The following is a 72,089-nucleotide window of genomic DNA, read 5'->3' as shown; positions in this document are numbered from 1 at the left end:
TCAGCGACCTCATTCCAAATAGGAGGTATTCTAGGCAGTGTACAATTGCAAGTATGCCGAGGGCAGTGACTCACAACAGCATACTAGTAAAAAAAAAATGTTAGAAAAGAATTAGAGCGGGCTGCTGGTAAGATAAAAGTCCTATATTATCTGTAAAGCCGAGCATGAAGAAAGACAGCGGCATAGTAATGAAAACCGATAGTCCGATCATAAAATGAAAGGAGCGGGCCATGAGTATGATGTATCACGGAAGACACATTGTAACCCTGTCAAGCCGAGCACGAAGGCTGGCATCGGTAAACTAAAGAAAAACTAAAGTCCGATCACAGAATAAATGGAGCGGGCCGCAGGTATGGTGATTCATATAGGATACATTGTATCCCTGTAGAGCCAAGAACAATGACTGTGGCTACTTCAAAAGAAAGGCTGACGGATCCATTTGACATAGGACCTCGATCTTTGAATGCACAGCAAATGTGATGAGATAAGAGCAAGATTTACAAGCCGGCTTACAGAAACGGAGCTCGAAGTAAGTGAAAACAGGAACGCTTGTGTGAAGTGCTTTTCAACAAAGAGAAAAATAGTTCCCAAAAAAGTTGCTAAAATTGGAGCAGCGGATGGATAGCAGTAATTGATTCATGCTCTTGGAGAGGACTAAACACAGGAAGAGGCATTACAAATGCATGCTATGGACAAATAGGGAGAATGAATTCAAGAGCGATAATGAAGCCAGCAAATGGGAAGTCTATGGGTCGGCTGAAGCCCACATAGTGATTACAACATGTTTTTTTGAGACAGGGCATGCACTGTCTAAGCCAGCTGAAACGTCAGACAGAGCGGTTGCGGTCACTGTGGATTCAGTTCTCAGGGGTTTAATATAGACCATTTAAGGCAGATGGGTGCAATAATTATCTCGGCTTACAAACGTGCTACATGAGCATGGATAATTTTCTCAAATCCTATGTTACACGAATAGGCCCTTTTAGACTGTGAGTGGAAAAGCACATTCAAACAAAAACACAACACTTTCTTTTATCTCTCACAAAATTTGAAACCTCACATCAACAACCAATGGAAAGATAGTAATATGGCACTTTAGTACCTAATGTAGTGAAATACAGAGACATATTTTTACAAAAAAATAAAAATGTTTTTGCAAATTGTCATAGTTTTAAAACTTTTTTTATTGTTTTAGTTATTTTTCAAACAACATGGTAGAATACAAACGTGAGCACAGAAGATTCCTCTTTCCTCTACCAAAATAGGCAGTAGCTCTCTGAAAGAGCATTAACTATTTTTCCACACTCACGCCTGTGTCGAACATTTCATTTGGCCCTCACATATACTGCAGGTGTGTTGCAAGGAAGTGCTGGAAAATGTAGCCTTCCTAGCTTTCATCACAGCCCATCCCAGGTAAACACTCACCCAAAAGAAGGCATATATTCCCCAAACAGGTTTGAATGGCAGGGGAAAGGAAACGGTGAAACGTACCCAAGAAGAGAGGGACCTGTCAGTGCAGCTGGAAGAAAAGGCAGACTTGGAGGAAGGCAGGTAGAGGGGGTGGGGGGGTCACTTGGAGCAATCTGTGCTGTGATGGTGTCATGATCTTGAAGTCGCTGAAGATGAGTCAGCATCAACTTTCCTCTTCTCCTAATTACTATCTCTTAGGTGACAACACCAGTTTGGCTTTGATACTTCAATTGGCAGTTTAGAAAACAGGGACAGACCCCAGATCCACGATCACATCTGGTAGGGTTGTTGCCCTACTGTTCTTAAACCCTTGTAAGATCTCATGTGCCCATTTTGCTTCTACTCAAGGGTCTGATGGTGCAAACACCTCACCAGCTGCATTAACTAAACATCTGTTACTGACTATTTGGTTGACCATACCTCCTCCACTGTTGCCTCTGCCCCTCCCTTCTTGACAAATCCACTTCCCCATCCGTCTCCTCAAAAGCAATGCTGCTTCCTCTCGCAGTTGCACTGGTCTTACCGCTGATATATTGTCCAGCAGCTCAGAATGTGAGGTACCACCGGAATAAAATAAAAAAGAGGCTGCGGGATGTTGAAGTTGTTTTTGAACCTCTGTATTCGCCATTTTTTTAATAGCAGTGTATGCCTCCGAAGCCTATATACAAAATCATTATCTGTGGGTGGATTTGGAGGGAAGTTTACGCTGCACAAATAACCTCATGAAAAATATTTAAACTTTTAAAACTCTGTGGTAGCAATATAGAGGTAGATTTTATGAAACATTGCTGATGGTTTGAGGATTTGTGTTTTATTTTAACACAAACATGTTATGCTTATTCTACCTAATATCATACAGATTCTGTTAAAATGATTTTCAGGCAGTCTGCTCCATCTTCGCACTCTCTTTATTCTTCCTCAACTACCTCTATTCAATTGCCTATAAACCTCTAAACCAAATAACCTCCTAAGAAACAAAATTAAAGTTCCCTAAGAGAACTGACAAAAATGCTAAGGGCCAGATGTATGATGTTTTTTGCATGCGCAAACGGGTTTGCAAACCTGTTTGTGCATGCAAAAACCAATAGGGGTATGGACCATACCAAAATAGCGAGTCGCAATGTATTTGCGACTCACTATTTTGGAATTGCAAGTCACAATTAGGAAGGGTCATTCCCTTCCTAATAGTGAGCTCAACCCCGTGTACAAATGTTTTGCAACTGCAATTGTGATCGTAAAACACTCGCAAATTACCACCCTCTTTAAGAGGGTGGTAAAGGGGTCGCAAAAGGGAAGGGGTCCCCAGGGGACTCCATCCCCTTTGCAAATACAGGGGAAAATATGTTTTAAGGGCTGACAGTGGTCCCACAGACCACTGCCTGCCCTTAAAAAATGAAGCAAGAACTTTTTTTTTTTTAAATGCATCCCGTTTTCTTTTAAGGAAAATGGGCTGCATTTAAAAAAACTGTTTTATTTAAAAGCAGTCTCAGACATGGTGGTCTACTGAGCCCACCAGGCCACCATACCTGGAAAGGCCTGCCATTCCTAATGGGGTTGCAAATTGCGAGAGGCTCATTAATATTCATGAGCCTCTCAATTTGGGACGCCATTGGGAATCGCTAACATTGTGTTACAGACTGTTCTACATCCAAAATAGCGCCTTGTAAATTGCGAGTTGCAAAAAACTTGCAATTTGCGAGGCGCTAATTTGGGCGTCGTACATCTGGCCCTAAGTTCTAAGATAAACTAAGAAAGTACCCTACATAAAAACCCATGATAAAATTAAATAACTATACCTTAATAAAAACACACTCATATCACTTTTATTGTAAAAAAAATTGAATTATACAGATAAAACTAATTAGTAAAACATTATTCCACTCTCACTGTCTTCTTTTGACAAGCACAATTCCCCCTCATCCAAGCATGGACCTCCAACACCTACTGAAAAGAGCTCCAGAAATGCTTCAGTTTTAAATTAACACAAGTACATTTACAGTAAAATAAAATCTTCATCATACAGTGAGTCTATAGCAAAGACCACTGACTCCACAGAACGTGCATCTCTACTTCACGTCAACATTCCAACAGAATGTCACACATAACATTCCTGTCACCGATTTGTGCAATGTAAACATGTCTCAAAGCACAAAAAGGCATACAAGATGCAAAACATCTCTTTCACACTCTTCAAATGATCCTGGATTTGTACCTTTCTTCACCTGAATGGCTCAGCCGTAACCTCTCATCTTCATTTCACTTTGTTTTCAATTTCCTACCACATGCATTGCTTCCTACTTTTACCATCCATGACAGACATACCTCTGAGCAAGACAAGCACCGTCTCAACAAATAGAAAGGAGGCGCCCTATAAATGATTGAGGAATGATCCTGTATCTCCACAACATTTTTCTCATTTCATCCTTCCCACTTAAACTGATTTCTTTAGTTCAACATGAGATACTTTATATGGTGACACAAGCAAAGTTTTATAGTGTTTGGGTCCAAAGTTTCAGAAAAACTGCTTCATCTCACTGGATTCAAACAGCAGTAAATTCGTAGTCCATGACCAACTCCTCTGGACTCCCTTCCCTTGCAAAACCCTCATCCAATACCCCGGATTGCACTGTTAGGTATTATTGAAGATTTGGGGTTGGCCATGGAGATTGTGCCCTGGTTGGGATCAGAACTATGATTGCTAACTGAGCCATTGCTAAGCATTGCAACTCTGCAACTCCCCCTTAATTGGGTGAGTGGCGTGCGGCAGTGGACTGGTTCTGAAGCAAGAGGAACCCATATCTCAAGCATGGGTCTGTCCTCTGAAGCTTAAAAAAGTTTGAGGGAAGTGGTTAGATTATTAAGGTTCAGGACAATGTGCATAAGGAATTATAGTTATTATTAATAATTATTAATAGGAACATTTCATACTGGGTTTGCATGTGTATGCTCTATTCATAAACAATAAATATGATTATAAAAAACTTCATCCAAGAAATCAGTGACATCAATTGTATCATCAATCAATTAATATGCATACTTTCCTCTGAAGCCCAAACAATTGTGGGGCCTATGACATTGAACCTTCATTTCCCAGCAGACATTCCTCAATACCCTTTGTGCAACAATTCTATCAATTTAGCCATGGCCCTGCTTTGCATTACTCCAGATGTACCAAGCAATGAAGAGCCAATCAAAGTGGCCTTGCGTTGCTTGCTGTTGCAACACCATGCACGACGCAAGGTAATGCAATACTATGAGAAATATGGTCACCAATCCGCAGAAAATCCCATCTATAACTACTGCAGTATTGTCTCTGGGGTCATAAGATTGCAGCACTGATACTTCCTTGATGTCACAAAAAGCCGTCTCACATGCTTCTGTTCACACACAATGTTCCTCTTTTTTTCAGGGGCGCATGGCCTAGGTCCTTTTTGAGAAGTTTTATACACTAATTGTAATAATATTACACAAGCTTCAGGAACAGTCTCAACTGTTCCTAATGCATTGGGCTGGGTGTAGTCTCTATTGCCTCTGCTAGTTTCAATTTCCCTTCCGCAACAGATATGGCGTGGCCTTGGTACCTGTCTTCCTCTAGCGCAAACGTACATTCCTTTAGTTAACTGTTTCGGTTCACGGTATAGAACACGACGACGCGGACTCCACTGATTATGAATAATGTACTCGCTTTCAGGATTAAATAGAAGAATAACGAACAGTGTCTCATTCCAAACTTTATCACAGTCGGGTGAAACGCCAATTAATAATGCAGGAAAACTGAATTACTCAAAACGAGGCATCTTTTGACATCAGGCCAGCCGGGTCCGAAGTAGAACCGGCAGAGAGGACAGAGTGATGAGAGGATAGAGAGCCTGAAAGCCCTGAAGAAGTCTTGGGGTCTTCCCCTATCGACGAAACACGTGTTGGCTGGGCGTTTCGAATTAACGACAAAGAAAAGATTATAACAAACTATTCCCTTTACTGTTGTATAAACAAAGGCATGTCAATTGTGTACTAGATATGTGCATGTGCAGAGGATAAGAATCAGTAAATTTCTTTATGCCAACTATTAATTCGGCCGCACTCAACCTGCCTACTATAGTTCCCTGGTATTATTTTATGCTATTTCCTGTTCATTGCACCAATTAGAATGTAATCCTGAAACATCTCTTGTATCTGAGGGATACCATGTAACAGCATATCCATTGCTAATTGGAATACTGCATATGCTGATGCTAACCCAAACGGCAACTTTAAGAACTGGAATATTCCTTCTGGTGTTACAAAGGACGTAAGGTGTCTTGACTCAGGGTGCAGTGTAATCTGATGGTATGCATTCCACACATACCCTTTCTCAGAGTTGCCAGGGTCTCTTGGGATCTTGGTCTACCCATATAGAATCATTAAGATCAAAGGAATCCAAACCCATCCTAATTTTTCAATTCAGTTTGCATGCAATAACTACAGCACTAATCCATCCAGCTTCTTCTATGGACACTAGTATTCCACCTTTAAGCACCTGCAGCCAAATGCTGTGAGCTAACCCTTTTAGGCATTCTAATTCACTTTTTAAAAATCATGTCTGTTTAGGATGATTTAGATTCAACATAATTCCCAAATTCCTCTGCTTCTTCCATCCTAACAAAATGTTCCCTTTTTTCACCAAATATACCTTCTCACATGTCATCCGCAACTGTACTCCAGAATTCCCAGACAGAACCACTTCAGATTTCTTTAATGTCAAACCCCAACACCCCCCCCCCCCCTTCTTTCCCGGGCCCCCATCCCAATGTCTCGAGGGTGTCAATATCAATCAGGGCGTTTGGCTAGCACATGTTTGCTCGTATGTGCACTGCCTGCCTTTTCATCTGCAACAGACATACTGGTGATTATGCTTCTCTCTCCCATCATATATATTTCTGTACACCTCAACATCCTCGGACAATATCAACAACGCTTTATGTTCTTCGTCCTCTTCGTTGCTGCGACTTGAATTTTGCACACCACTTTACTCCAGGTGCATGGCTCGATTTTGCAAACTGGGGCTGCCAATGTTTTATTTTTTACAGCTGGCGAGACTCCGCGGGAGTCGGTTATCCCTGCCATACATTCGGTGCATGATAAAGGCTTCATTTTCCCAACCTTCTTCACCAGTGAAATGATCTTCAGAAACACCGAAGGTTTAAAGGAACACAATTTTATATACAGAATAATTTGGTTTCATCATCATACAGCAAAGTCACGGCAGAGATCACCGACCATTTGGAATACTTGACATCACCATCCCATTAGAGCCCCGCCCCCAAGATTTCAGTCCCAGAGCTGTGTAATATAAACATGTCTAAACACACAAGAAAAGGTATGTAACATGCACCTCCCTCCCCTCCGGCCTAGCACAACTAACACAGACACAGGAACTGCAGAGGAATTTACAGGGTCTTGAGTAACCGCCCACTACACTTTAAGTGGTTGAAACCGGATGGATGGCAGGCCCTAGTGTCAGTCATTGCCTTGCAGATATCGAGGCCGAGTTTACTGATACTAGTAAACCAAGCGACACGAGACGGTTTGAAGTAAAAAAAAAAAATCGTTCGGTGATAATTTGTTAAGAAATTACACGTTTTATTAGTCTTTTTGGGAAGCGGGCAGGGAAGAAGTGGATTGCATAGACCGTGGTATGTCACAAGTTTGCTCTTGGGCGGGTAGAAGCAGGGTGCTGCGTGAAAGGCGTCTCAGCTTGTATGTATGAGCTGCATCTACAAATCACCCGTTAGAACAGGTCTGTTGCCAGATGTCTGTCATTTACTTAACAATCATTTTTATTGGTCTGAGTGGCAGCAGTTACTAAGTTACAACTACGCAGAGTCTCAGAGTGAGATGCGTGTTTACATAACCTCTTCGTTTTTTGTTCTGTGCAGTTTTTTTATAGCTTAAACTCGACCGGGAGGCATTAGAGCGCTTTACAGGAGCACCAGTTGCTTTAAAGAGGGGCACATTCATTTTGTTAGGCACTGGGAGATTACGTGATTTGCCCAGAATCCACAGGATGTTAAGCGTCACTGCTAAGTCTCGAATCCGGTTCCCCAGCTTCGAGGTCTACGCTCCAGCCGTTAGGCCAAATCCTCTCTTTTAAAACTCATACTTTTTAGGTCGAGCCAAGTGGCAGTGAGCATGTGCTGCTAGCTCTGCGAGACTGCTGTAGTAGAGTATGGGAGAAAAAGCCCCACCCACTCGCCTCTCATAGTTTTAATTGGCTTGTGTCATTGTTTTCATGAATGCTGCATTCTTATTCGTTAATAGGCTTGTTAGTCCCTCCTTACTACCACCTTGTCTTCATTTGTAACCTCCCATGCTATTGGCCACTTTACTTCAGTTGTTACACAGGGCCTGTAGTTTAGTCTTTAAGCAGTATTTACTTTATTGAGTTTCTCTTACTGCAGGCCTGACAGGCGCTGTTTGCGCTAAAACTAATTGTAGTTTTTTAAGCAGCAGGGCCGCCCGTAACACAGGCGCTCGCTTTCAATCACTTTAACCTGATATTATCACATGTCTATTTCAAACTGCCCCCACCCCCCAGTAAAATGGATTTAGAAATGATTAGCGAATTAAGTCATGTTAATTCCAGGTAGCACCTAATAGTGTGCTAATTTGCTGAAGCTGAGAACAGCACATCTGAGTTACATCTGCACTAAGCCACCTGGGTTGTTTTCAAAAGCCTGTTTTATTAAAAACAACATCACCACCACCAATACCACACCATTAATACCACCCCCTCCACCACCACCAATACCATCACCAATACCCCAAATACCACCAACAATATCACCACCACCACCAATACAACCATGACCAACACCACCAATACCACCATCACCAATACCCACACTGTAGGAGAGTGGGGTCTGCAATCCTATGGTCACCCCCGATTTTTGCTTTTTGCTTCACTGGTTTACGACTTTCCCTGGCTGTTGGCCTGCTAATCAGACCCACAGCCTTGCTGTCTCTCTCTAAATTGACAACCATGTACCTTAGGTGCATATCTAATTGGATACTGAGTCACCTTATCAGTCCCTGTACAGTGTACCTTAGGTACCCAGGGCATAGGTGCACACAGGGCCTACCAGGGGCTGCAGCATGTATTATGCCACCCCTGGCTGGCCATCCAAATCTGACACAACTGGCTGATCGATCAGCTGGGGCAAGGTGGTGTAATCACCCTTTGCTTTAGATATAGTATCCCTATATCTAACCCTAAAATGGACACATATCCTCCTATCAGTCACTCCTATGGCAGGCCTTATCAATCCTGAAGGCAGAGTGCTTGGAATTATGTGAGATGGTGCTCTAGCATGAGCTGAGCCTGTCTGCAGCTTTCGGAACCAAGTCCTTTAGCTGTTTCCATGATAACGCTATACCATATACTCTTAAGTGCATTATAATCCTTGTGGTTATTGCCAACTTTGGTATAACATTATCAAAACATGTTGAGTAAGGTGTCATACGAATTGGAATACTACCCCTTCGCCAATTCTGGCGATGGGGGTAGCATTCCACCCTTCTAGAGGGACACGACATGTATGTAACTGTGAACCCCGGTTAAAGTTAACTCAAGCCTCAGCATCACAAAATGGATGCTGCCACCACAGACACAAGTCTGACCTCCTGCTGCTGGGAGTCCTTCCAGCGAGGGAGGCTTGGGCAAAGGGTTTCCTGCCTTGGGAGGTGCTAGCACCACCCCAGACAGGATTTTGTGTATTAGGTAGGACAGGGCTGAAAGGAATGAGACATGCCTGGGGCACACAAGGTGTCCCTGTGCATACACCGGTCTAAACCAGTTCCTGGGGCACTCCAGCCCCAGCTCTGGCACAAGACCGGACAAAGGATAGGGGGTGTAACCACCCGCCTTCCTGGTCCCACCCAGAGGAGGGACCTAGTCGTAGTACAGCCCCCTTTAGCCGGATAAAGGTAGGAGCTGGTTCCATTCCAAATTAGATTATCCTGAACAACTTTACAAGAAGAAACTCTGGACTTCGACGTTCTGCTCCACAGAAGACTGAAGAAATCTCCCTTGTGGGCAAGGAGTGTCCACCCTGCACAAGCAGGCACCATCAGCGTCCAGCGGCTTCCCTTTGTCGTCTTCCTTCAAGGATCCAGACTTCAGAGCCCGACGAGACCCGGATTCCCAGACCTCCCCGACCTCTACCTACATCTGCAGCACAGCTGAGATCTGTGGGTGAGACGAGACACGTGGGACCGGCCATCTTGAAAGAAGCAGCACTTTGCTCCAGCACGACTTCTGAGGTAACATCGTCCAAGTGCTTTGGGGATTGAGAAGCCCCGGCCAGAGCAGCTCCTGCACCGAAGACCAGCCCTCCAGCATCCACGAGATCTGCGTGGGGCCCTTCTGCCTGTTTGCTCCTAGACGACGAACCTTGAAATCTTCACTGCTGGTCTGGTTGCTCCAGGCTGGCCTTTGCTCCCTTCCAAAAGAGGAGCACCCCGGACCCTCATGGTCCACTCCAGACGCCGTTTCCACTCACCGCGTGGGTTGCCTTTGCCAAGGCCTGTTGACTCTGAATCCAAAGCCGACACCGCCGACAGCGAGAGCCTGCGTGGGACAGCTCGTGCCTCCATCCTGGTCATCGAAGACACCACCTGGTCCAGGTGGCTGCAAAGACAAGCGTCCACCCTCACCTGATCGCGACAACGACATCTGGTTCCACTCCTGGTTCCACTCCAGTCACTGGCTAGTGACTTTGAACAGTGTCCCCTCTGCTTTCAGGTTCTTCTCTTCACTGGTCCACCCTTGGATCACACCGGACATCTTCCTCCTGATCGCCTGCAGCATCTTTTCTTCCAGGCTCCATAGACTTCAACGCCGGAACCCGACACAACTTGGCACCTATGCACCCGCAGCCTGTGGGTGAGGTAACACGAGCATTTCGTTGCTCAAGGGTAGCTTGACTCTCCTAGTGTCCAGTTCCACAGTCGTTTTAGTCCTACCTAGTCAGGATTTTCCATACTCACCTTTTTCTTGAACTGTACTGTCCATAGACACTGTTACGCATCTCGCGTGTGAGTTCACACTCTGCACACGCGTTCCGTGGGTCTCCTAATACCTATCTAGAGTTAGTATAGCGTGGTCCCAGCGATCCTAAAGCCTCTGGACAGCTCCATTCCTTTTATCGACTTTCACATTCTACTTACTTAGTATATGGTTTGTCGTGCCCCTAGGGCGCCATTGTAATTTGTGCAACTTAAACGTATTTTTCCTAAGAGATTGTAATGTGCTTAGCCCTCTGATCTCATAAAGAGTTCAGAGGTGTATGTTAGTTAATAAATATCTTGTTTATTTTCATAACAACCTGTGTGATGTCCTTTCACTTGGTATTCAAGGGGTTATATGTGGTAAAACAGCTGGCTTCACATGCCAAAAGAGTTTAGACTAAGACTGCTTTGGCCATGCTACCATTAGGACAGCTGGTCTATAAGGTTGACTTACAACCAATCACCATAAGGGTTGTTTGGACTGATACAAGGTGATCACTAGAACTAGTGAGCATCATATATCAGGCCAACTTCTCACATTGGTTTGCAGCGGTTGGGATTTGAGCTTGCTGTTGTTTTTACCAAATATAATCTTGAGATATCATTTGAAAGATCACATAAGGTACCATAGGTACATATAACAAGCTTAGAAATACTCTGAGTTCTACTGAACCAGCTGTTGTAGTAGAAAGGGAGTAGCACACCCTGACTACAACTCTTAGCAAGGGATCAGTAGGTAAACCCATAGTGTAGGTAAGTGCACCACTTACACCTCACTAGAAAAGCATGTCTATCACAGGAGAGAACACAGTGGCTCCCCTTGGTGATTTTGACCCTCCACAGGTCATGTCAAGATATGCAGCCCTTAGCTTCCAGGAGATGAGACAATTGTGTACCTCCAGGAAGCTAAAACAGGGTTCTAACCCTACAATTCCTTTTCTGATAGGTCTCTTAGAGACATTTGATGCCAGAAGGGCTTCTAATCCAGGCCCATCTTACCCTACAGAGGGAAACATACCCCCAGTAGAGGAGGACTCTAATCTCCCTGAAACTGATGAAGTGGAGGAAGATGGAGACTCATCTGATGGAGAGGTAAACTATGGTCAGGGAGGAGTCAGCAGACTTACCAGGGCCAACTTAAGCATGCATGAGAATGGAACTGGGGGAGCCCCAGGCCTATCCTCAAGCAGGCTTAACCTTGGGAATAGACGAGTTAGGCCTCACTCCAGAGGCTCTAACAGATCTATTCACACCCATGTCTCTCAGGCATCTTCTCAGAGAGGGATGACATCCCCTCAGAGAAGAGAGCATGAAGCTAAGATGAGGGAAGTCAATCTGAGGATTGAGAGGGAAGAACTTGCCCTTGCCAAAGAAAGACTTGCCTTTGCCAGAGAGCAGAAATTGAGTGGGGCAGACCCCACTGGTGGCAGCATTATCCCTAGAGATAAAGACAGGAGTTTTGATACTAGACACCTGAGTAAAATAGTGCCCCCCTTTAAGCAAGGGGATGACATCCACAAATGGATGACTGCTCTGGAGAGGGCCTGCACTGTCCAGTGCATCCCCCAGAGTCAGTGGGCAGCTATATTGTGGCTCTCCTTTGGAGGTAAAGGTAGAGATAAGCTCCTCACTACTAGAGCTGAGGATGCTAACAATTACCAAGTCCTGAAGAATACACTGATTGATGGGTTTGGCTTAACCACTGAGCAGTACAGGTTGCTGTTCAGAGACACCCAGAAAACTCAGTCTCAGGATTGGGCTGACTTTGTTGATTGTGCCACTAAGGCTTTTGAAGGCTGGTTACTGGGAAGTAAAGTTACTGATTACACAGGATTGTATAATCTAATTATGAGAGAGCAAATCTTAAATAATTGTCAGAATCAGTTGTTGCATCAGCACCTTATTGACTCAGATCTGACCTCTCCCCAAGAATTGGGAAAGAAGGCAGACAGATGGGTCAGGACAAGGGTCAAGCAGCAGAACCAGAAACAGGGTGGTGGCCAGAAGAAAGCAGACCAGAAGGGTAATGAGAATAAGCAAAATGACCAGAAGTCTTCAACAGGACCCCAACAATCTAAGGAGGGTGGGTCCCAGAATTCCCAAAAGAAGAACAATGATGGTCAGAGGAAACCATGGTGCCAATACTATAAAAGTAAAACTCACTGGTTTAGTGAGTGCACCAAGAAAGGCCCAGCTCCTACCACTACTGCCCCTAAGGCACCTGCACCCCCTAGTACAGTTAGTAGTGGTAGTGCTCCTCCCAAGGCTATACTGGGGTTAACCCTGGGAACTGAGGCGGGCTCTGACTTAGTCAGAGTACCTACTCAGGCTGTTCTTGTTTGTACTGGGGACATGGATATGACCCCTACAATAAGTCCCAGTACTCTGGGCAAGTACAGGCAAACGCCTTTAATCAATGGAAAAATGGCTCAGGCCTACAGGGACACCTGTGCCAGTGTTACTATGGTGACACCATCATTTGTGGACCCTGGACAGGTAATACTAGGTACAGACTACCTAGTGACCAATGCTAGCAATGTCACTACCAACCATAGTATGGCACTTATTAATTTCTCCTGGGGAGGGGTAACTGGCCTCAAAAGGGTTGTAGTTAGTTCAGACCTCCCAGTGGACTGTCTTTTGGGCAATGACTTTGAATCCTCCTTATGGTCAGATGTGGAGTATAGGACTCATGTGGAAATATTAGGTTTGTCAGCACATGTCCTTGCTGTGACTAGGTCACAGGCCACAAAATGCCCAGCTGAACAAGTGCTGTATCCTGGAACAATGGACCAGACAATTCCCAAGAGCAAGAGCAGTAGGGTTAAGGCAGTGCCTTCCCCCCTGCCTCAAGGTGAGGATCAGCCCTCTCAGGAGGCTGACCCAAAGACCCCAGAAGGAACTGTCCTAGAAGAGCTTGAACCTGAACAGTTTGAGTTTCTTGGGACAGGGGGACCTTCCAGGTCAGACTTGAGGCAGGCACAGTTAGACTGTTCCTCTCTTGAACCCCTCAGACAGCAGGCTGCTGCTGAGGCTGCAGGGAATGCCACAGGTACCCACAAGGTGTACTGGGATGATGGACTCCTTTACTCTGAGGCAAGAGACCCCAAGCCTGGTGCTACCAGGAGGCTGGTCATCCCCTTGTCTCTGAGAGGTTTCCTTCTTACCTTGGCCCATGAGATTCCCCTTGCAGGTCACCTAGACCAGAACAAGACTTGGGACAGGCTTGTCCCTCACTTTCACTGGCCTCATATGTCTGAAGACACAAAAGAGTTTTGTCGCTCATGTGTCACCTGCCAAGCCAGTGGCAAATCAGGTGGCACCACAAAGGCCCCCCTTATACCACTACCTGTGGTGGGGGGTACCCTTTGAAAGAGTGGGGATTGACATTGTTGGACCAATGGACCCCCCAACAGCATCTGGGCACAGATTTATACTGGTGGTAGTGGATCATGCCACCAGGTACCCAGAAGCTATTCCCCTTAGGACCACTACAGCTCCTGTTGTGGCCAGGGCACTACTTGGAGTTTTCTCCAGAGTGGAGTTTCCTAAGGAGGTTGTCTCTGACAGAGGTGAAAACTTTATGTCAGGATACTTGACTGCAATGTGGAAGGAGTGTGGTGTCAATTACAAATTCACCACCCCCTATCACCCACAGTGCAATGGGCTTGTGGAGAGATTCAACAAGACCCTCAAGGGATAATAAAAGGGTTACGAGAAAAGCTTAGGCGAAGATGGGACATCCTTTTACCCTGCCTTCTGTTTGCTTACAGAGAGGTCCCACAGAAGGGGGTTGGCTACAGCCCTTTTGAGCTTCTATTTGGGCATCCTGTAAGAGGACCCCTGTGTCTTGTGAAGGAAGGATGGGAGTTACCTCTCAAAAAGAAAAGCCTAAGCAAGACATAGTGGACTATGTACTTGGTCTCCGCTCCAGGATGGCAGAGTACATGGAGAAGGCATCTAAAAACCTTGAGGCCAGCCAAGAACTGCAAAAAGCTTGGCATGACCAAAAGGCTGTCCTTACTGTTTACCAGCCTGGACATAAGGTGTGGGTGTTGGAGCCAGTGGCCCCAGCAGCTCTCCAAGACAAATGGTCTGGACCCCATACTATCATTGAACAAAAGGGAGAGGTCACCTATCTGGTAGACCTTGGAACTCCCATGAGCCCTCACAGAGTACTTCATGTGAACAGGCTCAAGGCATTTGTCAACAGGGAAGACATGAGCTTGCTCATGGCTACAGATGAGAGACAGGAGGAAGAGAGTGACCCTCTCCCAGACCTGCTCACTCAGAACCCTGATTATGGGTCAGTAGATGGTGTAGTCTTTTCTGACAGCCTCTCTGAGCATCTACAAGAGGATTGCAAACAAGTTCTTCAGTCCTTTAGACAAATGTTCTCTCTGACACCCAGTCAGACAAACTGGTGCACCCATGAGGTGGACACTGGTGACAGTCTGCCTATAAAGAGTAAAATCTACAGGCAACCTGACCACGTCAGGGACTGCATAAAACAAGAAGTACAAAAGATGTTGGAATTGGGAGTCATTGAACCCCCAGAGAGCCCTTGGGCTAGTCCTGTAGTTCTAGTTCCTAAACCTCACACCCAGGATGGTAAGAGAGAGATGAGGTTTTGTGTAGACTACAGGGGTCTCAATGCTGTCACTAAGACAGATGCCCATCCAATAGCAAGAGCAGATGAACTCATAGATAAATTGGCTTCTGCCAAATTCTTGAGTACATTTGACCTGACAGCTGGTTATTTGCAAATCAGGTTAGCTAAGGATGCCAAGGCCAAAACAGCATTTTCTACCCCAGGAGGTCATTACCAATTTGTGGTGATGCCCTTTGGTTTGAAAAATGCACCTGCCACTTTTCAAAGGTTGGTGAACCAAGTTCTCACTGGGCTGGATGACTTCTGTGCAGCATATCTAGATGATATTGCTGTCTTTAGCTCCACCTGGGAGGATCACCTGATCCACCTGAGGAAAGTTTTGGAGGCCCTGCAAAAGGCAGGCCTCACTATCAAGGCTACTAAGTGCCAGATAGGGCAGAGTCAAGTTGTATACCTGGGCCACCTTGTAGGTGGAGGCCAGGTTCAACCTTTGGAGAGCAAGATACAGGCCATAAAGGACTGGGCTCCTCCAACCACCCAGACAAAGGTCAGAGCTTTCTTGGGCCTGTCTGGTTACTATAGGAAATTTGTCAGAAATTATGAAACCATTGTGACTCCACTTAATGACCTGACAAGTAAGAAAATGCCAAAGAAAGTTCAGTGGACAGTTAGCTGTCAAAAGGCATTTGATGACCTAAAGCAGGCCATGTGCACAGCACCTATTCTCAAGAGTCCAGACTACTCCAAACCTTTCATTGTCCAAACAGATGCTTCTGAGTTGGGTGTGGGAGCTGTTCAATCTCAACTGAATATTGATGGTCATGACCAGCCCATTGCTTTTATAAGTAGAAGGCTGACCCCTAGAGAAAAACGTTGGTCAGCTATTGAGAGGGAGGCCTTTGCTGTGGTTTTGGCCCTGAAGAAGTTGAGGCCATACTTGTTTGGAACTCACTTCAAGATTCAGACCGACCATAAGCCCCTCTTATGGCTAAATCAAATGAAGGGTGAAAACCCCAAACTTCTTAGGTGGTCCATTTCCCTACAGGGGATGGACTTTACAGTGGAGCACAGACCAGGGACTGACCATGGCAATGCAGATGGTCTCTCCAGGTACTTCCACTTTGAACAAGAAGACTCACCTGGTCAAGGTTAGTTTAATGTCCCTAAGTTTGGAGGGTGCGGGGGGGGGTTATGTAGGAGAGTGGGGTCTGCAATCCTATGGTCACCCCCGATTTTTGCTTTTTTCATCACTAGTTTACGACTTTCCCTGGCTGTGGGCCTACTAATCAGACCCACAGCCTTACTGTCTCTCTCTAAATTGACAACCATGTACCTTAGGTGAATTTCTAATTGGATACTGAGTCACCTTATCAGTCCCTGTACAGTGTACCTTAGGTACCCAGGGCATAGGTGCACACAGGGCCTACCAGGGGCTGCAGCATGTATTATGCCAACCCTGGCTGGCCATCCAAATCTGACACAACTGGCTGATTGGTCAGCTGGGGCAAGGTGGTGTAATCACCCTTTGCTTTAGATATAGTATCCCTATATCTAACCCTAAAATGGACACATATCCTCCTATCAGTCACTCCTATGGCAGGCCTTATCAATCCTGAAGGCAGAGTGCTTGGAATTATGTGAGATGGTGCTCTAGCATGAGCTGAGCCTGTCTAAAGCTTTCGGAACCAAGTCCTTAAGCTGTTTCCATGATAACGCTATACCATATACTCTTAAGTGCACTATAATCCTCGCGGTTATTGCCAACTTTGGTATAACATTATCAAAACATGTCGAGTAAGGTGTCATACGAATTGGAATACTACCCCCTCGCCAATTCTGGCGACGGGGGTAGCATTCCACCCTTCTAGAGGGACACAACATGTATGTAACTGTGAACCCCGGTTAAAGTTAACTCGAGCCTCAGCATCACAAAATGGATGCTGCCACCACAGATACAAGTCTGACCTCCTGCTGCTGGGAGTCCTTCCAGCGAGGGAGGCTTGGACAAAGGGTTTCCTGCCTTGGGAGGTGCTAGCACCACCCCAGACAGGATTTTGTGTATTAGGTAGTACAGGGCTGAAAGGAATGAGACATGCCTGGGGCACACAAGGTGTCCCTGTGCATACACCGGTCTAAACCAGTTCCTGGGGCACTCCAGCCCCAGCTCTGGCGCAAGACCGGACAAAGGATAGGGGGTGTAACCACCCCCCTTCCTGATCCCACCCAGAGGAGGGACCTAGTCGTAGTACAGCCCCCTTTAGCCGGATAAAGGTAGGAGCTGGTCCCCTTCCAAATTAGATTATCCTGAACAACTTTACAAGAAGAAACTCTGGACTTCGACGTTCTGCTCCACAGAAGACTGAAGAAATCTCCCTTGTGGGCAAGGAGTGTCCACCCTACACAAGCAGGCACCATCAGCGTCCAGCGGCTTCCCTTTGTCGTCTTCCTTCAAGGATCCAGACTTCAGAGCCCGACGAGACCCGGATTCCCAGACCTCCCCGACCTCTACCTACATCTGCAGCACAGCTGAGATCCGTGGGTGCGACGAGACACGTGGGACCGGCCATCTTGAAAGAAGCAGCACTTCGCTCCAGCACGACTTCTGAGGTAACCTCGTCCAAGTGCTTTGGGGATTGAGAAGCCCCGACCCGAGCAGCTCCTGCACTGAAGACCAGCCCTCCAGCATCCACGAGATCTGCGTGGGGCCCTTCTGCCTGTTTGCTGCTCGACTCGTTGTCTGGTCACTTGCTGGCTGGCTAGTGACCTCCTAGACGACGAACCTTGAAATCTTCACTGCTGGTCTGGTTGCTCCAGGCTGGCCCTTGCTCCTTTCCAAAAGAGGAGCACCCGGACCCTCCTGGTCCACTCCAGACCCCGTTTCCACTCACTGCATGGGTTGCCTTTGCCAAGGCCTGCTGACTCCGAATCCAAAGCCGACGCCGCCGACAGCGAGAGCCTGCGTGGGACAGCTCATGCCTCCATCCTGGTCGTCGAAGACACCACCTGGTCCACGTGGCTGCAGAGACAAGCGTCCACCCTCACCTGATCGCGATGACAACATCTGGTTCCACTCCTGGTTCCACTCCAGTCACTGGCTAGTGACTTTGAACAGTGTCCCCTCTGCTTTCAGGTTCTTCTCTTCACTGATCCACCCTTGGATCACACCGGACATCTTCCTCCTGATCGCCTGCAGCATCTTTTCTTCCAGGCTCCATAGACTTCAACACCGGAACCCGACACGACTTGGCACCTATGCACCCGCAGCCTGTGGGTGAGGTAACACGAGCATTTCAGTGCTCAAGGGTAGCTTGACTCTCCTAGTGTCCAGTTCCACAGTCGTTTTAGTCCTACCTAGTCAGGATTGTCCGTACTCACCTTTTTCTTGAACTGTACTGTCCATAGACACTGTTACCCATCTCGTGTGTGAGTTCACAATCTGCACACGCGTTCCGTGGGTCTCCTATTACCTACTAAGAGTTAGTATAGCGTGGTCCCAGCGATCCTACAGCCTCTGGACAGCTCCTTTCCTTTTATTGACTTTCACATTCCACTTACTTAGTATATGGTTTGTCGTGCCCCTAGGGCACCATTGTAATTTGTGCAACTTAAACGTATTTTTCCTAAGAGATTGTCATGTGCTTAGCCCTCTGATCTCATAAAGAGTTCAGAGGTGTATGTTAGTTAATAAATATTTTGTTTATTTTCAGAACAACCTGTGTGGTGTCCTTTCACTTGGTATTCAAGGGGTTATATGTGGTAAAACAGCTGGCTTCACATGGCAAAAGAGTTTAGCCTAAGACTGCTTTGTCCATGCTACCATTAGGATAGCTGGTCTATAAGGTTGACTTACAACCAATCACCATAAGGGTTGTTTGGACTGATACAAAGTGATCACTAGAACTAGTGAGCATCATATATCAGGCCAACTTCTCACACACACCACCACCAATACCACCACCACCAATACCACCACCAATATCACCATCACCACCAATACAACCACCAATACCACTACTAATACCACCACCGACAATACCACCACCACCACTACCACCAACAATACCTCCACCAATACCACCACCACCAATACCACCATCCATACCACCACCTCCACCACTACCAATACCATCACTAAGATCACAAATACCACCACCAATACCACATCCACCTGCAAGACATTCACCAATACCACCATCACCAATACCAGCACAAATACCACCACCAATATCACCACCACTACCAATACAACCATGACCAACACCATCAATACCACCATCACCAATACCCACACTACCACCATCAATACCAATACCACCATCACCAATACCACCACCACCAATACCACCACCAATACCACCATCACTACCAATACAACCACCAATACCACCACTAATACCACCACCGACAATACCAACGCCACCACTACCACCAACAATACCTCCACCAATTCCACCACCACCAATACCACCATCAATACCACCACCTCCACCACTAACAATACCACCACCAATATCAGAAATACCACCACCAATACCACATTCACCAATAAGACATTCACCAATACCACCAATACCACCACCACCAATACCAGCACCAATACCACCACCAATACCAACCCCACCAATACCACCACCACTAACACCACTGACACAACCACCACCACCATTAATACTACCACCTCCACCACCACCATCACCACCAACACCACCACCAATACCACCACCACCAATACCACCACCACCACCAATACCACCACTTCCAATACTGTCACCAATACCATAACCACCACCACCACCACTAATACCACCATTACCACCAATGCCACCACCCACAATACCACCTCCAATACCACCACCACCAATACCACTACCAATATCACCACCACCAATACCACCACCAATACCTCGACCTCCACCACCACCAATACCACAAATACCACCTCCAATACCATCACCACCAATACCACCTCCACCATCACCAATGCCACTAATACAGCCACCACCAATTCCACCATCACCACCACGACCACCATCAATACCAACACCTACACCACCAATACCACCACTAATACCACCCATACCATCACCAATACCACCAGCAATACCACCAGCACCAACACCACCAATACCGCCACCACCAATACCACAAGCAATACCACCATCACCAATATCAATACCACCACTGCCAATACCACCACCTCCAATACTACCACCACCAATACCAATACCACCACCACCAATCCAATACCAACACCACCACTACCAACACCACCACCAATAACCACCACTACCACCACCACCACCAATAATACCACCACCACCACAATGCAACTAATACACCCACCATTTATACCACCACCAATACCATCACCACCAATACCACCACTAGTACAACCACTACTACCACCACCAACAACAACAATATCACCACCACTAATACCACCATCATCACCAATACCACCACCTCCACCACCACCGCCAGTTCCACCACCACAAATACTAGCACAGCCAATACAGTACCACCACCACCAATACCACCACCAATACTACGGTCACCACCATACCAACGCCGATACCACTACTAATACCACCACCAATACCATCACCCCCAATACCACCACCACCAATACCACCACCACAACCAATACCACCACTACCACCACCATCAATACCACCATCTCCACCACCACCAATACCATCACCACCAATACCACCACCACCAATACCACCACCACCACCACTACCACTACCACCAATACCACTACCACTACCACCAATCCAATACCACCACCACCAATATGACCACCAATACTACCAATACCAATACCACCATCAATATCACCACTACCACCAATACCATCACCAACACCAATACCACCATCACCAATACCACCACCAATACCACCACTAATACCACCACCACCAATACCACCACCAACACAAATATCGCCCCACCAGTACCACCACCACCACTACCACTACCACCAATGCCACCACCAACACCACCAACACCAATACCACCAACACCAATACCACAACCAATACCACCACTAATACCACCACCACCAATACCACAACCATTACCACCACCACCTCGAATACAACCAGCACCACTACCACCACCACCACCACAAATACCACCACCACTATTTATTTATTTATTGTATTTATTTATTTTAAAGGTTTTATATAGCGCTAGCTCGACCCAAGAGTATCAGAGTGCTTTACAGGATAAGTTACACATCAAGAACAGATCAACATAGGGCAATTTGTTAACATAGAATAAGGCATTAGAGGCTTACGGGTGGATAAGGATAAATAATGATTCAGAGATCATGTAAAGAAAATGAGGACAGTTGAATAAGTAGATAGAGATGGGTTGAGTAGTTTAGATTGAGGATGAAAGAAGGAGAGAGATTATAGGAAAGGTAGTAGGAAGGAGTGAGCAGTGGTAATGCAAAGAGTAAATGGACAGAGAGTTCAATATACTTAAGGACCCCAATATTTGTTGAGAAGAAGCAGCTTGAGTTTTTTTTTTCAAGAGGGGGTAAGAAGGGTTGCAGCGAATTTCTTTGGGAAGAGAATTCCAAATAGAGGGGGCATTACCTGAGAATGAACGAGATTGAGTATTTTTATTTTGAGCTGAGGGGGGATTAGGACAAGGGTGTTAGTGCTCCTCAGAGATCTAGTACACCCAGTTTTTTGGAGTGTGTCTGAAAGGTACGAAGGGATGTTTTGGTGAAGGGCTTTGTAAATGATGCAGGCAATCTTGTAGGTGGATCTGCCTTCGATTGGAAGCCATTTGAGGTTTTTGAGGACAGGGGAGATGTGATCATGTCGCTTACAGTCAGAGATGAGCCTGGCCGCCAGGTTGAGAACAGATTTAATCGGGGCAAGGTGGACTTTGGGGGTGCCAGCAAGGGTGGCGTTGCATTAGTCAATTCTGGAAAGGACAAGTGATTGTACAACAGATTTAAAGACGTCAGCTGGAATAAAGGGTTTAATTTTTTTTTAAGGTGATGTGTAGTGAAGAGAGGACCTTTTGCCTCGTTTTTTATATGAGGGATGAGATTGAGATTCTGATTGATGCTAATGCCGAGGGATTTGACAGAGTTGGATGTGGTGATAGAGCAGTTGAGTGCTTTAATATCTGTAATCCATTGTTGGATAGGCAGTGAGTTGTTTTTGGGAGTGAATAGGATGATTTCAGTTTTGGGGGGATTTAGTTTGAGGTGGTTAAGGTGAAACCAGGCTTGGATTGTAGTCAGGGCATCGTTGAGATGTAAGATGTCGTTGTGGGATTTGATCTTATAATATAGTTGAGTATCATCGGCATAAAGGCGGTAACTGATTTTAGCTTGTTTAAGAATAAGGGTGAGGGGTTCCATGAAGAGGTTGAAAAGAATTGGAGAGAGGATAGAGCCTTGTGGGACGCCCAGTGAGACAGGTTTAGGTTTGGAGAGGCAGACGCTGAGTTTAATTTGTTGGATTCTAGCTTGGAGATAAGCGGTGAACCACTTGAGGACATTGCCATGCAAACCGAAGCGGTCTTTAAGAGTCTTGAGTATGGTGGCATGATTAATAGTATCAAAGGCCGCGGAGAGGTCAAGGAGGATGAGGAGGGAGGATTTGCCTTTATCGAAAGAGTGATGAATGTCATCAGTAATGTTGAGCATTGCAGTTTTCGTGCTGCATCCCTTTCTAAAACCTAATTTGAAAACGTCAAGGAGCTAGAATGTGTCGATGTGATTATCCAGTTGTGTCAGGACGCATTTTTCGAGGGCTTTGGAAAGGAAAGGAAGGTTAGAGATAGGGCGCAAATTGTTTAAGTCGTTAGGGTCCGCAGCAGTGTTTTTCAGGATGGGGGTGATTTGACCTATTTGGAAGGAAGCAGGAACACTACCTGTAGCAAAGGAGGAGTTGATAATATTGGTCCATAGTGGGGCAATGATTTGCTTAAGTTCCTGAACCAAATGAGCGGGAAGAGGATCTTTGGTATGTGAGGATGGTTTGAGTTTGGTGATGATGTTGAGAACAGCGCTTCCTGATATTGGACAAAATTCACTCCAAGAGGCATTGTTTTTTAGCTTGGGGTCAATAGAGTTAGTATCAAACTGGGAGAGAGAGAGAGGAGGGGTTGAGAGGGATCAGGTGGAGGGAGAGAAATGGAAGAAAGTACTGTTGGAATGCTAAGGAGGAGGTGTTGGCTGAGTGGAGGGGGGTGGGGAGTACATTGATCAATCTTGGTGACTTTATCGAAAAAGAAACTAGCAATTTCTTCACACCTCTCAACAATTGTTAGTAATTTTGGAGGGCCTGGGGTGGTTTGTTTTTTGACAATGTTAAAAAGTTCTCTTGGACGATTTCGAGCCTGGTCAAGTTGAGAACAAAGGAAGGAATATTTTTCATTGAAGATGTGCATTTTGTAGTTGGCCCTCGCATTACTGAGGAGTACCAAATTAGAAGAGGAAGGTTGAATCCTCCAAATGCGTTCAGACTGCCCGAGGGCACGTCCCTCGTTATTTAGGTCAGAATTGAACCAGGATTTGGGCAAAATGTTTTTTGTGGTTTTAGTTTAGTTGGGGCAATTTGGTCAAGGGCTTCAAGGACAGAATTATTGTAATGATCAGTTAGGTCGGTGGTGCTATGGGAGAGAGGGGGGAGCAGTAATCGAGTTTTAATTGTAGATTCCAACTCCCCAACTGGGGAATGAGGTGAAGATTTTGGGTTTGTTTCATTTGTTTGCTGGGGGTAGGAGGAGTAGTAGAGCTGTTCATGGTGAAGAGGATGAGGTGATGATCTGACCAGTCAACGGGTATGATTTTGGTAAAAGTTGGAGATTGGCAGAGTTGAGTCAAGTCATTAATGTCCAGAATATCCCTGATGAGGTTAACTGCAGGGTCATCAGTTTTATTCCATTTATAAACCCCTAGGAAGAGATTTCTGGATTTGGAGAGCGATGCTTGAATAATGAGGTCAGACATCTCCTCAGCAAAGGTGAGAGAATTACCGGGGGGTGGTAGATGGTATGCAGGCAGATGGTAGGGGAACCAGGAGTGGTAAGTTCGGCACAGAGGTATTCAAAAGTGGATGGGTCCTGGTGAGGGACCTGCGCAAGTTTAAGGTCATCTTTAAAAATTAGAGTAAGGCCTCCTTCTATTTTATCAATTCTATCTTTCCCTGAGGTAGGAGTGTCCTGGAGGAGTGAGCATATCAAGGATAGAAGCGGAATGGGGGTTGAGCCGTGTTTCAGTTAAGAATGCAATGTCGATGCTTTCGCTGAGAATGGTTCCAGCGATGTCTGTAGCATGGCAGGAGGCAGATCGTCAGTTAATCAGCATGCAGCTGAAGAGTATAGTGTCAATGTATTGAGTGAAGGGACATGGGAGGATAGAAGTTAGTTGTTGGGGGGCCTGGGTAACTATGGGTAAAGGGGGTACCTGCTCGTTCCCATGAGTACTGGGATGGCTGAGTGAAGGGAGGGGGGTTTCACAGAAGAGGTGGAGAGGGGGAGGGTTTTATAGGGATCGGTGAGGTCACGGGGTAGGATTGGCTAGGGATGGGGGAGGGGAGATCACAGAAGAGGTGGAGAGGGGGAGGGTTTATAGAGATCGGTGAGGTCACGGGGGTAGGATGGCTAGTGATGGGGGGAGGGCCGAGTGGGCTGAAACTGTCGGTCATTGGGGAGTGAGAGAAAGGGGGGGCCGTGGTCATAGTAATTCCCAAGGTCACTGGGCTGAAAGCATGGGGAGGAGGGGAGTTCGACGTTAAGGTGCAGGGGGGAAGACTTTGTTACTTCAAGGAGGTCTGGTGGGGGAGGGTTGCTCTGATGGAGGGGTAGGCTGAGCGGAGTATTAGTTTTAGTAAATCTAGTAGGAGAGTTGTTGGAGGGGGGAAAAGGTCCTGGGACGTGAGGCACCTGTGAATTTTGTGAGGGGACTGTGGGTAGGTGTGATCAGTAGAGTAGTTCATGGAGAGGAGAGAGACGTCATTTCTGATGGAGGAGAGTTCTAAAAGAAGGGTCGAGAGGAGTAGTTCAATATTGAGGAGTGGTTGGGTAAGAAATGAGGAATATAAGGGGCCTATTGGATTCAGGAGGTGGTGTGAAGAGTCAATATTGTCTAGGTGAGGGTGACTGGAATGCAGGAGGGGGGAAGCCTGGAGGGGGGAGGGAAGGAGCGTTACAGTGGGGGGGAGGATACAGAGAGGGGGGAGAGAATTTGGGATCCTAGGGTTCTTAGTGAGGGGGAGGGGGTAAGAGGAAGTCAGGATGGTTAAGGCATTGGGTTTGGGAGTGTTGGTTGGGAAATGGGGAGGAGGGATAACAGTAGAAGGTATAATGGGGATTGCGGGAACGTTAGGGGGAGTATGGGAATGTGTTAGCCGGGGAGGCATAGGGAAGAAAGGGTGAGACATTGGGGGAGTATGTGGAGAAGTTACACTGGGAGGAGTGTTTTTTTTGCAACTGGGGGCAAGTTGGTACAGAAACACCACCACCAACACCGCTACCACCAATACCACCACCACCAATACCACTATCACCACCACCAATACCACCACCGCCACCAATACCACCACAACCAGTACCATTACCAATACCACTCCCACCAATACCACCACCAATACCACCACCAGTACCACCAATACTGCCACCACCAATACCACCAACAGCACCAATACCACCACCACCACCAATACCACCACCAATACCCTACCACAATACCACCACCAATAATACCACCACCACTAATACCACCACCAATACCAGTACCACCACCACCAATACCATCACCACCAATACCACCACCACCAATACCCTACCACCAATACCACCACCAATACCACTACTACCACCAAAACCACCACAAATACCACCACATCAATACCACCAGCACCAATTCCACCAATGCCGCCTCACCGTGTCACTGGAGTCAAGCTATCCTGGCTGACAAGTGCTGAAAGCACAAAACAGGTCCTAGGATGCTTGTTTCCAGTCCCGGTAGGACCTAGCCTGGCAGTTCAGGCAGGACTGTTCTCATTGGGCGAAAGGTCAATACTGATTTGCATTTGGCTAGGTCCAAACTGGAATGGCATGGTGAGCACAAAAAACTATGGATTGAGGCCCAGGTCTCTGTACTGGGGTGAATGTATGACAATGTACTGCATTCTGTCCATCAATTGTTCTTTTTGCATAATGGGGAGGTATGCAGAAAAACATGAAGAAATTCCAATTTCTTCATAGAATTCCTTATTTCTAGGTCATTAACTTAGAATTACAAACTAATTGATACTAGTAGTTACCATCCTGCCAAAACCATTTAAACTTCTGACTTGCCAAAAACTTAAGGTTGCTTTTGCTACTAGAATTTCTGAAGGGCATTATACATTTCCTTAGAGAGTATATTATTATGGGACCATCACTCTAGGGTTAAGAACTATAAACCGGCATTTTGCAAAGTCAATCTGTGCCCTGGGCACCTCCAATTCTATGCTATGCTGAAAACACACTTAGAATACATTGAAAACACCTACATACACTAAGATACACTATAGGTGAGGGTATCCCTCTAATTGTTATGTTATGTTATATGGAACTTATAAAGCGCGCGGCTATTCCCCAGAGTGTCCCGGCGTTAAAACAAAGACCACGCAACAACTAACAGGTAGTGAAACTCTGCTTGTGAAAAAATAATCCACAGGAATTACAGCTGAAACAGCCAGGCCTTTAATTTCCACCTAAACGTGAGTAGGTCTTGCTCATGAACACCACTATAAGGCCTTAGTACATAATAGGGCAGGGGTATCAAAACTACCTTTAAATCGCTAGTATATATTAGAGCATGGCAGTTTAGAGGTGACCGGGTTAAGGAAGGAAGAGGCAGATGTAAGCAGGATGGAAAGTATGGAGATGGACGATCCTAAAGGAGGGCTTAGCCAGCTTTTGTCTCTCTGCTGGAAAATCCGCCACGGCGAATTTTGGAGAAATGATGCACTTTGGTATAAAATAATGCTACCCTTTGGATGATGCGGTCATACCCTGGTGTATTGCCCTATACCTCATTGGACAGGGGTGCCTTCCTCCTTGACCCAGAGAACTTGGAATAAGTATATGAGAGGGGCAGAGCCTCTCAGATCAGCTGCTTGAAAGGCAGGAGAAGGGTCCAGGCTGAGAAGTTTCATTTGCACCAACCAGGCCCTGCACTCTGAAGACTACACCTGCTGCACACTCTGGAACTACAGCCCTGTGGACTCCCTTGCTTCAAAAGGATTCAATAGTGGACTCCCTTGAGGCTACAAGTTATCAGAGTTCACATGGAGAATCACCACCAAGAATCCTCAGCCGGGATTAGTAACACTGGATTTGTAAGGGTTTTGTCCAAGTGGATTGTGGGAACTGAAGTTCCAAACTTTCAAGGACCATCTAGTAAGCATGGGCGAATTTTGCGAATCTCGCGTTCGCGAATTTTGCGGATTTGCGAACTCGCAATCCGCAAAATCCGCGAATTCCCGCGAATTTGCGGATTTTTTTTTTGTGTTCGCCCGTGTTTCTGCCAGTTCGCGAGGGTTTTTACAATTTCGCAATTTGCGAACTTACCTGTCGGGTCGCAAGTTTTGCGAACTTGTTGTTTCTACGTGTCCAGCCTGTTTGGGACACTCTTCTTCATCACTGCCACTCTCTGTCACCACTGCCACTCTCTGACTACTCATGCCACCCTCTGGCCCACCCATGCCACCCTCTGTTTCATCACCACACCCTCTGGTTGTCCAGTGTACATTATTTTCGGCAAAGCAAAGCACACCTTCCCTGCCTCAAGTGACCTGAATTAATTTGGGGCTGATTAATGTGTCACAGAATATTTTTTTAGCTGGCACCTGCTTCCTTAGTGCGCCCTGATTAGTGATCTTTTGCACTTGCTAAGTGCTTTCATTGTTGCAAAATTAGTTACAACACCTGCCCTGCCCCAACTGACAATAATGACTTAGGGGCTGATTAATGGATTTTAACTTCCAGCCTGGCTCCTGCTTGTCTCCCTTAGCTGTAATTCAGGACCTTTGTGGCATATGTGTAACTATTCTGAGGTTCAGAGCAGGGTCACATAATAGTTGCAACTGGCAACTGAACTCTGGAGGGGCCCCTCAGGAAGCACTACAGGAAATGGCTACTAATGATGAGCCTGAACTTTTGAACCTGGTAAGTAGTTTCAGTTTTGCTAAGATCGTATTTCTGCAATTTAGCACTTATTCGCGGGGCGCGAAGTTGTACTGGGAAGCCGCGAACTCACGCGAACAGTGCGAGCAGTGCGAGCAAAATCCGCTGCTCGCGGATTTGCGGATTTTGCGGGAGATTCGCGAATCTCGCGGATTGCGAATTTCCCGAAAATCTGCAAAATCCGCGAGCGAAACGGATTTTCCGCCCATGCTTACCATCTAGGAGCTTCCAGGCCATTGGAGTAAGTTTTGGACACTTATGGATACTTTGTGGAACTTTAGGATGAAGTTCCAGAAGTTTGGAGAACTTTGGAGCAACTTTGGAAAAACTCTCCATAAGAGGACAGACTCAACCTGGTCAGCCAAGCCGGTGACACTTAACTGCGAGTCAGCCTGCCATCCAAGTTTGTCCCGCTGAAAAGCTCTGGAGGTCCAACTTCCAGAGTTTGACCAGGAGTAAACTGAAACCCAAGCCGGCTAACCCTCATCGAAGCTGGCCTGGTGAGGGCATCAACTGACCCCTGAAGAAACAGCTCTGTAAAAGCTCTGAACGTAGGAGAGGTGACCGGAACCCACCTTCAAATGCGCGCTTGCTTGGATCTCTGTTTCATGCCGCTGGAAAGCTCTGACTTCCACAATTTTGACTGGGAGCTCATTACAAGGCAAGCTGTAGAACCCTCACTGAATCCAGACTAGCTGAGAGCTTTGAGGGACCACAGGAAGAAAAGCTCCAGAAAGGTTTCTAAGTCAGAAGGTAAATACTTTGACTGAGACCTACCTCGAAGGGTAGCAGTGCAGGGCTCCATTGCAGTCAGCTTGAAACGTTGACTTTGTCCCGTCTAGTGCAACCAGATGTCTCAAAAGGGGCTCTAGGTTTCTCTGTGCTATATTGTGCCAATTATTTTTTTAAATCATATCTCTGGGTCCCTACATTGGATTTATTACGTTTTGGTGCCCTTTTAAAGAAAAAAATAGTTCCTTCTTGTATTAATTGCTGTTGGCTTTTGATAGTTTGTTGTGTCTTACTTATTTACTGAATTGATGTATTTAAATGCTTACAATACCAGTCTGAAGTGAAGCCTGCCTGCTTGCAGCCAACTACCAAGGGCTGAGCATGGGAATAATTTTCTAAGACCTATTCCGAGCCCTAGACTGGGTTAGTTGCTTTATTCACAACACACAAAAAAAATAAGTTAGGGTCAGAGGCCAAAATGTAAAGACTAACTGGAATATGTAGCCCCAAACTAACTTGTACATACAAAATATACTCCAGCGTCTAGAAAATAAGAGAACAAAAAGAGGAAGTTTCTTCTAAGAATCAAAATTGTGAAATGGCAAATAGACATAAAAATGTATGTATATGGATTCCCATCATTCACCAAACCTGGTGATCAGCTTCATTATTTGGGTATCCTTTGATGTGCAAAATGACAGACTAGCTCTATAAACATCAGAGCTTACGAATGTCAGAAAGGTATATTTACCAAGATGAGCAAGATAGAATAAGTGGGACCAAGTTTTTTTGAAAGATTTTTTTAATGCAGTGCAAAATAGTGGGGTGCAAGAATATAAAATTGGTGCGTGAACCGACTAACAATTTTTATTCGCGTCAGTCATGATCAAGGATTAAAAAACGTGAGCGCCAGGACTAGTTTTAACAAATAGCTGTCCTAAACAGAAGTGGTCAACATGTTTCAGCACTTTAAGGCAAGAGATTGAGCCATGTGCTTTCGTCAGAACCTCTAAAAAACAAAAATACCGTTACTGCTATTAACAATACATCAAAAAGGATATGGTGTGAGTACAGCATCTCACAATCCCGATTTCCTCTTGATATCTTCAATTTTCTGAAAAAAATAAAATAAAATAGCACAAAACACATGTGATTCTTAGAAAAGAACAACCAAATCGTCCTCTCATAATATGTGGCCACAAATCGTTATGCCATCATATATGCCCCTGAATGGTGCAAAACTCCATCTTACCTTTGTAATATGGAAGACAATACCTCACCACACCTGGCAACGGCTCTGGATATAGGAGGCACCGCTCTAAAAAGAAAAATACACCAAACTAAAATTCTTGTGGTGTATCAGACTTTTACATTAAAATCAGTAACAATTGTCCACAGCACTCAAGCATAAAACCAGCCAGGCATTAGATACACTCTCATTGTGTTTGCATAGTTTGACACTGATGATGGTGGGTAAAGACAAAATCCAAGGATGCCTAAATGCAATATGCTCAAGAACATACTCTGCAACTATATATGTCCAGAGGGTTCATTCAGATGAGTCTCAACCAATGTTCCCTCTAATTTTTTCCCTCTGTGGGCGGCAGTGTAGGGTCTATGTGCGCTGCAAGGAAGACTATGTGTGCCAGGAACCAGACCGGACGTAGGGGAGCAGCGCCAAATATCACTCTAAACCTTTGCTTAAAAAAGGGAAAAAACTGCATTTCCGCACATACAGCGCCACGTTAAGGGTCTTAAGGCAGGTTTGCAAGTTGGATACACACACCATGACATGAATTGGTTACACAGGCAAGTACACTTCGGGTTTAGAAAAGCACAAGACTCCCAAGAGTGGTACCATCATAAGATTTTACTGCTGTAGGTATAATGTTACTTGTTGTATTATATATCTCGATGCAGAAACAGAAAGAAGCAGCAAAACACCAGTCGGGCGGCACACAAGCTAAGCAAAGATTTCAAACTTACGTGTTACCTAAAAGTAAATCCAGCCAGTCCAAAAGCACGACCTGTAAAGCATGATGGTGTGCAGACCTGTCCAGGCAGCCGCCTCTGTTCAGGGGGCACAGGAGCTAAATTATTGGCCATGCTGGAGAATTATTTCCAGGCAGCCCAAGGCGGCCGACTCCAGTCTACTGGGCATGGGAGAGTGCACTGCTGCATCATGCAGTCAGGAGACAGCCGTGAGCGGGCCGGTCGTTACCAGTAGAGAGTCAAGGTGCTGAGGGGAAAAAAAAGAACTACAGAACGAACACAGTAAGTATAACCACTAGCCACTGTCAGTCACTGTATTAACAGTCACAATCAAATTGAGTTAATTTTGGGAAAGAGTGTGATATTCTTTCTTTGGAAGTTCCCGACCACCTATTGAGGAACATCTTAAGCAAAGCCGTAAGCCATACACAGGGTATAGTAGCATGCCCAACTTATTATCGGCGATGTAAACTTTGGAACACGAGTTGGTGAATTACCTGGTGTGTATTCTAGCACCAAATGTTAACGTTTCGCTGAATACATCTGCCTTTGACAGAATTACTGAATAACGCAATCCACAGTAGGAACTGAGCTACACTTATGCAAGGGGCCCTGTAAGAAGCAAAAACTGCTGGGAGCCAGAGTGAGAAACTCCTGAGGAGAACTGCCTGTGATCAGCGAGACGACTGTCATAACGTAAAGTGAAAAGCTCTCTGGGAATCTGATCCCTCTCTCTGTTCCTGTCCATGGTTTCTCTTCCACTTGGACAATATGTGTGGTTTGAATACGCCAATATTAGCCTGGCTATACTTCCTCCTTGGAAATTGTAGTTTTATACCCAGAGGATGGATCTACCCTCATCACTGCACACTTCTATAGCATAGTCCTTTCACAAAGGCAACAGATGTTCCCATGTCTGAAAGATGGCAAATACATATGTCAAAGTGATAAATCAGCCACAGGGCAGATGCTAGTTGAAAAATGTGGGATGAGCAAGTGTAAGGCCTGACAATGCCAAAGCTCAAGATCAAAAATAGGCAACAAAATCAGCCTGCATTGCACTGTTTAGTGCATAGATGATCTTGGATGATTGTAACTCGGTGATTAAGAAACATGACAGAATAGAAATATTTGTAGCATCCAGAAAATAAATTCAAGAAATTCATAAGCAACACTGGACCCATTACTAGAACATTGGAAAGTTGGGAGCTCCATTGTTCTCCCTGCTTCTACGGGCCGGTAAAGGCCCGGCGAGCAATATTCCAATGTTTTACAAAGGCATCTCGGAGCTCGAGCTCCAAAATGCCTTTGTTTTATTGTTAAAACATTCTGCCCTCTAGTGGCAGAATGTTCTAATAGCCTTATAGCCCTTCGTAGCAGGGCTATACCGGCTATTAAAGTCCTGGTCCCTTGTTAAAGTCCCTCGCCTTCGGCTCAACCTTTAACGCGGGAGCGGGCCTTTAATAGCCGGTATAGCCCGGCAGGCTATAAGGCTATATTAGATATCAAGTCATAAGAGATCCAGAGTACAATAGAGGTGATATCTCAAGTAAAAGAGTATCACATAATACTGAATAGCTGTTAGTGAAGAGAAAAGTGAAGCAAAAAATTGAATGTGCAGGAGGCAAATGGAGAGGAAAATCTCAACTCTACCAATGTAAGGTAGTCAACGCAATAGTACATACATCTGTCCTTTATTAAGAATTGGTATAGACCTCAATCGAGATCAACAATGTAACAAATTAATAGTCATGAAAAAAAACTATATATATATATATATATATATATATATATATATATATATATATATATATATATATATATATATATATATATATATATATATATATATATATATATATATATATATATATATATATATATATATATATACCTACTGGCGGTCGCCAGTAGGTAGTTATAGTTAGGACCTAGTTTCCATAGGAAATCCTCAACATTCTATTTGGAATAACTTTGGCCCTGGTGGATGAGTCTTTGCGAATTTCTCAAAGAAGATGGCTCGGTCCGCTGCGCTCCTTCCCTGAAAGTTTGGGGGGGATTGGTCAAGTGGGGGCTGAGATATAAGGGGGGTCCCAAAACGTGTTTTCTCCATGTTATTTTTCATAGGACCTTTAGACTCGGCTACAGGTCGAACGGCTGAATGGATTTATAAGAAATTTGCCAAAACTGTAGAGTCCTGTTCGCAGATTACGCTTTTTTTGGAATGGTGTAAATCCGTTCAGTAGTTGTTGAGAAAATTAAAGTTAAAGTCAATTATATATCTATAGGCGCGCACACGTGCGCGCACCCAAGCGGCTGCGCGTGAGCGGAATTTTTTTTTGCTGCGTGACGTCTGTCAACGTTCGATTCGAAGGAAATCAGGAAGTTTTGTCCGCCATTTTGTCACTGCGAGTAAATATATTGTTCATTTCAAAGCGTTGAAACATGGAAAGGGGAGAAGGTAGAGATTGTCTTGCTGCGTAGGTTTTCTCGGGGTGTGTAGTAAGGCCCTTAAACGCGAAAAGATATCTTTTTTTTCGGGAAAAAAATAACGGGGTGCGCGCACCCTGGTGCGCTCCTATTCACAAGAGTGTGAAAATGGAGATAAATCAGAAGTTTGAGTGCTTAGATATAAGGTGGCTCTGAAAAGAGCCCTTGTGTTAATTGAGTGTTTTCTGCATTTATAAGTAAGTACCGATGCAGAGCCTGATGTTGCAGAGGAAGATTCTGTTTCCCTCATTCGTGAAATGAACACCGTCTCTCCTATAGACATCTTGCATGTGGTATCGCAAGTTGTTGTGGTAAATAGAACCCATGCTATAATCTCTGAGGAACGCAGAAACAGATTTATTTACATGTCTCCTTGCTTTCTCAAATTGTGCACAATGTTGATTGGACCAATTCCATTTCTGTCTTTGGCATATATTGGAATATACCAAGGCAGATCGAGGAAAAAGTGTCCTCAATTGTCGAAAGGTGTCTTTTAGAAGCATTTCCAGACCTACCCCAGTGATTGTGCCTAGATCGTTCCCACCACAGTGCACAATTATAAGGTCTGGTTCTGGGAGATGCATAAAAGTTTTCACCAATGGAATCAATTGGTGACATTTCAATCCTCTTTTGGCAATCCATGTTATGTGTAGATTTGGTAAGCCGAGGTTGCAAATTCGTCTGCTTACTGCATATTTTTCACTCCAGTGAATATAACTGTGTCCTATTAGCCAGACCTTCATTTTCAAGGGATTTGTAGTCGTCCTCCGATCGGTTCTGGAAGTGGAATGGTAGTTAGAAGTTGAAATTCTAAATAAAGAAAAAGGAAGAGGCTGGGTGTGGTTTAAAAAATAAAAATGATTGGTTGATTGTAACAAGTGGAGATTGAACAGTACGTTCCATGTTAATGTTTATGTTAAACGAAAAGTACTATTGGGTGTGAAAAAACAAGACATGTAAAAGAGCTGTGTATTGGCAGGTGTTTCTGGAGGGAAAATAGTGTTCTTAGTTTGTTGTAGAACGTTAAGACATGAACTTTTGACCTGTGCCTTCAGCAAGGTGCAGAATGAGGTGTAACCATGGAAACAGCCGGAGATGGCAGTTGGTGATGGGTTCACTCTTTGGTGCCTCTGCATCTGAGTCTGTTCTCTGGTGGCAGGCGGAGAACTGTTTGTTATTGTGGAGATGAAAGGGTGATAAGGAGAGAAATACGACATAGCGTCTGGCCTGTAGAAGCGTGGGAGCAGTGATTAACTCTGAGTAAAGCGGAACTGTGTTGGTGCTTAGTAACAGTAAAAAAAAAATGTTAACAGTGGTATAACTGTCTTTACGGTGCGGGACCTACTAAGAAAGAGTTCACGGGCCGTAATTGGCTTGCAGGTTCTAGTATCAGTAAGTGAGGTCGAGAAAAGAAAACATTCAGGACTTTATTTATGAAGGCCTTGCGCCACCGGTGCGTCACTTTTTCCCATTTTAAAAAATGAGGCACTGGCGGCGGAAGGTCTTTATAAATAAGGTCCTCAGTGTCTACAGTTAAGGTTATGTGGAACCCATGAATAGTTTTTCAATATGAAATCATTTCAGTTGAGATTATGGATTAAAAGAGAAACCGTGAATATTTGAAATGTTTATTTAGAAATGTACTGTTTTAAAGGCAAATCATTATGTAATATGAGTACAGAAATTGCAAAAAACACAGTAATTGGTATTGTCAGTAGTACATGGAATACAAACGCTATAGTTGAAGAAAAATGAATATAGTTGGTAAAAAACATTGTACACTCTTATAAGGAAGTATATTATATTTTAATAAATGGAAGAAGGTCTCTGGCCTTTCAGTTTAGGAACGATATATGAAAATGCAAGTGGTTATACATCATTACTTTATGAATCAGCTGTCAAACAACACAAAATCATAATGTCCACTGTTAGTAAAGCCAATAGGTCTGTTCTTCAAAAGAAAATATGGAAAAGAACGTGAAGAATATAGAAAACCAAAAGGAAATGAGGACGTCAATGGCTTGTATGAGAGTTATTGAAGCATTGTTTAGGCAAAATAGGTAGCTTCTGCTTGTAACAGGAAATCAGTTTTATCATTTGAAAGTATGTCAGCTATCCAATGGAAAAGAGTAAAGCAGTACTGATGATCTGTTATAATCGGAGCCTCTTTTACCATCAGAGGGCAGGTCAGTGGGTTTTCGATGTAGCTCGCTGTTAGGAAAGAGTTAACCGTCCATTGTGTAGGCAAAGTATGCAGCAAGTGCCTCTAACATGAAATCATTGTTATCATCTGAAAACATGTCAGCCATCCAATTGAGAAGATGAAAGGAGCATTCATGATCTGTCATTATTGGAGCGTCTTTTACCATCATAGGGCAGCTCGGTGGGTTTTCGATGTAGCTCTCTGTTAGGAAATCTTGCGCCGCTGCGAATATATTCCAATGACCCAGAACTCCTTGTATCGCTGCAAAGGCCATAAACCCTCCGTTGTAACAAAGCTGTTCATGATCAAGTAACGGATTCATGAGGTGATTGTAATTCGGTTCAGGAGGTACCAAATTGCAGAGACATAAATCCAGGGCCCACGTGAAATCACAGCTCAGGCAATGAAATACAGGCTGCACACAGGTGAAATACGAATATCGAAATGATAATCGATATGAAGTATTCAAAGTTGAGAGTGGTAAGGTGCCGTAGTACAGAAGCATTCTCTGTCGAAATAGTTCTAAGTGGCCCGGCTCGTTTGCGAAGGCAGGTGGGACATCCATTTTGAATTTCCCAAGATGGTAAAGGAAACGGCGCAGCACCGCTGGTTGTATAGCAACTCCACAGAATTAGGTCGCCGGCTATGCAGTGGAGAGGAGCAGAATGACTTGATACATTTTCTAGGAGTCTAGTCACTTATATATTGCTTAGTAGTTATCAAAAAGTAGCTTTTTTGAACTGGAGGATGGGTTAAAAAATAAGGGAGTGATTTGAGGGAGTTGTAAAGCAAGGTCAATTTTTTTTTTACAGAAAAGGGGGTGGTGATGAACAGAGTGTATGAATTAAGCAGACCACTCTTACCCAGTCCAAAGATCAGGGCTTGATCCATCACCGTTATTTATCTCACTGCCCCATCCCAGCTCAGAACCTGGCTATATGCAAATCAGTCTGTCCCTGGCCCAGTGCATCATGGGAACAGGGCAGACTAAACTACCAAGCCGATTCTTTACCAGAAAGGAGACAAGCTACCGGGGACCGGTTTCTGGCATTTCAGCCGTCTTCGGCCCGGCTTGCTTGAATCCTGATGGAGCAGTGAGAAAGGGACTCATGTCTGAGTATACCCTGCCACACCTATAGTGGCCAAAAATGATACAGAAAAGGGGGTGGGGATGAACAGAGTGTCTGAATTAAGCAGACCACTCTTACCCAGTCCAAAGATCAGGGCTTGATCCATCACCGTTATTTATCTCACTGCCCCATCCCAGCTCAGAACCTGGCTATATGCAAATCAGTCTGTCCCTGGCCCAGTGCATCATGGGAACAGGGCAGACTAAACTACCAAGCCAATTCTTTACCAGAAAGGAGACAAGCTACCGGGGACCGGTTTCTGGCATTTCAGCCGTCTTCGGCCCGGCTTGCTTGAATCCTGATGGAGCAGTGAGAAAGGGACTCATGTCTGAGTATACCCTGCCACACCTATAGTGGCCAAAAATGATACAGAAAAGGGGGTGGTGATGAACAGAGTGTCTGAATTAAGCAGACCACTCTTACCTAGTCCAAAGATCAGGGCTTGATCCATTACCGTTATTTATCTCACTGCCCCATCCCAGCTCAGAACCTGGCTATATGCAAATCAGTCTGTCCCTGGCCCAGTGCATCATGGGAACAGGGCAGACTAAACTACCAAGCCAATTCTTTACCAGAAAGGAGACAAGCTACCGGGGACCGGTTTCTGGCATTTCAGCCGTCTTCGGCCCGGCTTGCTTGAATCCTGATGGAGCAGTGAGAAAGGGACTCATGTCTGAGTATACCCTGCCACACCTATAGTGGCCAAAAATGATACAGAAAAGGGGGTGGTGATGAACAGAGTGTCTGAATTAAGCAGACCACTCTTACCCAGTCCAAAGATCAGGGCTTGATCCATCACCGTTATTTATCTCACTGCCCCATCCCAGCTCAGAACCTGGCTATATGCAAATCAGTCTGTCCCTGGCCCAGTGCATCATGGGAACAGGGCAGACTAAACTACCAAGCCAATTCTTTACCAGAAAGGAGACAAGCTACCGGGGACCGGTTTCTGGCATTTCAGCCGTCTTCGGCCCGGCTTGCTTGAATCCTGATGGAGCAGTGAGAAAGGGACTCATGTCTGAGTATACCCTGCCACACCTATAGTGGCCAAAAATGATACAGAAAAGGGGGTGGTGATGAACAGAGTGTCTGAATTAAGCAGACCACTCTTACCTAGTCCAAAGATCAGGGCTTGATCCATCACCGTTATTTATCTCACTGCCCCATCCCAGCTCAGAACCTGGCTATATGCAAATCAGTCTGTCCCTGGCCCAGTGCATCATGGGAACAGGGCAGACTAAACTACCAAGCCAATTCTTTACCAGAAAGGAGACAAGCTACCGGGGACCGGTTTCTGGCATTTCAGCCGTCTTCGGCCCGGCTTGCTTGAATCCTGATGGAGCAGTGAGAAAGGGACTCATGTCTGAGTATACCCTGCCACACCTATAGTGGCCAAAAATGATACAGAAAAGGGGGTGGTGATGAACAGAGTGTCTGAATTAAGCAGACCACTCTCACCCAGTCCAGAGTTCAGGGCTTGATCCATCACCGTTATTTATCTCACTGCCCCATCCCAGCTCAGAACCTGGCTATATGCAAATCAGTCTGTCCCTGGCCCAGTGCATCATGGGAACAGGGCAGACTAAACTACCAAGCCAATTCTTTACCAGAAAGGAGACAAGCTACCGGGGACCGGTTTCTGGCATTTCAGCCGTCTTCGGCCCGGCTTGCCTGAATCCTGATGGAGCAGTGAGAAAGGGACTCATGTCTGAGTATACCCTGCCACACCTATAGTGGCCAAAAATGATACAGAAAAGGGGGTGGTGATGAACAGAGTGTCTGAATTAAGCAGACCACTCTTACCCAGTCCAAAGATCAGGGCTTGATCCATCACCGTTATTTATCTCACTGCCCCATCCCAGCTCAGAACCTGGCTATATGCAAATCAGTCTGTCCCTGGCCCAGTGCATCATGGGAACAGGGCAGACTAAACTACCAAGCCAATTCTTTACCAGAAAGGAGACAAGCTACCGGGGACCGGTTTCTGGCATTTCAGCCGTCTTCGGCCCGGCTTGCTTGAATCCTGATGGAGCAGTGAGAAAGGGACTCATGTCTGAGTATACCCTGCCACACCTATAGTGGCCAAAAATGATACAGAAAAGGGGGTGGTGATGAACAGAGTGTCTGAATTAAGCAGACCACTCTCACCCAGTCCAAAGATCAGGGCTTGATCCATCACCGTTATTTATCTCACTGCCCCATCCCAGCTCAGAACCTGGCTATATGCAAATCAGTCTGTCCCTGGCCCAGTGCATCATGGGAACAGGGCAGACTAAACTACCAAGCCAATTCTTTACCAGAAAGGAGACAAGCTACCGGGGACCGGTTTCTGGCATTTCAGCCGTCTTCGGCCCGGCTTGCTTGAATCCTGATGGAGCAGTGAGAAAGGGACTCATGTCTGAGTATACCCTGCCACACCTATAGTGGCCAAAAATGATACAGAAAAGGGGGTGGTGATGAACAGAGTGTCTGAATTAAGCAGACCACTCTTACCCAGTCCAAAGATCAGGGCTTGATCCATCACCGTTATTTATCTCACTGCCCCATCCCAGCTCAGAACCTGGCTATATGCAAATCAGTCTGTCCCTGGCCCAGTGCATCATGGGAACAGGGCAGACTAAACTACCAAGCCAATTCTTTACCAGAAAGGAGACAAGCTACCGGGGACCGGTTTCTGGCATTTCAGCCGTCTTCGGCCCGGCTTGCTTGAATCCTGATGGAGCAGTGAGAAAGGGACTCATGTCTGAGTATACCCTGCCACACCTATAGTGGCCAAAAATGATACAGAAAAGGGGGTGGTGATGAACAGAGTGTCTGAATTAAGCAGACCACTCTTACCCAGTCCAAAGATCAGGGCTTGATCCATCACCGTTATTTATCTCACTGCCCCATCCCAGCTCAGAACCTGGCTATATGCAAATCAGTCTGTCCCTGGCCCAGTGCATCATGGGAACAGGGCAGACTAAACTACCAAGCCAATTCTTTACCAGAAAGGAGACAAGCTACCGGGGACCGGTTTCTGGCATTTCAGCCGTCTTCGGCCCGGCATGCTTGAATCCTGATGGAGCAGTGAGAAAGGGACTCATGTCTGAGTATACCCTGCCACACCTATAGTGGCCAAAAATGATACAGAAAAGGGGGTGGTGATGAACAGAGTGTCTGAATTAAGCAGACCACTCTTACCCAGTCCAAAGATCAGGGCTTGATCCATCACCGTTATTTATCTCACTGCCCCATCCCAACTCAGAACCTGGCTATATGCAAATCAGTCTGTCCCTGGCCCAGTGCATCATGGGAACAGGGCAGACTAAACTACCAAGCCAATTCTTTACCAGAAAGGAGACAAGCTACCGGGGACCGGTTTCTGGCATTTCACCCGTCTTCGGCCCGGCTTGCTTGAATCCTGATGGAGCAGTGAGAAAGGGACTCATGTCTGAGTATACCCTGCCACACCTATAGTGGCCAAAAAAGATACAGAAAAGGGGGTGGTGATGAACAGAGTGTCTGAATTAAGCAGACCACTCTTACCCAGTCCAAAGATCAGGGCTTGATCCATCACCGTTATTTATCTCACTGCCCCATCCCAGCTCAGAACCTGGCTATATGCAAATCAGTCTGTCCCTGGCCCAGTGCATCATGGGAACAGGGCAGACTAAACTACCAAGCCAATTATTTACCAGAAAGGAGACAAGCTACCGGGGACCGGTTTCTGGCATTTCAGCCGTCTTCGGCCCGGCTTGCTTGAATCCTGAGGGAGCAGTGAGAAAGGGACTCATGTCTGAGTATACCCTGCCACACCTATAGTGGCCAAAAAAGATACAGAAAAGGGGGTGGTGATGAACAGAGTGTCTGAATTAAGCAGACCACTCTTACCCAGTCCAAAGATCAGGGCTTGATCCATCACCGTTATTTATCTCACTGCCCCATCCCAGCTCAGAACCTGGCTATATGCAAATCAGTCTGTCCCTGGCCCAGTGCATCATGGGAACAGGGCAGACTAAACTACCAAGCCAATTCTTTACCAGAAAGGAGACAAGCTACCGGGGACCGGTTTCTGGCATTTCAGCCGTCTTCGGCCCGGCTTGCTTGAATCCTGATGGAGCAGTGAGAAAGGGACTCATGTCTGAGTATACCCTGCCACACCTATAGTGGCCAAAAATGATACAGAAAAGGGGGTGGTGATGAACAGAGTGTCTGAATTAAGCAGACCACTCTTACCCAGTCCAAAGATCAGGGCTTGATCCATCACCGTTATTTATCTCACTGCCCCATCCACCCTAAGCGGGAAGGGTATTCTCAGATGTGAGACCCTTGCTCATTGCACCATCAGGATTCAAGCAAACCGGGCCGAAGACGGCTGTAATGCCAGAAACCGGTCCCCGGGAGCTTGTTTCCTTCCCAGTGTAAGAATTGGCTTTTGTAGTTTGGTTTGCCCTGTTCCCATCATGCACTGGGACAGGAACAGACTAATTTGCATAGAGCCAGGTTCTGAAACTGGGATGGTGCAGTGAGCTAAAAAACGGTGTTGGATCTAGCCCTGATCTCTTGACTGGGTGAGAGCTTTCTGCTTAATCCAGAGACTCTGTCCCTCACCACCCCTTGTTGTAAATATTTTTGTCCACCCTAAGCGTGGAAGGGTATTCTCAGATGTGAGACCCTTGCTCATTGCACCATCAGGATTCAAGCAAACCGGGCCGAAGACGGCTGTAATGCCAGAAACCGGTCCCCGGGAGCTTGTTTCCTTCCCAGTGTAAGAATTGGCTTTTGTAGTTTGGTTTGCCCTGTTCCCATCATGCACTGGGACAGGAACAGACTAATTTGCATACAGCCAGGTTCTGAAACTGGGATGGTGCAGTGAGCTAAAAAACGGTGTTGGATCTAGCCCTGATCTCTTGACTGGGTGAGAGCTTTCTGCTTAATTCAGAGACTCTGTCCCTCACCACCCCTTGTTGTAAATATTTTTGTCCACCCTAAGCGTGGAAGGGTATTCTCAGATGTGAGACCCTTGCTCATTGCACCATCAGGATTCAAGCAAACCGGGCCGAAGACGACTGTAATGCCAGAAACCGGTCCCCGGGAGCTTGTTTCCTTCCCAGTGTAAGAATTGGCTTTTGTAGTTTGGTTTGCCCTGTTCCCATCATGCACTGGGACAGGAACAGACTAATTTGCATACAGCCAGGTTCTGAAACTGGGATGGTGCAGTGAGCTAAAAAACGGTGTTGGATCTAGCCCTGATCTCTTGACTGGGTGAGAGCTTTCTGCTTAATTCAGAGACTCTGTCCCTCACCACCCCTTGTTGTAAATAATTTTGTCCACCCTAAGCGTGGAAGGGTATTCTCAGATGTGAGACCCTTGCTCATTGCACCATCAGGATTCAAGCAAACCGGGCCGAAGACGGCTGTAATGCCAGAAACCGGTCCCTGGGAGCTTGTTTCCTTCCCAGTGTAAGAATTGGCTTTTGTGGTTTGGTTTGCCCTGTTCCCATCATGCACTGGGACAGGAACAGACTAATTTGCATACAGCCAGGTTCTGAAACTGGGATGGTGCAGTGAGCTAAAAAACGGTGTTGGATCTAGCCCTGATCTCTTGACTGGGTGAGAGCTTTCTGCTTAATTCAGAGACTCTGTCCCTCACCAAACCTTGTTGTAAATATTTTTGTCCACCCTAAGCGTGGAAGGGTATTCTCAGATGTGAGACCCTTGCTCATTGCACCATCAGGATTCAAGCAAACCGGGCAGAAGACGGCTGTAATGCCAGAAACCGGTCCCCGGGAGCTTGTTTCCTTCCCAGTGTAAGAATTGGCTTTTGTAGTTTGGTTTGCCCTGTTCCCATCATGCACTGGGACAGGAACAGACTAATTTGCATACAGCCAGGTTCTGAAACTGGGATGGTGCAGTGAGCTAAAAAACGGTGTTGGATCTAGCCCTGATCTCTTGACTGGGTGAGAGCTTTCTGCTTAATTCAGAGACTCTGTCCCTCACCACCCCTTGTTGTAAATATTTTTGTCCACCCTAAGCGTGGAAGGGTATTCTCAGATGTGAGACCCTTGCTCATTGCACCATCAGGATTCAAGCAAACCGGGCCGAAGACGGCTGTAATGCCAGAAACCGGTCCCCGGGAGCTTGTTTCCTTCCCAGTGTAAGAATTGGCTTTTGTAGTTTGGTTTGCCCTGTTCCCATCATGCACTGGGACAGGAACAGACTAATTTGCATACAGCCAGGTTCTGAAACTGGGATGGTGCAGTGAGCTAAAAAACGGTGTTGGATCTATCCCTGATCTCTTGACTGGGTGAGAGCTTTCTGCTTAATTCAGAGACTCTGTCCCTCACCACCCCTTGTTGTAAATATTTTTGTCCACCCTAAGCGTGGAAGGGTATTCTCAGATGTGAGACCCTTGCTCATTGCACCATCAGGATTCAAGCAAACCGGGCCGAAGACGGCTGTAATGCCAGAAACCGGTCCCCGGGAGCTTGTTTCCTTCCCAGTGTAAGAATTGGCTTTTGTAGTTTGGTTTGCCCTGTTCCCATCATGCACTGGGACAGGAACAGACTAATTTGCATACAGCCAGGTTCTGAAACTGGGATGGTGCAGTGAGCTAAAAAACGGTGTTGGATCTAGCCCTGATCTCTTGACTGGGTGAGAGCTTTCTGCTTAATTCAGAGACTCTGTCCCTCACCACCCCTTGTTGTAAACAATTTTTTTTTACATCAATGCTGTTTTCTGTGAATGTTAGCTTAGTGAAAGATATGTGTGTGAGCAGATGCAACGTTCAGTTTTAAATGTGACAATGGCGGTCTTGTTCATGTCTTCGGATTCAAGGTCGGTATTCGCTGCCAAATACAAAGATCAAGAAACGCATGCGTGGGGTACATAGTCTGCATTCTTAAAGGAAAGCAAATGAAGGGTTATTTTTACCGCGTTAGCATTGTCGTTTAAAAAGTTACAGTGATTTCCATTATATGTTAAGAAAGTGTCACTGATGAAGACTGAAAATAAATCCTTATAAATAATAGGGACTGGTTTATTTTAGAAAAGGTGGGTAACATTACATGAATTGTGAAAAAAAAAATAATGTAATTGAAAGTGTATGGTTTGAAAATGAAAAGTAGAGGTTTATAGTTCACGTTTTGAAAGCAGTTCTAGAGGGTCAGATGAAAGTGTATGGTTTGAAAATGAAAAGTAGAGGTTTATAGTTCACGTTTTGAAAGCAGTTCTAGAGGGTCAGATGCATGATAGATTTATAAAAAATAGAACATGTTTTTAAATAGTATTATGGAAAAAATATGTGCCTTTATGTACTATTTACATTATTTGCCTGTTGCGTATTCTTTGAGTTTTAGTAATCCTGTGTCTTATAAGTTTTCTAGGGGCGGTTTGAGGTTCATGGTGGGTTTGGGCAGGGAGGGTAGGTTGGGGGTTTGTAATAGGGGGTCCGGGTGGGGTGGAGTGCGGAGTTTAGTGAAAAGTGAGGGGGGCGGGGAGTTACGGTGTTTGGTAATGGAGCAGAGTCAGAGGACGCCACATTTGTGTTATGGGGTGCCACGGAAATATGTATTTATTCTCAGAGGTTTATTATATTAAGGAAATATATCAACATGGTGGCTCTTGTCGTTTTGTGGTTCTGTGCATGTTTATAATGCTGGCCCTGTAGTTTTTGTTTATGAACCTTATTACGACACACAGGGGAGCCACGTTGCACAGTTGGAGATCAGAGACTTAGGAAATAAAAGTTTATAATTGTAAGGGCTCTAAGCGATACAAATCGCCCGTTCTCGGTGTAAAAAATATCACCGCTATTGGTGGTATTTTCTACGGTGTTAGTGCTCGAAGGAGAATAGTAGCATATATGTGGAAGCAAATTGTGTAACAGGCTCAGCATTTCACATTATCTCGTGAAAACAAAAGTTGCTTTTACATAGCAATAAGTCTCTTATAATTAAGGGACGGAGTGTATATAGTGCTATTTAGTACTCTGCTATGTGATTGATGTCGAATATTTCATATAAGGGGGCTTTAAAAGTTTTTCGATAAACTGGTTTTCTAGGGAAGTGGGTGGAGTGTTCCGTGTAAATTGCAGAATAGAAACTAGTAAGAACCAATTGGAAGTGTTGTTTTAAAGTCACATGACTGCACACGCGTGTCTCGACGCCTGTACGCGATAGGTGGGTGCGCGCACCCGGTCGCGCACTATAAGAAAGCGGCCAAAAAACATCTCATAATATGCTCTTGGAGCTCGTTTTGGTAGAAAGAGTTAGTTCTGAAAAGAACTTTTTTTTTTTTTTTGGAAACAAGTGTTATGATGCTTTTGATTTCTTAAAGTTGCTACGACATTTTTCAGTATGTTATACTATCCAAATAAAGTGAAGAAATGTAACTTTTCTTGGAGCATTTATGACTCTCAATTTTGTGTTTTAAATAGAGTAAAGCTTTGCTCTCCGTATACAAGAAGTTCTCCACAGTTCGTGCATTTCATGTGCACGTTCGCAAGATATGGTCTCAAGTCCATTTCAGCACTCGATGGAGATACAGGTCGTCCACCGGAAGATGTGCTGATTACTTCTGATGGTAATAGCGTGGCCTCCGTTTTTCTTGTCAAAGGTGGTCGCTCATTTCCTTCAGATTCGGAAGATGAATGCGGAACGGTAGCCATTGCAGCGAAGTCTTCGGGAAGATGTTCGACGTTGTTTTCTCTTGAGAGTAGAAAAGAAAGTGATGGAAGTGGGTGGAGTGCTGCGTGTAAATTCCAGAATAGAAACTACCAAGAACCAATTAGAAGTGTTGTTTTGAAGTCACATGACTTCACATGCAAGTGTCAGGTCCTGTACGCGATAGGAGGGTGCGCGCACCCGGTCTCGCACTAAAATAAAGCGGCGAAAAAACATCTCATAATATGCTCTTGGAGCTCGTTTTGGTAGAAAGAGTTAGTTCTGAAAAGAACTTTTTTTTTTGGGAAACAAGTGTTATGATGCTTTTGATTTCTTAAAGTTGCTACGACATTTTTCAGTATGTCATACTATCCAAATAAAGTGAAGAAATTTAACTTTTCTTGGAGCATTTATGACTCTCAATTGTGTGTTTAATTAGAGTATAGCTTTCCTCTCCGTATACAAGAAGTTCTCCACAGTTCGTGCATTTCATGTGCACGTTCGCAAGATATGGTCTCAAGTCCATTTCAACACTCGATGGAGATACAGGTCGTCCACCGGAAGATGTGCTGATTACTTCTGATGGTAATAGCGTGGCCTCCGTTTTTCTTGTCAAAGGTGGTCGCTCATTTCCTTCAGATTCGGAAGATGAATGCGGAACGGTAGCCATTGCAGCGAAGTCTTCGGGAAGATGTTCGACGTTGTTCTCTCTTGAGAGTAGAAAAGAAAGTGATGGAAGTGGGTGGAGTGCTGCGTGTAAATTCCAGAATAGAAACTACCAAGAACCAATTAGAAGTGTTGTTTAGAAGTCACATGACTTCACATGCAAGTGTCAGGTCCTGTACGCGATAGGAGGGTCTCGCACTAAAATAAAGCGGCGAAAAAACATCTCATAATATGCTCTTGGAGCACGTTTTGGTAGAAAGAGTTAGTTCTGAAAATAACTTTTTTTTTTTTTTGGAAAGAAGTTTTATGATGCTTTCGATTTCTTAAAGTTGCTACTACATTTTTCAGTATGTAATACTATGAAAATGAAGTGAAGAAATTTATCTTTTCTTGGGGCATTTGTGACTTTCAATTTTGAGTTTAATAAGAACGAGGCTCTGCTCTCCATACAAAAGAATTTCTCCACACTCGTTGCATTTCATATGCACCTTCGCAAGATATGGTCTCAAGTCCATCTCAGCACTCGATGGAGATACAGGTCGTCCACCAGAAGATGTGCTGGCCACCTCTGATGGTAATAGCGTGGCCAGGGCTCTTGTCGATGCTTTTGCATAATGCTCAGGATGCCTTTGTTTAACATGCCGCTGCATGGTGTGTATAGAAAAGAAATATTTTTTATTTGGATTTCCCCTTGAGAGCTCCGAATTGCATATTGTGCAGGTTACTTTTGGCGCATTCACTTTCTTTTGATCTTCAGGATAAGTAAAAAATTGCCAAATGAAAGATTCCTTTTTTCTTCTTAACGGTGGTCGCTCATTTCCTTCAGATTCGGAAGATGAATGCGGAAGGGCAGCCATTTCAGCAACGTTTTCCGGAAGATGCTCGACGTTGTTGTCTCTTCAGAGTAGAAAAGATTGTGAGGAAAGTGGGTGGAGTGCTTCGTGTAAATTCCAGAACAGAAACTACTAAGAACCAATTGCAAGTGTTGTTTTCATGTCACATGACTTTACATGCGCTTCTTAGGACGTGTAGGCGGTGACACTATCTAGTTACGAATGTGATTTCATACTTAGGAACTAGCATTCAAAAAACCTAAGAAATTCACTGAAAAAACCATAGGTTTTACACAGGTTATAGTTAGGAAGTAGCATTTAAAAAACCTATGAAATTCACTGAAAAAACCATAGGTTTGACACCAGTTATAGTTAGCTGGAAATTTTACTGACATAAAACCAATGAAATTCCACGTTATAGTTAGTTGGACTCACTATAACTTGCGCGTGTAATGCACTGCTGATGACATTACATATTACATCACTCATGACATGGTCAGTGACATCACTTATGACATCACTGATGACAGACCTCCTTTAAGTGTAATGTAACCCTTAAAACACATATTGGAAAATAGAAATTAACATTTTCCAAAAAATGGAGACACCCATACCAGTTACAGCAACCAATTCAGTAATTCCACCATCTATATACACATTCTGTCATTCACCAACAGTTCTATATAGTCACTCATACATATACTCACTCATCATATGTAGTGATACACCTATACATTCTGTTACACACTGACAGTCATCCAAAAGTTACTCACACACATACTCACACATGCAAATAAACTATTGAACATCCATTTATTTGCATATACAACTATACACACACTACCACGTTACTTCTAAGGAAACTTATACATACTTACTCTCTTAAACAATCACTTATAGAAACACATACTTATTTAAACAGAAACTCTTTCAATCTCTCACTCTCACATATACTCACTTATATACATCAATAATCACATATACTAGATTAAAACATATGTAGTTACTGATAAACACAATAATAAGACAGTCATTTACTTACTAACACAAACATATACACACCCATCCACCCATACAGTCCTGCACATATGTTGTCTTCAAAAAACATAGAAACAGTGAGTCAGTCATTGATGGATCTATATCATAAGTAACACCCCCACCAAACCATAGAGACACTCATACTGATACTAAAAAAACATCTAATAACCCATATACACACACATGTAGGTACTCATCAACCCATGCAGCCACTTATTCACAAAGTGAAACACTGATACATATATTGAAATATTTAAACATTACTCGCTAATATATGTATTCAGTAAGATACACTTAATAAGCCAGTTATACAATCATTTCTTTAAAAAAAAACATTCATTAAGACAATAATTTAAACATTTATTCTTCCCTCCACCTTTACATATACATATATAAAACATATTTATTTTTTAGAAAGACACACATTCACTGGATGGTGTCATAAGTGATGTCACTGACCATGTCATGAGTGATGTAATATGTAATGTCATCAGCAGTGCATTACACGCGCAAGTTATAGTGAGTCCAACTAACTATAACGTGGAATTTCATTGGTTTTATGTCAGTAAAATTTCCAGCTAACTATAACTGGTGTCAAACCTATGGTTTTTTCAGTGATATATATATATATATATATTACCTACTGGCGGTAGCCAGTAGGTATATATAGTTAGGACCTGTTTCCATAGGAAATCCCCAACATTCTATTGGGAATAACTTTGGCCCTGGTTGATGAATCTTCGCAAATTTCTCAAAGAAGATGGCTCGCTCCGCTCCGCTCCTTCCCTGAAAATTTGGGGGGGATTCGTCAAGTGGGGGCTGAGAAAAAAGGGGGGTCCCAAAACGTGTTTTCCCCATGTTAATTTCCTTAGGACCTTTAGACTCAGCTACAGCTTGAACCGCTGAAGGGAATTACACCAAACTTGTCAAAATGGTAGTGTCTGGTATGCAGATCACGCTTTTGGTAAAATAGTGTAAATCCCTCCAGTGGTTCCTGAGAAAATGAGAAGAGAAATCACATATATATCTATAAGCGCGCACGGGTGCACGCACCCCGCGATTTTTCACGATTTTTTTTTGGGGGGGGTGGGTTGGGGGGCTTCTCTCTTTCATTTTTATGTTTTTAATTTAATTTCGAGGGTGCCCACCCCTCATTTTGCACCCCGAGATCACCGCCGCCGCCCGAGCTGCCTTAAGATGGCCGCCGCCTGGTTGTGGGCGGGGCCGGAAGGACGATTTTGAAGTCCCCTGGCAGGTGCCCACCCTGCCAGGGACATTGCCGCCCTAAGATCGAGTGCCCACCTCGATTTATTGTCTTTTTAAAAGAGCCGGTGCCCACCCGGCATTTGCTGCTTATCCCCCGCCTACGAGTGCCTGGAACTGGCCGCCGCGCTGCCCGCGACGACCCGGAAGTGTTCAGGCCCGCCGGCCAATCATAGCGCGGCCCTAGGAGAGGTGGCCAGAAGTCCCGCCCCGCAGTCTGAGGAGAGACGAGGGGCCCGGCGCCTGAAGGTGCAGGTGGGGCTCCGTTGTGGAAGAGGAGCCCGCGCCGCCAACTGGAGAAGCCTTACAGAGTTGCCTGGTTCCCCCGCGAGGCTCTCCCGAGTGAGAGAGCCCCTCCCGCCGCCAGAGAAGGACACCCGGTCCGCAGGGGAGCCCCCGCCACAGGTCCAGGTGAGTAGGGGCCCGGGGTGTTGATCCACAAGGGAGGGAGGGTGTCGGGACAAGTTCATCATTATGGATGTTAATACTAACATACATAAAACATGTATTTATTCATAATATTTTATAGAGTATACTCAGCCACAAAGGTATCAGTGCACTTTAACAGTAACATATTGCAAGAAACCGGGTCAAATAGGTGAAACCCCGATTCTGTCATGCTGGTAATTTATCTTTGACACTCATTCCGTAATGTTAGAGATCACACTGCCCTCTTCCCCGCTCCAGGCCCTGTTAGACACTGGAAATGCCCTTCCTTAACAAACCAGAAGATTTGCAGCAATGACATTGTTACTAGCCAAGTCAAGAGTGGCTATGAGATGGGGCAGGGGGCCCCCAACCACTGTCAAAGACTGGATTGCAGACCTCCTATACTGCGGTGATAATAGAGGCTTACTCCTCAATGCTACGTGCACCTCAGGCCCCAGAGGTATATGGTCTCCTGTACGTACTCACCCCGGAGGATGGAGAGCAGAAAGATTCACTGCTTCGTGATCTGGGTGTGGCTGTATGCCTTGGATACGGTTGATCGAATGTTGACTTTTGGCTCAGGTAGTGACTGTTGACCACTCCTAGGTTAAATGTACCAATCCTCTATAGGATCTGCTTACGAACCTGTATGTCAGTTCTTGATGACATGTTGTATTGTTTTAAATGAAAACTCTAAAAGTATTGAATAAAAATAAAGGATGCTAAAGAAGAAGGGAAGAGCTGATGACTACATTAGTCCATGAGGTGCAGTTGGGAGAGGTATATGTTTAGTTCTTAGCGAAGAGTCAGTGGATCCGTTTGAAGTCTGACGGAGTCACGGATGGAGTACCATAGTTTTGGAGCTGGGCGGAAGAAGGTCTGTGTTAATGTTTTTACTTTTTGGGATTTCGGAATTTTGAGGATTAGCATCTTGCATTCGTTGCACATCTGTGAGTTGTAGCTCTGAAGTGATTTTCTGAAGGGGTGCGGTGTGGCGCCCTGGCCGAAGCTGCTGACTCTGATGGCGGGGCTCACAGTTCGATCCTCAGTGCCGACGGAAGCTCAGCTCTGCATCATGTGACTCTTGACAAAAGCTCACTTAATCTCCCCAACGGCCCCCAGTGCCCTGAAACCTTAAGGGGTGATATCTTCGTGCTTTACAAATATGGGTTAAAGGGACAGAAATTCGCCCTGGGCTGAAACTTGAGGCCATGGAGTTGAACAATAGAAAAGAGCTTCAGCTTTTGGCAAATCCATCATTGGAATTGCAGATATATGTATTTCTGCAACTAATCAGTAAGCGTTGTATCTAGTGCCGGAGGAAAGGCTGCCTATAGTTCCAAGCAAAAGCATCTATAGGTTGGTGACGTGGCTAAAACGTAAAGTAAAGTACATATCCTAAGATTGTTGATGTGGTGCACTTGTAGCTAGCAGGCACCAGAGTGTCCTCTGTAGCACACCAACAGTAACCGGAATCTCTCTTCTGTGTGCTGTGCACTTTTGTGTGTCTGTGTAGATCTAAGGCACAGAAATTATGTTAGAAAAATTAGCAAAGGTAAGACCGAGTAAGAGGAAGATGACATTACCAGGGGCCCCTTGGAAGATGGGGGCCCTCGGCAGTTGTCCACTTTGCCCTTAAAACATCTTAGCTCTCAATGAAAATATAAGAAATGCTTTCAAATAGGTTCATTTTTACCAGTGATAGCGACTTAGAGAAAGGACATTGTTGCTGTTTCCTCACAGATTGTTTAGCATATTTTTGAAAATTTGAACATTTATTGGAAATGAATCCTCAATAAATCCAAGTAGATAAAAACACACTACAAAGTGAGAGAGTGTGTGACCATGGGGTACAGGTACCATACGATACAGGTCTACCTATGTTGCCATTTCCTTATGGGTTGTTGAAGCACTTTTTTGGCAAGTAGCACGCTACTCTGGAACCCATAAAGGACTAGTTGTGAATTATTATAGTGAAATATGAATGTGATTTGAGTGGTGGATATTTTAGTCAGTTATTTGTATTGAGAAGGATAGTGAAGAGATAAGGGTCATTTTATGGGTCTGGCCTCAACAAGTAAAACATTTTGATGGTGTTTTGAATAGAAATTGCACATTTTTTTGGGGGTTCTTTTTTTAAACTTTGATATATATTACCCCCGGTAAGATTTTTTGTCGTCTTTAAACACGACTAACCTGTTTTTAAGCTTGAATTCACTGAGTGCAACCACTGCTGCATACCTTCTCTATCTTTCCACCCGGCAGGGCGGGTGCCGTGGAGCAACCTGCTGCGGCCGGAGCTGCCTCCTACTGATCCGCACGGAGGTGCAGCCAGAGCCGCCTCTACCTTTTCGCAGTAGGTAATATAAAAAAAAGAAATATATATATATATATATATATATATATATATATATATATATATATATATATTTTTTTTTTTTTTTGACGGAGAGGAAGTGTCAAAAAATTCGACTTATATATATATATATATATATATATATATATATATATATATATATATATATATATATATATTAGTTTTTAAAAAAACCAATGAAATTCACTGCAAAAACCATAGGTTATACACTATATATAGTTAGGAATTAGCCTTTAAAAAACCAATGAAAAAAATAAATATATATATATATATTAGCTTTTAAAAAACCAATGAAATTCACTGAAAAAACCATAGGTTATACACTATATATAGTTAGGAATTAGCCTTTAAAAAACCAATGAAATTCACTAAAAAAAACATAGGTTTTAGGCTTTTAGGAATTAACATATAAAAAACCATTGAAATTCCTCCTATATAGTTAGCTGGACATTTTATTGATATAAAACCAATGAAATTCGACATATAGTTAGGTGCACTAACTATATATTTCGCGCATCCGCAATCCAACGCTGATGATGTCACATATTACATCATTCATGACATGGTCAGTGACATCACTGATGACATCACTGATGACAGCTCATTTAACATCAATAATTACACCACTGATGATATACTTCATGTGATAATACAATGCACCTCCTTACACTCTAATACACCTAGTGTAAAATACAGAGTATCATTTTTGAAACTATTGACACACCAATACCATTTACTACATACCCACTAACTGATTCCTACGTCTACATGCACATTCATTCATTCACCCATAAGGTCATTCGTACATACTGTCACTCATCATTGCAACACTATCATATGCACTCATACACCTATGCAGACACTCACACACTGCCACTCATCCATGGAGTTACTCACACACCTACTCAGTCCTGTAAAGAATCAATCACACTTTCATTTCTTCATCTATACAGTTAAACACAGAACAGCTTACATTTTCACAGATATACAAACACATACTTACTCACTTATACAATCAAATCCTTCATCCATACTCTTATACATCCTCTCATTCTTCAATATGTAAAACATATTTAAACTTTACAAAAACACACAGACACTGGATGATGTCATCAGTGATGTCACTGACCATGTCATGAATGATGTCATCAGCATTGGATTGCGGATGCGCGAAATATATAGTTAGTGCACCTAACTATATGTCGAATTTCATTGGTTTTATATCAATAAAATGTCCAACTAACTATATAGGGGGAATTTCAATGGTTTTTATATGTTAATTCCTAACTATATAAGGCCTAAAACCTATGTTTTTTTTAGTGAATAGATATATATATATATATATATATATATATATATATAAAACAAGCAAAGCCCAACTGAAAAAATTACCAATTCATCAATTTAAAATATCAAGAGATAGGAGACTTATGGTTGGATTTGACCAAATGGAATATTAGGGGTAAACCTTTTTGATATTTTCAAGTTGCCACAGTTTTCTATTTCTCAAGAGAAGTGTAACCTAACAATTCGGGCTTCAAGATAATGAGGCAGCTGCCCTGGAGTCTCCAACCTAAGAAGACCCGTATTGCAGCCCAAACTCTCAAGTGTAAATTTAAAATTTCTAAAAAGAATCATTTTATCAGCAGGTCCAATAACGAGGTTCACATTGAGAAGTGGCCTTAAAGGCGAAGCTGGTGCGAGGAGACGTTTGTATGCCCAGTGGATTATATTTGTCAGTGCTTGCACGACGAAGCTAGAGAGCCCAAGTTCTAGGCTAAGAATTTGTAACCATATAGTAGAGCTAAGGCTACAACATTTTCGTAAGATCGTCCCGTCAGATAGATTTAAAAAATACCAGTGCACCTGATGGAACATGGTGCTAGAAAAGCTTCTGCTTAAATAGACACAGTTATCATCCTCTAGTTTTTTATGTCCCACTTGCAAATTATATGATAAACCTCTTTGAATCTTTGGTTTTGCAATACAAAAACATACCTGTACTATAATTACCTAATCTTCTCAGGTTTCTTTTGATAGCCAATGCCATTAAATCAAGCAAGATGATATTGCTAGTGTGCATGAGAGTATACAATGATTGGGACCTCAATTGAGGTAACATGTATTCAGTTGGAAGTTTTTTAGTTGATGAGGACGTTTACCCACAGGGTGTTGATACGTAATGCCACTTTGCTTCACTCCAGCTGCCTTAAGTTGCCCCTAACCCAGTTTATATCCATATGCACCTGTCAATCACTTTATAAAGAGCAGGCTGCAGGGCCCTGTCCAGCTGTATGCAACACAAAAGGGGGGAGTGAAAAATGGAGTGACTTTCACATACAGGCAGAGTTCGGAAAGCTGTAGTTTGCGCCCCCACCCACCCAATATAAGTCAAATGTCAGAAAGGAATACAGCCCAGATATCTGCTTACAGCGGACACCGTGGCAATGCCAATGTAAATCCTCACTGGGCAGCTTGAGATTTTAGTGTTACATCACATTGCTGCAACAATGCTTCTCTGGACAAACCAGGCCCCCTGTAATTGCTGCTGCAGCTAAGCGCTGGTTGAGTTAAATTACATGAAGACCGATGCCGGTCTTCGACCTCCTGAACTTGACACACAAGTGCATATTTGTGCCCTTCCATTACTGGTGCTTTACAGCAGTTAAAATCTTTTTTAGGTTTATGTATGCACTCTAGTCATCTCCTCAGGTCTTGTCCTTCTACATGGCCCTCCAGCATCTTCTGAACCCAGCAACTTGAGCCTTTGCAGCTACAAGAACCATCTTTACTGAGGCCACCACCTGCAGACCTCCTATGGCCCCGCGACCACACTTTCACCCTAACAACCCTCGGCTTCGAGACACCCATTCCGTTTCTCTGTCCCCTACTTGCTTGGTCTGCCTTTCACAAATAAAAGCGATACAAAAGGGGATGATGGACGGAGCATTTGAGCAAATCAAACATGACCCCAAGTCAACTGATCTGGGTTTAATCTATCACCACTCTTTAGCTCACTCCGCTACCCCAGTTCAGACATGGCCATATGCAAATCAGTCTGACCCTGTGCCTCAAGGGAACAGTTCAGCCCGAACTGCCAAGCCATGTCTTCCCTGGACCGGAAACAAGCATCCTGGGACCGGTTTCGGGTTCATAACCCTTATCAGCCAGGCTATCTTGAATCCAGTGGCAAAGCCAGCAAGGGACCATCAAAATTCCCATCAAAATCCCCATCCCCAACTGAGAGAGGAACGAGAAATTCACACATCTCTGATGAAAAGCACTATTGCACAATCAATGGGGTGAAAAAATGCAACACCACAAGACCTCGGAGCGCATGTATTTCTTGTGTCAGGCAGAGAAGGCAACATTTCATAGCCCTGGTCCTCACGAACACTTGTACTGTGTACTTGCTGGAGCGAGACTCCTGCACCGCAAATAAAGCACAGTCCGAGTGAGCCATCAAGGAAAAAGCAGGCGTCGCTGATAAGATGCAAGAAAACTAGCACAATGTATTTCAGTTATGCCAAGCAGTAGATAGAAATTACGGTGCATAACAGGGATGACCTTCACAGTTAAGTCAGGTAGCAGATCCTGCCCACCAAAAACAACATACAGTATGTGACAGGTTAGGCACAAGTACAGTGATTCAGAGGTATGTAAGACAGCATTAAACTGTAACACTGGGAGCAGGGTCACAGTTGTATTAGGCATCTTTTACAGCGGCATTTGGTTGCATGAACGGTATGTGATAGGTCAACCACATATGCAGTGCATCACAGTGACTTTAGACTGGAGGACCTTAAACAGTAAGCGTGTGGCACTGTTTTATCAGTCATAAGGTACACTGGCTGTCCATTGTATGAGTCAGCTTGCACAGTGTGCGGCACAGCTATGTACATCTACATGCACAGTATCTGTTGTCATTATGTCAGACCACATACACGGTATGAGCTTACAATATACAAGTCAGAAGCAGTATGCATTAAAGGTATGCCTGGATTTTTACCAAAAACACCACACAGCTCATTTCTGTCCGGATCTAGAATTATAGCATGAGCAAAATAAGTAACCAAATATTCACAGTGATAGATGAGCTGAATATGCTACATCCACGCATACGAAAAAATAATACGTTGTACTATACCAATGTTTTTCTAACAGTTGGTGAGAACACAGTTGCTAGTCTGAAATATGCCAGACTACAGACTGTTCTGAGCAATAGTTACGTCAAGGCTACTGAAGAAAAGACCCTAACACATAATGTAATACATTATTACACTGTCAACTCAAAATGGTGTATTTGATAAAATCTCTCATGATAACTATCATCCTCAAACGTTTATCCTCAGGTTCTACCACCTCTAAACCCAATGCATTTTCTCGTTTCACTCATGTCTCTCTCCCCGCAACCCTAACTTTCACCAGTCTCTACGATCTTTGTCCCCAGCCCCTGTTCTAGTGTCACTTGCCCGAGTTCTAACTCTCGATTGGCATAACCCCACGTTCAGCTTTGTCACCATTCTCCGCTTCTTTCATGCTGCCCGGCCATCCCTCTTTCCTTTCATGCCTAGTAACTCATCTACCCTGCACACTTCTCGCCTCTTCCCCGCCCATGCACTCCGCATTTATTTCTCCCAGACTCTCTTCTATTCCTGGTCATGCTCTCTTTCCTCTGCTCACTCCCACCTAAATGCTGCCTCTTACCTTTCTCTGCCACTTCAATTCCAAACCTTCTTTACCTCTCCACTCACCCAATCAGCCAGCCATTCATTTTCACTTTTTAATGCTGTGGGGGTAGAGCATGTCCTCTTTCACTTTTCCTTGCTTTCACCCTAACAACCCTCGGCACTTTTTCACGCTTTCACCCTCGGCTTCGATACACCCGTTCCGGTTCTCTGTCCCCTGCTTGCTTTGTCTGACTTTCACAAATGAAAGGCAGCAAGTCTACAAGCACGACGTGGTTGTAGACATGCTGCCTTTCATTTGTCAATAGGGCACAACACTGAACTGCAGGGCAGATTTTGTGCCTTTGTTAAACTAATCATGTTAATCGCAGCGCTTGATGGGCGCCGCGATTAACATGATTACTTTCAAAAGGGGACACAATTGCACCGTTTTCGCGCCGCACGCATTTTAAAAGCGGCGGCGCGAAGGTCCTCAGTTGCCAGTGCGCGCTTTGTAATTTACAATGCACGCTCCAGGCGATAGATGTGCGCGCCCGCGCATCCGCGCAGCTTGGCAGGAACAGTGGTCTCAACTAATGGGGTACACCTTAGAGGAAAAGTGCTGTTTTTTTTTTATGAACAGGCAAACTGTGTTCCCCACAATACATTGACCCCTTAGATCTTGTACTGCCAATGCGTTAGGAAACAAGCTACTATGGTGATCTACGATGTCATATCACCTTACATGAGTCATAGATCTTAGTAATGAGGAAAAAACTATATCAACCCCTTGTCTCTGGGCAATATGTAAATAGGGTCAAGCTGTCTCAAAAGCTACACCGTCTTGTGTGTTATACAGACAAGCATTTCTATTCTGTCCCCGTAATTCCAGCATGCGCGTCGTATTAACAAAAGTTTCCCAACACATAGAAAGTGAAACCTTCGCCTACCTTTCCGTCGGTACCTCGGACGGTCAGCAGAGCCGTCGGGGAGGTACCGAACGGATGGGCGACCGTAGTTTAATGTCCTGCGCACCTACGGCAGTCTTCCGGGTCTCAATCAGAAATCTCGCGATACCGCGAATACCACAAGACTTTAATCGGAACTACGAAAGAGATGGGAAATGAAGTACAAGTTTGGCCCGTGAAGGTAGGAGCTTGTTGAACACAATATGTACACAAAATTTGTACATAATGAGAAGACATGGGTTCGAAAATAGTCTCTCACTAATCTATCTGTCAAATGGATATCCCGAAATATCCCGAGTATTAATGGTCAAGTCCAGAATTACCAAGACATATGGGATATGTAGTTCATGGAATCCGAATCTCTATAAAGTAATTATGGGATATTGACCTCAACTCTTCATTCTTTCTTGACACTTCATTCTTTTTTTGATAATGTGTATCAATGATGAAATCAGTTTAGGGTAATGCCCAGATGTAATGAAAACATTACTGATTTTGCATTGCACACAGCTTTTGAAATCAATCAATCAATCATAGACATTTATAGAGCGCTCTACTTACCCGGAGGGTCTCAAGGCGCTAGGGGGGGGGGGTGCTGCTACTACCCGAACAGCCAGGTCTTGAGCTTCTTCCTGAAGGTGAGGTGGTCTTGGGTCAGGCGCAGGTCGGTCGGGAGGGAGTTCCAGGTCTTGGCGGCCAGGTAGGAGAAGGACCTTCCTCCTGTTGTCGTTCTTCGGATGCGGGGGACGGCGGCGAGGGCGTGACTGGCTGATCGGAGGTGTCGTTTGGGAGCGTGCAGGTCTCTTAGGTGTCCGGAGATGTGGCTGTGTCGTGGGATGTCGAGGATGAGTCTGGCTGAGGCGTTCTGGATCCGTTGGAGTCTCTTCTGGAGCTTGGCGGTGGTTCCGGCGTAGAGGGCGTTGCCGTAGTCCAGTCGGCTGGTGACGAGTGCCTGGGTGACAGTCTTCCTGGTCTCGGTGGGGATCCACCGGAAGATCTTCCGTAGCATGCGCAGGATGTTGAAGCACGACGAGGAGACGGCGTTGACTTGCTTGGTCATGGAGAGGGAGGAGTCCAGAATGAAGCCCAGGTTGCGTGCGTGGTCTGTCGGTTTGGGTGCGGTTCCCAGGGCGGTGGGCCACCAGGAGTCGTCCCAGGCGGAGGGCGAGGATCCCAGGATGAGGACTTCCGTCTTGACCGAGTTCAGCTTCAGGCGGCTGGTCGACATCCACTCGGCTACCTCTTTCATTCCTTCGTGAAGGTTGGCTCTGGCGGCGGTGGGGTCGTTGGTAAGGGAGAGGATCAGATGGGTATCGTCGGCATAGGAGATGATGTTCAGGTTGTGTTGGCGTGCGATGGCCGTGAGGGGGCTCATGTAGACGTTGAAGAGGGTTGGGCTCAGCGAGGATCCTTGGGGTACGCCGCAGGTGACTTCGGTGGCCTTTGATTTGTACGGTGGTAGGCGGACTCTCTGGGTCCTTCCGTCGAGGAAGGAGATGATCCATTCCAGTGCCTTCTCCTGGATTCCGACGTTGTAGAGGCGCTGCACTAGGGTGCGGTGGCAGACGGTGTCGAAGACCGCGGAGAGGTCTAGGAGGATGAGGGCCGCTGTTTCTCCGTTGTCCATCAGGGTTCGGATGTCATCGGTGGCAGCGATGAGGGCAGTCTCGGTGCTGTGGTTGGCTCGGAAGCCAGACTGTGAGGGGTCGAGGGATCCGTTCATCTCGAGGAAGGCGGCCAGTTGCTTGTTGACGGTCTTCTCGATGACTTTGGCCGGAAACGGGAGCAGCGAGATGGGGCGGTAATTCTTGAGTTCGGTGGGGTCCGCTGTTGGTTTCTTGAGTAGAGCGCTGAGTTCGGCGTGCTTCCAGCTCTCAGGGAAGGTGGCGGTGGTGAAGGAGGTGTTGATGATGTCCCGCAGGTGGGGTGCGATGACAGCGTCAGCCTTGTTGAAGACGTGGTGAGGGTAGGGGTCGGTCGGAGATCCGGAGTGGATGGAGTTCATCATGCGGACGGTGTCTTCGGTGCTGATCGGAGTCCAGGCGCGGAGGGTGGTGGTGGGGGGCGGTGGTTCGGTCGTGTCGGAAGTGGCTTTCGTGGGTTGGGTGTTGAAGCTGTTGTGTATGTCCGCGATCTTGTTGTGGAAGTAGGAGGCGAGGGAGTTGCAGAGTTCTTGCGATGGGGTGATGTCGTTGTTTCCGGCGTTGAGGTTGGAGAGCTCTTTCACGATGTTGAAGAGTTCCTTGGTGTTGTGTGCGTTGTTGTCCAGCCGGTCCTTGAATGCAGTTTTCTTGGTGTCGCGGATCAGTTGGTGGTGCTTCCGGGTGGCAAGCTTGAGGGTGGTCATGTTGTCCGGTGTTGGCTCCCTTCTCCAGGCTTTCTCGAGGGCTCTGCAGTTCTTCTTGGAGCTCTTGAGTTCGTCGGTGAACCATGGGGCCTTCTTGCTGCCGGGTCTGCTGGGCGGGGTCCTCAGTGGGGCGAGTTCGTCCGTGCAGTTGCTGATCCACTTCGTGAGGTTGTCGGCAGCCTGGCTGGGGTTCGCTGAGCTGGCGGGAGGGTGCTGGCTCAGGGAAGCGGCGAGCTGGTCGGCTGTGATCTTGCTCCAGCTTCTGCGGACGACCTGTTGCTGGTGGTGGTGGATGAGAAGACGGCGTCGAGTGTGTGTCCGGCGAGGTGGGTGGGGGTGGTCACCAGCTGCTTGAGTCCGAGGTTGGCGAGGTTGTCGAGCAGGGTGGTGGTGTTGCGGTCGTTGTTGTTCTCCAGGTGGAAGTTGAGGTCCCCCAGGAGGATGTAGTCAGCGGAGGGGAGGGCATGCGGGCTGACGAAGTCGGCGATGTCCTCGCTGAATTGTGTGCGTGGTCCCGGGGGTCGGTAGATCAGGGTGCCTCTAAGGGTGGTCTTCGGGTCGGTTTGGATCTGGAAACAACAGAAAGGTTTATAGCGATGACCAAGGAATAGAGTCGTTCAATCCATTTGTGTCACTTTTCAGTTTAAAAACCCAGCGCTGTTCTCTGAGGAACAGGAATTTGGCGATGTCAGTGACATGCTGAGGGATGCATGGTTGTTCCAAAATAGTCCATGTCATATCCTCAGGTTTATGGTTCAGTTCTAGAAAATGGGCAGTTAATCTCGTGGCTTGTTTCTTGCACCTTATGGTGCTCATGTGTTCCATAATGTGCAGCTTAACCTTGCGTGCCATCATGCCCACATAGTAAAGTTTGCAGGGGCAGAAAATAAGATAAACCACTCGCTCGCTATTACAGTTGGTCATCTTCTTCTGTACCCATGGGCGTTCTGTGCCTATTTCAACTGTCTTAGATTTCTTCGTCATGGGACACACCCTGCAAGTGCCACAAGGGAAATGACCCTGTAGGTTCGGAGTACCCCAGATGGTATCTTGTGTAGCTGCTTCGATGGCGCTTGGCCTCGTGTGTACCAGCTTGTCTCGTAGATTGCTATTTCTTTTGAAAGCAAAGAGAGGGAGGGGCAGGTTGTCACCTTCAACATTGAGAATTTTCCAGTTCTTCAGAATAGATTTTTTTACATCGTTTGACACCGTTGAAAATGTATTCACAAATGTCAACCTCTGAGGCAAGGTCTGTTTGGTATTGACCTCGAGTAGACTCTCTTGATTGTTATTGCTGGCCCGTTTGACCGCTTGCCTGACAACTTTCTTCGGATAGTTGCTCTCTATTAAATTAGCTGTCAGAGTTTTAGCATGTTTGTGAAAGCTCTCTTTAGTGGATCATTTCCTCGGGATACGGAGAAACTGCCCATACGGCAAGTTATCCCTGAGGGCTACAGGGTGGTGGCTATTGTAGCTCAACAGGGAGTTCCTTGCCATGGGTTTAGTGTACAGTTCAGTTTCAAGGCCATCAGGCGAGGCCGTAATCAGAAGGTCCAGAAAGGGCAGTGCATGTTTATCCATCTCTACTGTGAACCTCAAGAAGTTATTCCTGCCATTTAGCCACATAAGGAACTCGTTCACACTTGCGATGTCCCCTCTCCAGACAACCAAAATATCATCAATATATCGCCTCCAAAGGCGGATGGAGTTGCGATAGGGGTTGTTCTGATTGAGGACATGTTCCTGCTCGAACATGTGGACATAGAGATTCGCCATGCTGGGAGCAAAAACGCTCCCCATGCTCGTACCAGATGTTTGGAGGTAGATGGTATCCTCGAATTTAAAGAAATTTTCTTTCATGACTATTTGTGCACACGCCATGATGAAGTGTGGCGGTGTTATAGAATCTAAGTTGCGTTGTGACAACAAAATATTCACAGAATCGAGAGTCTCGTCCTGTGGGATTGAGGTGTAGAGGGACTCTACATCGAATGACACTAGTATGTCTGTCTCATAGTTATATTCGATGTCAGGGATGAGCCTGAGGACGTCTTTAGTATCCTGAAGGAAAGTAGGTGTTTCCTTCAGCATTGGATTTAAAAAGAAGTCAACAAATGTGGAGAGGGGTTCTAGTAAGGACCCAATCCCTGATATGATCGGTCGTCCCAAAGGTGGTCGATTTGGTTTATGAACCTTGGGGAGGACATAAAAATAAGGCATAACAGGTTTGTTAGTAACGAGAAATTTGGCTTCATGTGCTGTTATCCAACCCTCCCTTTCAGCTTCCTCCACAATAATAGAAATTTCTCTTTTAATTCTGTCTGTGGGGTCTTGTTTGAGGGGTCGGTAAGCATTTCTCATACCTAACTGACGTAGACACTCATTACGATAGACTTCGGTGTCGAGGAGAACTATCGCTCCGCCCTTGTCTGCCGGCTTGATGGTAACAGTGGTGTCAGACATAAGGCTACGAAGAGCTAGATGTTCTTCCTTCGTGAGGTTAGAGAATTTCTTGCGTTCTTTTTGTAGAGTGAGGGTGAGATCTCTACTCACTGCTCTTTCAAAAGTAAGTACTTGTGGAGGTACAAGATTGACAGGGGGACAAAACGTAGACGGTTGTCTCAGCCCAGTATTAGAGTCAATGGATTCTACATCAGTTTCTTTGTCTTTAAAGAAAAAGTGTAATCTCACTTTACGAAAAAAGTTAGCCATTTCCCAGGTCACTTGAAAAGGATCGCCATGAGTGGTACTTACGAAACCCAAGCCTCTGTTAAGTATCTTTTCTTCACTCTCAGTCAACACTCTGGAGCTCAGATTTATCACTAATCCGACTCGTTGCTCGTCCCTGCTTGCCCCTGTTTGTTCTTCTTGGAGCTGCGCAAAGTCCGGGGTGAGGGAGGTGGACTCCAATGGACTTGAGCTCTCTGGTTTCTGCGTCTGCCTCTGTGTTGTCCTCGGCCAAACCCTAAAAAACGCTGGTTAGGGAAATTACCTTGAAAGTTTTGATAGGGTAACATTGGGCCCATTGGGCCCATGGGGCCAGGGGGAAAGGGTGGTTGCCAGGGATTAGGTTGCCACCATGGAGGAAATTGGTTTTAAGAACCTCCTCGCCAATTTTGTTGGTACATTCTCCCTCTACCTCTACCCCTTTGTTTACCGCCTTGAGCGGATGAATCAGAATCGCTAGAGTCAGTTTTATCATCGGATGATGAACCATAACCCGATCCAAGTCTACGACCTTTGTTATTGAGATCAGGTGGGACATATCCATCACTAGTGTATGGGTATACTTTCTCAAATTTAAATTTTGCTAAGTCCTTTTAAAATTTTTCCATTTTTGAGAAAAGAATGTTGTCCTTAAATTCTTTGTTGGTCTTGTTTGATTCTTCCTGTTGCTTTATTGCCAGTGGTAGATATACATTTGTCACTACTAATAATCCACTCTCCAACATCTTGGTGCTCAGAGGTGTGGATGAGGGCTTGTGTTCTCAGCGGTGTGGACTAGGGCTTGTGTAAAAAGTACACCTTTCAATAAAGTGATTTACTATTTTAAAATTCTCTAAATTGCCTTAGAACAAAGTTTTGAGTTTGATTTTTGGAATTTGGACTAATTCATTGTTTTGATTTTTCTAATATTGTTCTAAGTTTGTTGTGCCCAGTTGTTTTGAACCAAAACTAGGGAACCATAGAGCTGGACCTGGCTAAACTCAAGATTAGGAAGGCATGGTTGCTTAAGTCCCTAAAGGCCTGAGCTGGGATAGCTGAGGATATTTAACGGGGGGTTAGAGGTGTTCTCCCCATCCTCACCCAAGAGGGGGCTGAGGATGGTGCCTCTTCGATTTTTCCAGTGTTAGCCATGTGGTTCCAGATGGTGGGTGGAGTGCATAGCCCCCGATTCAGGAACCATCACTGTCCCTTGCAGAAATGCAGCTTGAAACCCAGTTAGCTTCCATTGCCAGGAAAGGGAGAAACTAGAGTTGGATAAGAAGAGATGGGAGAGGGTAGAGGGGAAAATAAATGGTGGCAGTGAAAATTATGAAGGGGTTGGTGTGATGGCGCTCATTTATTATATGCTGTACCTTTAATGTACTAAGAATCTCTCATGTGGAGATTCTGGAACTATGATAATTTGTGTTCTGCTTGTCAGTTGAAGTGCTGTCTCCTGTGGCTGAGGTTTAATAAATACCTCCTGACTTCAATCCTTCTGCTACTGAGCTTTCATTTACTCAGAAGACACTACATTTTCATGGCGACGATCGGGTGAACCCATTCATCACCTCAACACAGTGAGAAAAGAAGAACGACTCGTCTTCTCCTCCAGCGGCTGTAAATCATATGAAGAAAGGAAGCGGAGCCTTCCCAGCGGGTGTTTAAAGAAAGGCGGTGAGGAGTAAGGCGGGAGGTTTCTTGAGGAGGATAATTAAATAATTGAAAGATGAACAATGTGCGTTTTCACATTTGACGTGTGAAGTTAACGAGCACTGCTCGCGCTTGAGTTATTTTCTCGCGCTACGCTGCTCGTGCTAATCTGGTGACACAGCGCCCTCTGACGTCTTATCTTCATAACGCGCTGTCATCAAAAAGAACGTTACTTTTGCTCGCGCTATTCTGTTTGTTCCCTGACGTCTCTGTTTGTTCCCTGACGTCTCATATTTATTTGACACAGCGCGCAATTAGAAGCTACACGCACAGGGAAAAGGACAAAGAATGTTCATGACTCCATTCTAAGAAGACGTTCTTTCAGCACTAATCTTTGTTAAAAGATTCCATAATCTTCTCTTGCTTAACAATCACTTTTTCTTAGAGTAAAAGAACACGGCAAGAGAAAGGAAGATTCTAAAAACAGATTCTTCTCAATGTGAACATTCTATTTTTACTTCATAAAGAAGAAAGATTCTTTTATTTCAAAAAAAAGGAAAATAATAAAGACTTTAACAAAAGGAAAATAATAAGGATTTTCACATATTTACAGCATCTAAAAAAAAGAAAATAACATGCAAAATGTAACTCAACCCGCATTTTTTTTTAATACTCCAGGAGAACCCAATATAAAATGGAAAAAATGGAAAAAGATTTTTGCCAACTATGCAAGAGTTTGTGGAACTAACCTGAGTGCAGAAAGAAAGCTAGCTCTTCTCTTACATTGTTTAGGAGGAGAAGGACAAGACGTTTTAGAGCACCTCCCTGACCTTTCTGCTGGAGAACAACGTAATTTAAATGAATATGAAATTGCAATTGCACAACTGGATAAACATTATCTTCCAATAGTCAGTACCATTATGGAACGTTATCACTTTGGCTTAAGAGAAAAAAGAGAGATGAAACTGTAGAAGACTATGTTTCTTCATTAAGAAAGCTGGCGTCCTCCTGCAATTTTGGTTTAACACTTGATGAAAGAATTAGAGATCAGTTTGTACTCAGGTGTGCTCATGATGAAATAAGAAAAGAACTCTGGTTAAAGGATGAACCACCCCTTGAAGAAGTTTTAGCTATAGCTAAACAGGTGGAACATATGACAAAGTGTGTTGGGGAATTAAAAAAAGAAAAGGATAAAACATCCATTGTTGAAAAGAAAGAAGAAACAAAAGTTGAAGAAATTATGTCAAGTCAAGAAACATGAAAAGAATGAAACTCAATCTGGCTCAGAAAAGGATAATTTTCGAACAAATGCTATGTCTCAAAATAATCTTCTAGGGCAAAGTATTAAGTTTGCGTGTTTTAGATGTGGTCAAGTAGGCCATCTAGCTAATTCTCCAATTTGTCCTGCATTAAGAATTATATGTAATGTGTGTGGCAAGAAGGGACATTATGGTAAGTGTTGCAGAACAAAAGTATTTAGACCTGAAATGTCTAGAAAACGTTGGAATCAGTCTCAACCACAAGTCAGAACTGTTACGTTTGAGATAAAATGTGAGGAAGGAGATCATCCAATTCATCCTGTAAAAGTAGGAAATGTAATGATTAATTTTAAATTTGACTCATGTTCTCGAATTACTTTAATTGATGAAGAACTATTTAATACTTATTTTGCTGGTAAAGTCAGACTAATGAAATCTGATGTTAAGCCTCTTGGGTATTCAGATAACCCAATTAAAATGGTTGGTTGTTTCATGGCTGAGATTGAACTTGGAAGCAGAATAATTGTAGGCAAAATATATGTCTCAAAGAAGGGTGATATCTTGTTAGGTTGGGTACATCAAGGACAACTTGGAGTAACTTTAGACCCCAATGCAGATCCGCAGGTACAAATTCATCAAGTAGACATAGTGGAGAACAATGAGTCAGATAAGGAATTGGGTGAGAATTTAGCTAGTAAGTTTCCCAAAGTATTCAGAGAAGATTTAGGTTGTTTGAAAGGTTATAAACACCGCATTAGATTAAGAGAGAATGCAGTACCTGTTATAGCAAAAGTGAGGAGAATACCATTGATGGAACAAGATAAGGTAAAAGAGGAAATAGACACATTGTTAAAGAATGATGTCATTGAACAAGTGGAGGCTACTGAGTTGTTGGCTCCCGTTGTCATAGTTAAGAAGCCAACTGGAGAAATCAGGCTCCGTGTTGACTTGAGAGCATTAAATAAGGAAGTAGTTGTGGACAAGTTTCCCCTTCCGAATATTGATGAAATGGTAAGCACACTAGAGGGCGCCAGATATTTCACCACACTAGACCTTGCCTCAGCCTATCACCAGGTTGTATTAGATGATCATTCCCAGGACTTAACTGCCTTTATCACCCCCATGGGAACTTATAGGTATAAAAGGATGCCGTTTGGCCTTGTGTCTGCGGCTTCCGTCTTTCAAAGAATTATGGCAAGAATTTTAAGAGGGTTATCTGGTGTAAGATGTTACCAAGACGATTTACTTATTTATGAAAATAGTTCAAAAGAACATTTTGGTCGTGTGTATGCTGTTCTCAAACGTTTGGAGGATGCAGGTATGACACTAAAGAAAAGTAAATGTAAGTTTGGTGTGAAGGAAGTAAATTATTTGGGACATAAAATAACTGACAAAGGCATCTTTCCTAAAAAGGAATTGGTTGACACTATCAACAAAATAAAAGATCCAGAGAATAAGGAGGAATTAGTTTCCTTCCTTGGTATGGTGGAGTTCTATGGAAAGTTTATTCCTAATTTTGCAGACAAAACACAGTCTATGAGAAGGTTGACATCTAGGAATGTGGAGTATGTGTGGTCTGATGAATGTAAAACCGAATTTATTGGAATTAAATCTGAATTGAATAAGGCTCCCTCCCTCCAGGCATTTGTGCCAGGGTTACCTACAATTTTATTCACTGATGCTAGTGAAAAAGGCCTTGGTGCCGTCCTAATACAAAAAAGAGATGGGAAGGACAATTTGATTTGCTGTTCTTCAAGATGCCTAAGGGGTTCGGAATTAAATTATTCTGTAATAGAAAAAGAGTCCCTTGCCATCTATTGAGCTCTGAGAAAATTAAAAATCTAATTTGGGGAACAAAGATTCTGATTTTCTCTGATCATAAACCGTTAAAAGAAGTTTTTGATAAGAAGGGTTTGGATGCGATTTCATCAAGAATTAGAAAATGGATTGTTTCTTTACAAGAGTTTGATTTCTCTGTTGAATACATTCCGGGAGTATCAAACAAATCTGCTGATTGTCTCTCGAGAATGGTTGGGAAAGAGAATTTTGAAGAAGATGATGTTTTAGGTTGTTCTGATGACTCGATAAATGTATGTGAGATTACAGAAGGAGCGATTGAAGAAAAGGAGTGGAGAGATGAGCTTGAAAAGGATGAAGAGGTTAAAAGGGTAATGCTTTCCTTGAGCAATAATTGTCGTTTAGAGAAACCTTGGACTTTGGTTTCTGATGAACTTTCTATTCATTCTGGGCTTCTAACTCGGGGTACAAAAATGGTTCCTCCACTAGGTATCAGAAAGAAACTTTTATCTCATGCTCACTCTGGGCATCTTGGTATTGTGAAAACCAAAGAAATTTTACGCATGCAATTCTGGTGGCCAGGGATGGATCTGGAGATAGAAAGGTTAGTGAGAGATTGCCCAGAATGCTCTGCCAGTGATAAAATTCTTAAGACTAGGCAAATTCCCATGGTAAAGAGATCCCTTCCAAAGCATCCTTGGGATGAATTAGCCATAGATATAGTTGGTCCTTTTTCAGGTGTGAGTGATACACCTTATCTTTTAGTTCTTCTGGATCTGTATTCCAGGTGGATTGAGGTGAGCGCAGTAAGGGAAATTACTTCTGAGGAAGTAATAAAGTTTCTAGATACCATCTTTAAAAAAGAAAGTTTTCCAAATAGTCTTCTTTCAGATAATGGACCACAATTCTGTTCAAGGGTTTTTGAGGAGTTTATGGAAAAATCTGGAATTTTACATAAAAAATGTTCATTGTATCACCCAGAAACTAACGGTGCAGTAGAGAGGGTCAATAAAACCTTGAAGGAGGCTATACAATTAGCAAGGTCATCTGGCTTGAATTGGAAATCTGTCCTTCAAGAGAGAATAAATGCTTATCGTTATGCTCCTCACTCGACTACAGGTAGATCTCCCTTTGTTTTGTTTAAAGGAAGGGCTCCCAACACCTACTTGTGTCCTGGTTGGATGGATCTTAATAAAGGTCTGGTTGATAATGGAATTGGTGAGTGGCGAAGGAAGGAAGAAAAGAAGCAAGATGAGAGGAAGATTTATTTTGATAAGAGAAATTGTGTGAATGCTCGGAAAATTCTAGTTGGTGATCTTGTTCGTATCAAAGCTCCTGTTGGTTGTAGAACCTGGTCCAAATTCTCTGATGTGAAAGCAGTAGTGAAAGTATTCAGGAATGCCATTAAAACAGAGGATGGTAGAATTTGGAATAAAAGCAGAGTTGTTGTGGTTAAGTCAAGAATACCTGTACGTGATCTCTCGCATGAAAGACAAGGTTTGTCTCATTCGTTTTCCAATTGCGCTAATGACTTGAATTTTTCCACGTTCCCTTCAAGATGTCAAAGGGTACGTAGACCCCCCTCTTATCTAAGAGACTATGCATTATAACTTAATCACTTTTCTTTCACTTGTAATCTTGTTTTCATGTTCTTCTTTGTTCTTATTTTTCTGTTGGGGGAGATGTGTGATGGCGCTCATTTATTATATGCTGTACCTTTAATGTACTAAGAATCTCTCATGTGGAGATTCTGGAACTATGATGATTTGTGTTCTGCTTTTCAGTTGAAGTGCTGTCTCCTGTGGCTGAGGTTTAATAAATACCTCCTGACTTCAATCCTTCTGCTCCTGAGCTTTTATTTACTCAGAAGACACTACAGTTGGGATGTCCAGGGGTGGTGGATTTACCCGCAAACGTCCCAATTATATAGTTTCCAAGTATGCAGAGCAGGGGGTGATATTGATAAGTGGCTAGCAGCCTTTGAAAGGCCCTTAAAATGAGTAGGGTCCACACTACGTATTGGGGTGCAATCCTGTGGGAGTTGTTTCCATTAGATGGGAGGGATAGGATTCTGACCTGAGGGGGGGGATGCAGAATCGTACAGGTTGAAGATGGCATGCTTAGTCAAGCGATTTGGTCTGACTCCAGTGCAGTAGAGGGTGAAGTTTAGAGACACCCAGAAAGTGAGTTCAAAGTCTTGGGTAGACTTTGTGGACGTCTCAGTGGAGGCACTAGAAGGCTGGATTGGTGGTAACAAAGTAGAAACATATGAGGGGTTGTATAATTTGTTTTTAAAAGAACATATTTTGACTCATTGTGCAGAAGAGAAGTTATGCCAGTATCAAGTGGAGTCTAAGCTGACAGACCCCAGAGAGCTGGGGTAAGCAGCTGATGAGTGGGTGAGCACCACGGTTTCCAACCAGTACCAGAAGAAAAGAGGACAGGGCTCTCCCCCGGCGAAAGCCCAGAAAAAAAAGGGAAAAACAGAAGGAGTCATCTATAAAAAAAAAAAAACTTGAACAAGGGGGGAGGCGAACCCAAACTCAAAGGGAGGCAGTATCAGAGAAGGAACAGTAGGTTCTTTGACTCCTCAAAGGTGGGTAAGTGCTTTGACTGTAACCAGCCAGGGCACAAAAAGAGGGATGCTGTATGTACCAAGACGCATCCCCACCAGGGGTCCATCCTCAAGAATAGCCAATGTAAGTGTGGTGGTGGTGAGTGGTGTCTCAGTTAGGGGTAGGCAGTGGTGCCTTACCTCCAAACATGGACAAGTACAGGCAGAGGCCTAAAGTGAATGGGACTGAGGTTGAGGCTATACGAGGCACAGGGGCTAGTGTAACTATGGTCCTGGACAAGCCTGTGCCTCAGGAGGGGTTATTACCTAGTGAGTTTCATCAGGTGACGTATGCAGACAGCACACCCAAACTCCATCCTATGGCTGTGGTTAATTTGGAATGGAGGGCGTGACAGGCACTATGAAGGTGACTTTGTCTAAGGTACTCCCAGTCCAGTGTTTACTGGGCAATTATCTGGAAGCCTCTAAGTGGTCAGAGGTGGAGAGAGGTCTCCATATGAAAACATTGGAGCTCCCTGAGTGGTATGTGCAGTGACTATGTCATAGACTAGCCAGAAGGGAAAGGCTGGAAACTTGAACCCTGGAACAAAGGGCCAAGCATCCAAGGGCAAGGGCACTGGGTCTGGTGAGCCATCCCAGGCAAATCCAGGGGTAGAGCAAGAATCTAACCCTGATGGGACGGGGTCTGGTGTCTGAGGGAGGGTCACCATCCCTGCCAGAGCTGTCAGATTTGGCAGAACTGACAGGAACAGGTGGACACTCCAGAGAGGAGTTCAGTAAGGTACAGAGAGACTGTCCCACCCATGAGAGCTTGAGGCAGATTACCTCTAAGCAAGAGGAAGGGGATGACAGTGGGTTTCAAAGAATCTACTGGGAAGATAGACTGCTTTATACTGAGGCCAGAAACCTCAAGGAGGCGGCCACCAGGAAGTTGGAAATGCCCTAGAAGTACAGAGAGTTCATCCTGACTTTAGGTCATGATATCCCCTTGGCAGGGGATGTGGGACAGACAAAGACATGGAACTAGTTGGTGAATCATTTCTACTGGCCCCAAATGTATGTAAAAGTAAAGGAGCTTTTCAGCTCCTATGTCACCTGTCAGGCCAGTGGCAAGGCAGGGGGCAAGACAAAGACTCCCCTAATACCACTGCCAGTGGTTGGAGTTCCTTTTAAAAGGGTGGGGATGGACATTGTTGGTCCCCTGAACCCATCTCCTGCATCAGGGAATAGGTATATCTTTTTGATGGTGGACCATGCCACTAGGTACCCTAACACAATCCCTCTTAGAGGCATATATGCTCTTGCAGTGGCTAGTAGTTAACAAAAGAATGCCAATACTGTCTTCATTATTTGGTTTGATTTTGAGCGAGACATACAAATTAAACAATATGTTTCGTTACTCTTTTTTTGTCTGAATCAATCTCATTTATTTATATTTGCTTTTGCTTCATTATTTTGGCTGTAATTTCACGAATTTTGTATTTCAAACACCATCTGTACAAAACATATACATATTACACAAAATATTCATAAAGCATTATCCTCAAAACATTTCTATTCATACTCTCTATCCACTTATTCTCCAAACATTCACTCTCATACATACACAAGCATCACACCTCATTTACACTGGAATTGCACTATTCACAGTATGCCATAGACTATTTTTCAGGAAAGATTTTAACAATTACAAGATTGGTTGAATGATCTTATGGCTCAAAGTACAGTCTACGCGTTTCGAACTCGTGGTGATTATGGAGTTCTCATCAGGACAAAGGCTCCTTCAATTAAGGCCTGTGTGATGACTTATTTAAAAAACAAACAACGCTGGACCATTTTAGTTCTCCATGGTTGCCGTTCATGTAATGACAGCACCAGCTTGACCTTGTGATTGCTCAAGCTGGCACAATGTACAGAATCGTTGTCAACGTGCCGAACGATGGTTTCACTTCGGATGCCGAGACGACTCTAAAAAGGTAGTCGA

Source organism: Lissotriton vulgaris, unplaced genomic scaffold, assembly GCF_964263255.1.
Source record: "Lissotriton vulgaris unplaced genomic scaffold, aLisVul1.2 SCAFFOLD_393, whole genome shotgun sequence".
NCBI lineage: Eukaryota > Metazoa > Chordata > Amphibia > Caudata > Salamandridae > Lissotriton > Lissotriton vulgaris.
The sequence above is the reverse complement of the archived record's forward strand: the minus strand, read 5'-3'. Positions refer to the sequence as shown.